The following is a 51,378-nucleotide window of genomic DNA, read 5'->3' on the forward strand; positions in this document are numbered from 1 at the left end:
TTTTAATAAAAATAAATTTTGTTTATATTTTACACTATGAAAGGTTGGACCACTTCTAGTATGTGGTATGTCAAAGATTTTATAAAAGAAATACAAAGGGAAGAAGAAGACGTTCCAACTTTATCTTTTATTTTTTATATTTAAGATGCCTTTTTATTTCTTCACTTTTTGGTGAATTTGGTTGGTGGATTGAAGTTGTATGAAGATTTATTTGATAGTACTAAAGTTTCAAACCTTGTTTCATTGGTCAATGATCTTAGAATTTATAGGAAAAAAGACAATTACAAGGTAAACCGTAACAATTAAGTACATTTATCTTGTAATTGTCCTTTTTTTCTAGAAATCCTTAGATCATTGACCAATGAAACAAGGTTTGAAACTTCAGTACTATCAAATAAATCTTCATATAACTTCAATCCATCAGCTAAATTCACCTAAAAGTAAAAAAAATAAAAAAAACATCTTAAATATAGAAAATAAAAGATAAACCTGAAGCCTCTTTTTCTTCTCTCTGCCTTCATTTTATAAAATCTTTCACACTACCACATACACGTGTAAAATATAAACAAAATTTATTTTTATTAAAATAACATCCACACACACAAAAATAAAATAAAAGTATAATCAGAAATGGAAACTTAGTATATTCGAAGATGAAATCAGAAAGCATAATAAATTTTGTCCTTTTAGGAGTTGTAGAATATTTTAGTACAAATTTATAATGTTTTAGTACGTAATTTCTGGGATTAAAATAAATAAATAAATAAATATATAATTATTGAATTACAAATTAAAAGTAATCTTATTGAAATGATTTAAGTTTTAATATATTTATTTTTTCACTTAACATTAATTTTTGACTTTTAAAAAATAAAATAAAAAGAGTTTTCAAAAGAGCAAGAGTGTTGTTCAAGCTTTGTTGTGGTGACAAGATCTAATCACAGGGTTCCCTGTATTGTGCTGATTCAGGTGTTTTCTATTCTTGTGTAGATTCTTGTAAATTGTACTTCTTTTCTATACTGTGTGTGTTTGAAATTTTATAAAGACGGAGGTTGTTCTGCCTTGAGGTGTGAAGTTTTGTAAAGGGGGTGAGTAGGCTTTGTGAGATTCAAAGTCACCTCTTTGTGGTGTGTGTTGTAATCTGTGCTGATTACTAGTGAAACTCAAAGGATTGTTTGAGAACTAGATGTAGCTCGAGGATTGAGGGAACCAGTATAAACCTATTGTGTAAATCTCTCTTTCTCTCAGACTCTCTATAACTTCTATAACTGTTTGATTTTAGTGGGGATGTCTTTTCTAATTATCATTATTATGTTCTTCATTTTTACATAATTTCAAAATTACAAACAAATTAACATGTTTTTATTTCTTTCCGGATCAAATGTAATAACTTTATATTATATATTTCGACAACTAATTAATATTTCTGCTATGTTCTAAATATCTATTTTCTTTTTAAAATATATTCATTTTGTTATTGATAATAATGGAAATCATTATTAAAAATAATTTTAATATATATATATATAACATAACATAATTTAAAGAATCATAAATAATATTAAAATTATGTAAATAAATTAACTTAAGTAAAGAAATTAAATTAATAAAATGTTAAATAATAAAATTATACTTAAATTTTAAATTATAATTCATTATTTCTTTCAATCTTACATTTCTTTTTGTTTTATTTATAAATGAAATTTGTTGGAGATCCCAGACTAGATATTAGAGTCTTTCATTATATATAAGTGGGTGCAATCCTCACCTCATTGAGCCGGTTTTATGAGGTTGAATTAGGCTTAAAATCCACTTTGTAATATACATGCATTTAAAAAAAGACTTTCGGATTATCTAATTTAGAAACTAATTATACATAAAAAAAATCAGATTATATAATTCAGAAGTTAATTATAAATTTTAAAAAAACTTTGTAGTCCAAAAAATTAGAGAAAAATATTTTTGGAAATAAAAAAATTTATGAAGCTTAGAGAAGAACATGGAAGTGGGCGAAGAAACAGTCTCCATTTTATTATACGAGTGTTGTCTTTTTTTTTCTTTTAAGGAGATAATTGTTCTGTGAATTTTCTTTAATTTCTGTATTTCTAAAGAGTTTTTCACTTTTTACTATACACAACAATAATAATAAAACATACCAGTTGAATTAATTGGTAAATTCCGTCTCCCACATCCGATGTGCTGACCTGAAATCTGAAGGGTTTGGATTTTCAGAATCAGAAATGAAAGCATTCGCAATTTCACCATCACTGCTTAACTTCAAATCTTTCACTTTCCACCACTCTTACTCTTCCAATCCCTTTTTTCCCCTCTCTTCCGTTCTCCCCTCTCTCTCCCCCTCCCGTCTCCTCCACCGCCCAATCCCCCGCCACTCTCCGATCATGGCCGCCGCTTCATTCAACTCCGAAAGCGCCCGTGCCCCACCCGCCATTCCCATGCCCTCTCCCCCTCTGTCCAAGGCAAGTTCTCTTTCTCTCTCTCTCTCTCTCCCTCTCTTCGTTCCCGCTCGCTCACGGCACGCGCTTTGTTATCTTTCAGTTCAAAATTGGCCTCTGTCAACTCTCCGTTACTCCCGACAAAGGCAGGAACATCGCGCACGCGCGGACCGCCATTCAGGACGCTGCATCCAAGGGCGCTCAGCTTGTGCTTTTGCCTGTCAGTTCCTTTTCCTTTTCCCCTCTTTTTACTTCTTCTGATGAACATGATCCGCGTTTTACTCTATTAAGGTTTGCACAACTTTGATAAACTTTCACGTGTTCTTGAACAAGCTTTGGGATTGAGTTAGGTTTTACGTCCCAATTCTAAGAATGAGTGCGACTGTGTTTTGTCAGGAAATTTGGAATAGTCCTTATTCCAATGACAGTTTCCCTGTCTACGCTGAGGATATTGACGCCGGTGCCGATGCTTCTCCTTCAACCGCCATGCTCTCTGAACTATCTCGTCTCTTGAAAATCACCATCGTCGGTGGTTCCATTCCAGAACGTTCTGGAGGTCGCTTGTACAACACTTGTTGCGTTTTCGGCACTGATGGAAAGCTGCTCGCCAAGCACCGCAAGGTACCGCTCCTCCGAATAATACTTCGTTATCTTGGAAATTTAATTTTGTAATTGGATGGAATTTTGGGAGGTGAATAATGCGTGAATTGTTTTTAGAATGTGCTTTGTTGTTGTGTAATTTCTGACATACTGCCTATCCTGCAGATACATCTCTTTGATATTGACATCCCTGGGAAGATTACCTTTATCGAGTCAAAAACTCTTACTGCTGGGGAGACACCAACGATTGTTGACACAGGTCTAATATGTTCTCTCATCACACATTCTAACTCATGTTCTATTTCAGTACTGATGCGGTTTTATATTTTGGTACTATTATGTTTACTGTCATGTAAGAGAAATGTATATTTAAAATTTAAAGTAGCTGGTAATGATAATATAGGCAGGCCGCAGAACAAAGGAAATGAAAGTCATTATGGTTGTTGACTTGGATAAACCCCTAAAGTTATTATGGTTAACTTGGATGAAGTAAATGTAGTTTTATACTTTGGTATTATGTTTACTTGTCCATGACATCTTGAACTTACATGCTACTCTACCATATCTTATGCACAATCAGCCATTGTATGTCTGTATCGAGGAATTTTGTGAATTATATCACTTGTTCAGACTAAATGTTTTTACGTATTTGTGGCTTCTCGAATGTGAGTATAGTGTCTGTGTGATATGAAAGAGGAAGCTGTTATATAGAATTCTGAAGGTTAGTTCAAAAGGAGAGGATAATGTGTAGGTGTGCTTTTAACTAGTTATGTTTGTGGTGTAGTTTTAACCTAATGATACTAGATAGAAGAAAGCACCCTGTAAAAGCTTCTCATCCAATCCTTATTTATAGAACAGAACACGTATTTTGACTACCATGTCAAGGAGTGATTTAATATTTTTTGCGCTATCAGACTATTTTTTTCTTGCAGTAAAAATTTCTATGTTTGAGTAAACAAATTGATGTGAGTTGATTCATGCAGAGGTTGGACGCATTGGCATAGGCATCTGTTATGACATTCGGTTTCCAGAACTAGCAATGATATATGCTGCAAGAGGTTTGTCTTTTCCATATTTAATATATTTGGAAACAATTAATCTCTCTCTAGTTTTGATTGGTTGCCTATGATTTAAGTTCTCCAAATTGTCTTTATCCATGCCTCCTAAGTGTCATGCTATTAGCATCATATAGTACCAATTTTGATTTTTTTGGGATGGATAGGAGAGATTGGTTCACATGCATTAGGCAACACTGCCTGTGTATTTCTTATTTCAGGGATATACTAAAAGAAATTTCAAATCCATAGTTCTTGGTATGACATTTCATTTCCTTTATTAGGTTATCTGTCTATTATTCCTCTTTTTTTGTATACACTTTCAAGGATCAATTGAGATTAATTATCAAGTTGTGTTGATTTGAAAACAGATAAACACAACTATTTTATTATTTTCTTGTTCTAAGATTTGGCAAACTTATAGTATCAGTTAGCTTTTGACTTCAGGTGCTCACTTACTCTGCTATCCCGGGGCATTTAACATGACAACTGGACCATTACATTGGGAGTTATTACAGAGGGCAAGGTAGTAAATGGATACAACTAAGTGAAACATTTAGCTACCTGGAACACTTGTTTTAGTTGTGTTTCAGTTAAAATTTATAACCCTATCTAGTCTTGTAAATTTCCCTTAATTTGTTCTTGTCTCCTAATATATGATAATATTTTAAATTAATACCTTTTGATTTTTATTCATTTTTAGTCGTTGAAAATTATAAAACCACATGCTTTTTTTTGTCTCAAGTGAGGAATTAAAACCACACTCTTTTTTGTTAAATTTAGGACTAATCATAAATTAAATTTAACTAGGGACTAAATTGAAAAACGCCAACTTTCAAATGTAGAAAACATACTGAAGCCAATAACGTGTTACTGTCTGTAAACAAACTCAATAAACTTGAAACTTAACTGGGTTTTTTAACTAATTACATTACATCCACTAAAATGGACGATTGTTTTCTGAACCATATTTATAATTTGTTATAGGCGTTTGTAGACAAATATAATATTGTTTGTAGAAAACAAGAAACTGCTGATCATAATTGAAGTTAAAATATATATTTGGGTTACCTTTCTCGGTGTTCCACTTTCATTTTTTTCTTTTGACTCTTCCTTATCTTTGGCATAGAAAACCATTTTTTATTTTAAGTTTTATAAAATATTCATGATTAAGCAGTAATGACTAATTAAAATTCCATTGCTAATCTATGCTTTGTTTCTTCTCTTGCAGGGCTACAGATAATCAGGTAATGCTCCCTTATTTTTTCGAACTTATGTAGGGTTTTAATGTATGAATACTAATATTTTATTTTAAAAGTATATGAAATCCGAAATAATCTAGTTGTTTTCATTTATGTATTTAGTTTAGCTCTTGATGGATCAACCGAACATTATGCTTGAAAAAGTAGCTTTAAATTGGGAGAAGTATGCATTGTAAATAAGAAATTAAACTCCCCAACTCCACAATTTGTTGTAAATGTGATAAATTGAAATCTTATGCTACCTTCTATGAAGCACTGACCCCAACACCAGACATAATTGACATGGACACCGGTACACAACTTTCCAAAATATAGGACACCTCAACACTGCTAATATGTACACATACACACACGCGTGTAAACTCAACGTGACAAAAAAACTCAATTGTTTTCTTTTAATTTCTTTTTCATCTTTTTATTATCGCAGTGCCCAGTTCAGCTAAAACTAGGTGTCGGGTTAAATTTTTTTACTCATGTTCAAGTCGTGTGGAAGAGATGTTCAAGATGTGGCAACTAGGTGTAGGAGCCGAATAAGATCTTTTAACTGTGACACTGAAAAGTGTCAGACACGTGCCAGAGGCGTGTCTGACAAGTATGTTGTCCAAAAAAGTGTTGAACGTGATGACATGACATGCTATTCTACGGTGGTGTCAGTGCTTACTAAGCGACCTGTTTCTGTGTTGTTTCCCTTGTTCAACAAGGTGGTGTCTCAACAATATATTTGCGTATTTCTAAAGTCTAAAGTCCAAATATGTAGATTAATATCCACTGACGAGCAATGTATTTTTAGGAAAGCTCCACAATTCCTACACATCTCAGTATTTTACATCCACAGATGAGCAGTGGATTTTTGGAAGACAACACTACACATCTCAGTATTTTACAGTTGAACTTGAATCGCTGGGATTGTGTTAGTAAACTACCTATGAAGAAGGTTTATAGCAGGAAAAGGAAGTGTGGTTACAAACAGAATTTTAGAGTCATGAGGATTTATTAATGGACCATGGTACTTTAACCCCTAATAAAAAAATTACACTTACTTTAAATCCACTATTTTACCTTTCATCCTATAAAAAGTTCATTTTTTTAATTATCATGTGATCCCCAAAATAGGTTGTCTAGTGGTTGGTGGGTATCAAATGACTATTTTTCTTTATTAATAGCATTAGCCTTGTAATGGGCAAATAACTGTATACAGGGAGGGAGTACATAGGGAAAGATAAAGTTAGTAACTGTCCAGTAGACAGTATATTTATTAGGAGACTGGAATAAATAGGAAAAAGGGAGAGTTAGTCCTTTTACTGATATTTGAAATTTTGAATCAGAATTATAGTGGGACAGTCATGGTCTATTAAGTGTCCCATTTATATTTTTTTCCGGTAATTTTTCATATTCATTTCAGTTTGTGTGTATCCACTACAGAGCTACATAGTGAGGATTGATTTCAATAAATTTTCCTTTTTTTGCTTATTATTTCTGATCCTCTTCTATTAGATTTATGCAGTTGATTGTGATTAAAGCAGGGTATAGTTAGGGGTTTATATGTGTCCTGACCATAATAGTCATTGTTTGAATTGTAAATTTTAAGGAGATTAATTGATGCTTAACTTTAAGAAAATCTTTACTGACAGTTATATGTGGCTACCTGTTCGCCTGCCCGAGATACAGGATCTGGTTATGTAGCCTGGGGTCACTCTACTCTTGTTGGACCAGTAAGTAGAGCCATTTAATGTTCTGATTTGTCAGTATTATATTTTCTGAGTTTCTAATAGCAAATAGAAAAGGGAAAATATCTTTAATTCTGTACTTACTGTGGAATAAATAAAATATGGCAGTTTGGAGAAGTTCTGGCTACTACAGAGCACGAGGAGGCTACCATCATTGCAGAAATTGATTATTCGATATTGGAGCAAAGAAGGTTTTCTTTTATTCACACTAAAATTCTACGCATGTATAGCTTTTAATTACCTGTCATAATATTCATACGAATTGTTTTCATTAAATTATTCAGGACAAATCTCCCTGTAACTAAGCAAAGACGAGGGGATCTTTACCAGTTGGTGGATTTTCAGAGGCTGAATTCCCAGTGAATGAAAGCAGGTCTATTGTAATTTAGACATCTGGATTACCTTGTATGAGGCATTGGCTTGCTGATATGGAATCCGAACATGAAGGGAAGAAAGAAATAAAGGAATTTGTGCATTCTCCAATAACTTTTGTTGTTAATGCTATATCATTTCTTCTAATATCTCTCAATTACGGGCTCACACGTTAGTTTTTGTGATGTCTGTATGATAATAAGTATCTCCAGATTGATATCAGTGTAATCTAGATCAGGTTGTGGGATTGGTTATAGCCGTTGCCCAATTCACAAATCAATGGATTATTTAAGTTTCTAAGAAAAATTCTGTGAAGTGCCTCTTCCTTTTTAGTAGAACACGAACCAGTTGTTGTCGTTATAGAAAGTCCTTCATCTGACATATCGGAGTTCTTACTAGGCATCTTCTTTTTCGTAAACCTTGTAGTTAGTATTTTCAAATTTATTCAATTCTGATGTTAATGGAGAATATTTGAATACTATTTTCCGTTTTAAATTATTAGAATATAATTAATTTTAAAATTTATGCAATTGTAGTATTTTATTATTATGTAATATTGAAGAAAAAATGTATTTTTATATTGAATTTGTGATAATGTCATTTTTTAAATTAGTTATTTAATATTCAAGCGTTTCATAATTCCATTTTTTCTGAAAGAAATTATTTAATGAATATTCAAGCGGGGATATGGGTATATTGAAACCAGTACAATTTCTTTTTCTTCGATTATTAATATGATATACAAGTTTTTTTCTTTATTTTCTATTATGTAGAAAATATATTGTACCACTTATTGCAACCTTGTAACAAATCTAAATTTATTGTCTGCAGTCGTGTATCTTTTTAAATCCTGGTATCTTTCTAACATAAATCTCATAGTTTTGATAGTTTTAGCTTGGAAGTTATATCCTTCTATAATCACACAATTTTAAAGTTATTCCCTCCATCCTATTTACTGCTATGAACTAGGGTATACTCTATTCTTTTAATATTTTCTTATATCTCACAATGTGTATGGACAGCAGTGAAGGTACAAATTTTATGAAATAGTACTTTTTTAAAAAACTTAATTCTAAATTCGTCATGTAAACATAAATTGAACTTTTGACAATTTAATTAAAATTTTGACATTGATTTTTATTCAATAAACTGACGATTAAGTAATTTAAATATAATAAGGTAATTATTGTTTTAAAATAATAAAAATTCAACAGGATTAATGATTTTATTTCAATTTATTTTTATATCTTTAATTGAGAGTAGCTGTGAGTTTGGTGATAACAAGAGTAGTATTGATGGTGATATATATGAGGTCTTTGTTTAAAGGGTGTGTTATGGTTCATGTCTTGAATCAACTAAACATGAAGGTAATGGACTAATGGTGTTTGCAGTTAGGTACTGTTATTATTATTTAAATGTGATTAAATTTGGGTTGTATTAAATTTCAAATTTAAATTCCACAGTCGATATTTTTTTTAATTGTTTTAAGTTTCCCGATTTAATTACTCCGTTTTTTATTCTGATTTCCATTTAATTACTTTCTAATTTTTAAAAGTTACACAGTTTTGCAAATTTTGCTCCCCAAAAATACCTTTTACTAATTTTGACCTTCAATTTTAAAAATATGGAAAGTTTTGTTTCCACATAGAAATTGTCACAATAAAGATAATTATGTGACGGTTTAATTAAACTGCTACTTGTAAGAAAATCGTCACCATTAAAATAATTGTATAGTTTAATAAAAAATATGATTAAACTACTTATTTTTTATACATCTCTGGGTTTTGGGAGAGTTGATACGCGCAATTTGGCATAAGAAGAATTAATCTACATTGGTTGAATTTTATGAAAAATTACCAATAGATTGTTTATTAACTTAAGTTATATGAAAAAACATATTATTTATTTTATTTAAATGGTGGTGTTAATTATATGATTTATTTGAAAATAATAGAAGAATTTAAGAAAGTATTGGCCTGTTAAAAAGGCAGATAGTTAGAGTAGAGGCATGCTAACGATCATTAAAAGACCAATTTTGCAGACTCTTCTTCCTCTTTAAAGATCCCTCATTCCCTACCATTAAAGCCTCTCTGTTTTTCTTTTTACCTTTTTTTTTCTGTCATTTCCATTTTCTTTAGCTGCACCACCTTTCATCCTTCGTTTTCAAATTCAAAGAGCCACCAAGTTAATTTCATTATTTCAAACACACTAACATAAGAGCAAATCAATACTATAATTATTATATGAGATCATTTTTCATCTTTTCAAAACCTCTGAATTCGGCGTAAAACAAATTGACGGATACGTAGGTTATACAATTTCACAATTTGTATTTGTCATAATAAAGTATTTTTACTATATATAGCGTTAGAAAGAAATGATAATTATAATTGTTTTTATCAATAATAAAAACTAAATAAATGTAATTCATTTCAAGAGTAATCCAACCCTTATACAAAATAAAAGATCCAAGACACTTATCTTAAATCTCACGCCGTCAAAAGTCTAGAATTACAAAACATCTCTGACTTAGCTGAAAGAAACACTCTTAAAAACAAGTACCTAAACTAAAAAATACATAAAAAAAACTATGGTCATACATATCCACTAAAAAAAAGGAGAACAAACATTCAATATCAAACATTCACTTAAACAAAAGTAACCATTTTTAAACAATGGAGGGTCCATAATCTCCAAAGGAAGGCATTAATCGAGTGTGGATTCTTTAGATATTCTGATATGCAAATTTTAATTGGTAAATCGTTTTTGTGATGGTAAAATCAGAAACAAAATCTCAATAACATCATTTTCCAATAACACTTTCCATATTATTCTCCTTTTGCTTCCATGATATCCCAAAATCAACCGATTGGGGTAATTCGCTTATGCTAATCCTGTGTTAGTCATCATGATTGACAAACACTTTTAATACATCATATTAAATATTTTAGAATCCGATAAATGTTTTCATTGTTAAAATTTTATTAATTTTTAGCTGTCAAGAAATAAATATATTTTTGTAATCAATATTGTAAGTTAAGAAACTTATTGATGAATATTAAACTTGATTATTCATAATTATAATTAATCTACGGTATATACCAACCATAAGAAACAAACTTGATGCATATCCATCCCTTCTGGACTATAGTCCAAAATAGAAGTATATACAACAAAGGCCATAATTTATTGACAGCATTGAATAGTTAATTAATTTTATAATTTTATAATTATGTGATGCTGAAGAAGTTTGATTTTATAGGCTTAATTCTGAGAAGGGTGTCTGAATGAAGTTCCTAAATAGTTCCCTTAATTGACTGAATTGTAGGGAATAATTTTATATTTACCTAACATAAATCAATAATGCCCTTGCCAGCTAAATTGTAATTCTTTTTAAATTAACCAACCATATGCAACCGTATATTTATCCATTTTTTGGTCAGAATATAAATTAAAACCAAACTAAGAAACTATAAAATTAAACTCACCCTACTCTGAATAGTTAAATGGAATTTAATAAGGATCCATATTTGTCCCCATTCAAAAAAATTCCACCCTCTAAACAACATAAAGGAAAAGCCTCACGCACGGGCTAAACTAATAGGTAATCATCAAAATTCTAAATTCCCAAATATTTTCCCATTTTTCACACGTGGGCCCTCGCTTTCACGGCTGCACCGCTACTACTCAACACTTCACCGCACCGGCCACTCTCCCAAACTTCATCAACGGCTACAAATTCGAATTTGTGGCTCATCATCAGAAGAAAAAAGTGAAAAATGACACGTCAGCGAATGCCAACCTGGCAGAGTGGCGCCCAGGGAAAGGAGGGTGGAGACGCACGCGCGTGATGAGATGAGAGCTTTATAAAGTGTCTCTCGCACTGTTCCCTTCTCCTTCGTGTATTCATGTATTCATGTTCTTTCTAACTCCAAAGCGTGTCACTCTGCTCTCATCACTCTTTTCTTTTCTCTTTCTCTAGACAAGGAATCAATTACCCTGTTCACGTTTTCTCACGACCACAAAAAGCCTACGAACCAAGCAAATCATCATCTTTCTCCTTCCCTCAATCATGCCCCTGTCATAGCTTAACACAACACAACTCTCATCATCCTCATCATTCTACACCACCTACCTTCCATGGCAGCTTTTCAACCTCCTTCCTATACTTCCCACACCTAAAACAAAACCCAAAACCCTACCCCACCACCCTTTACTCCCTGTTCCTCACTCTCCCATCTCATCATTCCCTTTCGCCCGTGCTGTTCCAATTTAACTGCACACCCAACATGTACGCCCTCGACATTTCAGAGACACAACACAGGTTCAGGTTCCAAGACCACGCTAAAAACCCCTCCTTCTCTTCCTCTCTCCTCGACACAATCTACCGCTCCATCGACGAAGGAGACAGGACCACCACCACCAACCACATGAAACTCCACGCCCAAACAATGCTCAAGAACCAGACCAGACTCCTCGTCCAAGAAGAGTTAACGGTGTCCGCCATTTCCCGCTCTAAATGGAAGGGAAGCGAGAAAACGGTCAAGTCACAGGTGGAGAGAAAATCGAAATCGCGTTTGCATGGTCACGACCACGACCACGAGGTAATGTTCTTCAGTTCGACTTCGAGTTGCTCGGATTCCAGCTCTGGGTTGCTGTCCTCCTCCGACACTGAATCCTTGTACGGATCGAGGTCGCGGGTTTCGTGTTTCGCTCCTTCGAGACCGAAGCCGTCGATGACGTCAGCGAGCAATGAAGAGCGTGTGATGAAGACAAAATCGAGGGCGTTGAAGATGTACAACCATCTGAAGAAGGTGAAGCAACCCATCTCTCCGGGGGGGAAGCTGAGTAGTTTTCTTAACTCTCTGCTCGGGAACGCGAAGAAAGCCAAAACCTTGGACGAAGCAAAACCCAAGTCGGGGCAAGAATCCACGTGTTCCTCTGCGTCCTCGTTCTCACGCTCTTGTTTGAGCAAGGCTTCGCCTTCCTCAAACAAATTGCGCGACGGGGTTAAGCGAACGGTGCGCTTTTACCCTGTGAGCGTGATCGTGGACGAGGATTGTCGACCGTGCGGGCACAAGTGTTTGTACGAGGAAGACACCACGCGCGTGCTGGCCATGTCTATGCCAACAGCGTGGAAAATTGGACGCAACAAGAACGAAGAAGAGGAGAAGATTGTGGATAAGAGCAGGCGCGTGGAGGGGGCTGCTAGAGAATTTTTGAAAGGGTATCACCGAAGTCAGAATAAGAGCAATTTGATTAATTTGAGGGATTTTCCCAATGTTGTGGAAGATGATGATACCGATGATGACGATGCAGCGAGTTATTCAAGTTCGGATCTTTTCGAGCTCGATCACCTTTCAGTGATGGGAAACAACAGGTATCGTGAGGAGCTTCCTGTGTACGAGACTACCCATGTTACTACTAATCGCGCCATTGCTAATGGCCTCATATAATGTACTTTCTCTCCATTACAATCCTAGTTTCATAATAAACTACACACATTACATACACATTACAATCATTTTGTTTTTGTGTTATCATCGCTCAAAATCAATGTATTATCATCTTCATAACTACTTATCTATGCAAGATATGGAGGCGAATTAAGGCTGCGTTTAAGTAATCATCCATACTCCAAACCATTTGTTATCTCCACCATATTCGTCTGTTTGTAGGTATCTCATAGTGACCCACAATCAATGATACCATAAACTCAAGAAATAAGTAATAATTACAAGTCATCTTCACATAACTGGTTGTAAGAAATATACTAAAAAATTGACCTGATATGTAATAGGGATATTTAACATTTCTACTGGATCATGAGTTATACATAGATGGTTTGGTTTTTATGGGTAGTGCGAATTATAAACTCAGTTAGTACAAGATATTAAGTTGGGTTTGTGATTGGTAAGTGGTGGTTTTTTACATGGCATGTTAGACAGAGTAGGTTTTTTGGAATGTGGAAGTACGTATATGGGAAGGCGTGCGTGTGTATCTGTCATAGAATGTTGTTGAGTGAGGGAGAATATGATAAAAAAACACAGTAGCTGCGTGATTTATAAAGTGAGTAGGGTAGATGGTTTCTAAAAGGAGAGGGAGGTGGGGATGTGTAAATTCTGGATCACGATCAAACATTGATTGACACAGATACTGACAGAGTAGTTGGATGAAGGAGGAAGAAAATTATAGAAAAGAAAAGAAAAAGAGGAAAGATTCGAGATGGTAATGAGAAGCAAAATGGGGTGTGTGATGGTAAAGGGAAAGGGAGAGATCTTCGGCCATGGGAATAGAGAAAGTGAATACTAAAGCCTATGCTTTCTTAATTTCTTTCTCTCTGGAATTCCTATTTTGTAATGGTCCCGTTACTTGCAGGTTGCGCAACCATAAAAAATAAGCGACAACGTTTTTATATTAATTTTTGTTGCTTTTATATTTAAAATTGTGTACTTTAACGTGGTTGATGGTTATTTTATGGTGGCAATGGATGATGTTGAGTGATGAGGGGAAGAGTGCAGTTAGTTTTGTCCTTTGTTTTGAGGAGTTGTTGGTACATAGTACAATGCAAACTCTGCTAAAAATGATGGTGTTGAAAGCAAATACAAGTCACTGATGCGCGGTAAAGTAAGTAATTATTGTTGTGGGGTGTTGAGATGCTCATTAATCACACCCACACTTCTCAATACCCATCACTGTTCCTTCTACTTCACAACCCACAAACTTATCTCCTCCCTGTAATAACTATTTATTATATCTTTTTCTTTTACTTTAAAATTTAAATCATTCTTCAAGTTTTGCCATTTTAAAACACTGTTTTGATCCAACGGTCAAACTCACCCATCCTAAATGGAACAACTCGTATACCCAGATGAGAGTGGGAACCCAAAAGATACCACACTTTGTTATCTCTAATTCATAGTTCATGTTCCCTAAGTATTGAGCCCAAAAGGTTTGCAAACGTTCTTATACTAGATCATTATTAAAAAATAATAAACTTGTTCTCGAAGTAGTGTGAGGGTTTAGAGAATGATTGTTTCTACTTTTATCTTTGGTCGGTTGTTGTTATTATTGAATTTCTGATTCACCTTTCTCCTCTCGGTCGTCTAGTTTCACAGGCTGGGATGGTACATGCAGAAGACACTTTAATGCTCAAGTCAATCAGGATGTCGGCACTCGATTGTCAGAGTATTGTAGATAATGACATACCTGGTTCTTGGAATTTGTGCTATTTATATTACCTTAATGGGTGTTGGTGGACCGGATTTGGAGGTTGATTCATGTTTAAAGTTGTGTTAATCAATCCTTAATTATGGATTAACCCTGTTAACTTGGTCAACTCATGACTCGTCGTCATGAGTCGGTCGGTCGCGTGTCGTCACGTGATCTTCTGTGGTCGATTGGTTGAGTGGTCGAGTTCCTCAGTAAGTGACTTACTGAGTAAATTTGTCATCTAAAATTGAGAAAGTTTTCAAAAATATACATTAAAAAATAAAAAATATTATTTTGACAAATTCATAATTAAATACACGGAGTTTATAACTTTTCAAAAGTTTTCCATCTTCTTATATGGATCTACATTTCTTTTAAAAAATCTATTTTTAACAGTTATAACAATTTAGTATTATCAACATTATCACTTGAGTCTAAAAGCTATACATGTTAATCAAATAAATTTTCTTAAATTGAGTACCACTTCAACAATATAATCACCAACTACTTCATTTCACCCCACACTGGCAATAAATGAGTCCCCAAGACCCATGCACATAGTTTGTGGCGTTGGATCATGATACTGAAAATTGTATTCTGCTGAGTAAAAAAAAACTGAAAAATGTATTCTAGAGAGATTATAAGTATATAATTCAGGGATAAATAAATAATGCAGAGAAAAAAAATTCCAAAAAGATGGCAAATAAATAACAACATTACCGTATTTAAATTATTGATAAACATAGAAAAGCAAAGCAACGTAGGATTGATTGGTGGTAGACCTAATAATAGGGTACTAAAAAAAGCATATATAATTAAGATGAGTACGTGAGGAGCATGACGAGCATGCATATGGTTGCAAAATGTGAAGACCCACATAAAAGGAATCTCTCCCTTAGTCAAAATATGAACATGATATCATTTACAAACTAATATTTAATTTATCTGTTCTTCTTACGCAATGTTTTAAATTCAAAATTAGTGCAGAAATAAATAGTAAAATTAAAAACTGTGTTCCAAGGATTTTGGTTGGTTAAAGATTCCGTACAGTGGTGAGTTGGAGAAGTAGCATTGCAATGAGGAGAGGAATAAAATTTTGCTGGCTTCTCCAAAAGACTACGTCTTCCATTAAAAATGAAAAAGGATAATCATTATTATCGCATTTCTTTCTCCTCCATATCTTCCTTTTTTTTTCACATTATTATTCATAATGTTTTTTTATTTTATCTCTCCTTTCTCTTCACCTCCCAGTGCCACACTTAAAAATAATGCATTAACTCATCATTATCCAAAGAAACTATACACGTCTGAGAGAGTTTGTGTAAATAATATTAATTAAATAAATTATGCACATGTTACGGCATCAGTATTCGTTTTTTTAATTTAATTCTGGTTGTGGGTATCGAGATTGACTCAGTTGTTACTAAAAAACCTTAGTTGTGATCATAATATTCCCTTCACTAGGACTCTTGAATCCCTATACCCTTAAAGCATTAATATATGTAGCCCTTATGAACTACAAAAGTCAAATAATGCTGCCATACTATTATGTATATAATCCAAATAAAGTTGATTTCACATTGGTAAAAACAACAATTCTACAACTCTACAATTTTTTTTTTTTTAAATATTAATTTATAATAAAATAATAATTTATTTAAATGAATGTAATTAGGGTTAATGTGGTGCTCATATAGTCCACAATGTAAAATTGAATGATAAAAAAAAAACTTGCAGAAACAACTCTAAATAAGAGTGACAAACAACTCTTATGAGTCTTTCATCTTATACTTATCCATTTTATATGTTATTGTTGTGAATAATGATAAATTGACACTGGTTATGTTCACTTACTTTAAAATAAGTTATTTTATTTCAAAAAATATTTGTAGAATAGTTATTTTTTATTATTAGAGTGTAAAACAAACTTCATTGTTGAATTTTTTTTTTATCTAATGTATATTCTTCTCACTTTGGAAAATTCAGATAAAAGTTTCCACGCTTCCAAACTGTAATAAATAAAATGAATTCAACAACAACATAAATTATACCTAGAAAAACAATTTTTTTTAACCCTCTATAATCCTTACATGCATAATTTATTTTTTCTTAAAGCTTAACATTAACCACCCTCAAGAAATCTAAACCATACATCATCCTTGGAAGGTGTTTGTGTTTTGCCGCTTTTGAAATGTCTGTTTTCGAATTAGTTGTGTGGGGTATACAAAATTTTGACTATGATAGTGACTTAATCGACCTTTTGTGTGTAACTGTGTCATATGAATCTTGTTGGAGTTGGAAGTAAACTCCGGCAAATTTTCTCTCAACACACCTATCGTTTTGTGAAGGTCTCCATCTTCATATACAAACTCACAAATTTGGCCACCCCAAAATCTGTCCCATTCTTAAACAGTATAGTTAATTTATTTTAGACAAATTAACACCTCTAATAAGTATTCATAGAGGTTTCTGTAGGTGGCAGGAAAATTATAAACCCATTCTTTGTGATTAATGTGATTAAAGAAATAAAATGAGTTGTGTGGGTCCTGGCATGCCTTTGTGGTGTTCATGAGAAAGTCCGTCAGTTGAGCCTGCAGTGCAGTTAACAACGAAAAATGTGATGGTTATGATTAAGACAGTCTTTACCAGGACACTTAAGTTCCCTTCATATATGCTTCATTAGTCTTTGCCTCCTACAACACAACATTTGGATGGAGAAGATGAATTTAAGTGAGAGCCAAAGTACTCACAACAACTTTTCTCGCCAAACATCAAAGTCAAAGAGTGGATGCTGTCGAGGTTTCAGCAGCGTTAGGACCGTGTCATCCACCGCACCAACCTCGCAACACCATCAGCTTCAGCAGCTTTACCAAAAACTGGAACTAAAGGTACCTCTACTCTTTTCCTCATGCAGATTCCTTCCATTGGATATTCAACTCAAATTATTATGTCTGAGTTCAATAATTAGGTGTCGGGTTTGGAAAAAGAGGTGCAAAGGCAGACAGAACTGCGCGTTATGTATAAGAAAAGAATGGAAAAAACGCAGGATTACTTAAAATACTGTCTCCAAATAGCACAAGAAAACGGAATCTTGGACCTCATTATCCGCTCCAAAGGTGAAGTTTCACAATCTCCTCTCTCTCCACATGCACATGCACTCAACTCCACCCCCACTCCTTCCCACAACCACCCCAATCTAATGCCCATCCTTCATCAAGCCAAAATCAATGGTTGGTTCATCAACCCTAACGAGGTAACTAACTACTTTCTATCTTCCTTCTCTGCACCCATTCAAATTTGGAATATACCTCACATTTTGCAGTTAATGGACAGATTCAGCTGGGAGAAAAAATAGGGCAGGGAACAACGGCGGAGATTCATCGCGGGACGTGGCGCGGATTTGATGTGGCGGTGAAGTGCATGTCTGCGGCGTTCTTCGGCAAAAATGAAAACGGTGTCGTATTCTTCGCTCAGGAGGTTGAAACCCTCTCGAAGCAGCGGCACCGGTTTGTGCTTCACCTCATGGGTGCGTGTCTCGACCCTCCGCATCATGCATGGTTGGTTACCGAGTATCTGAACACCACGCTCAAGGAGTGGCTACATGGGCCGGGCAAAAGGCCCAAACAAAGAACCGCGCCACTTCCTCCCTTCGAAGACAGGGTGATGCGGGCCCTGGAAATAGCCCAGGCCCTGCACTACCTCCACGAACAAAAGCCCAAAGTTATTCATCGTGACTTGAAGCCCAGCAACATCTTCCTGGACGATGCGCTGCATGTTAGAGTGGCGGATTTTGGTCACGCACGGTTCTTGGGTGATGACGAAATGGCCCTCACTGGAGAAACAGGCAAGTTTAACAAATAGCATCATTTTCAGTTGGAAGTTAAGTTCTTTAATGTTTAAAAAAAAATGATTTTGAGATGTAATCAATAAAGATATTTAATAGTATATAAGTGAATATAAATCTCATAAATTATTTTTTTGTTACACTTAAAGTTCACTCCTTAACATAATATCAGAGAATCTTTTAAAATTTATCATAACGAGATTTTGTTGGACTTATTATACTTCCTACTATCAGATCATCCATAAATATATAATCTCATGCATGAGTTGACAACTTTGAAAGAGTAAAAATATTTAATAATATATAAGTCACTGTAAATCTCACTTTATAAGTTGATTTTATAAAATTGATTTAATTATATTTCATAATATATAAACTGTATAAACCTCATCTTTTAACATGGTTTTGTAAATTTAAATTTAGCTTACTTCATAATTTTTCCTTAATACTAAGGTTGTTTTATTTATTTATTTTCATTTTCTGCAGGAACATACGTGTATATGGCACCAGAGGTAATTCGGTGCGAGCCCTATGATGAAAAATGTGATGTATACAGTTTTGGGATTATACTCAACGAATTACTTACTGGAAACTATCCTTATATCGAGACACAACTTGGCCCCGCAAAGGTAACTACATCACTTCCAATTTTTTAACTAGTGTTTTCTTGTGTTAAATGTAGTTTATATTTAGTTTAATTATCACGTATTTTAATATATATTTTTGGTAAGCTAGCAACAAATTATTCTCTCTTTTTTTATACCTGTAAAGAAATTTAAAAAGAGCTTGCTTTGAAAAGTAAAATCTTATTTTGTTGTGAAGATTGCTATGGGAGTTGTGGAGGATGAGCTAAGGCCTGTACTTGCATCAAGGGACGATGGTGAGCAACTGGAAGAACTGATTGACCTAATATGCCTTTGCTGGAATGCAAACCCATCCACTCGACCACCCTTCGCAACAATTAGTCATACCCTCAAATCTTATGTCAAAAGGCTCCTTCAAATTTCAAAGTAGTGTATCAATTATTCAATAATCAACTATTTCCTAATTATAAGAGGAGTATAATTAAGCATTTTCATGTTTAACTTTTTTTTATTATCAGTAATAACAAATATATAAATGTAAACTACTTCACGGATGAATCAACCCTTATATATATAGAATTCAACATCTAACAAGAATCACCCGACCAACAAACAAAAACACTATTCATACTAAAAATCCAAAATACATCAAGCAACCAATCCCATACATTCCAAAGGTTTCAAACACCAACTGGAAAACAGAGCGAGATTTTACAAAGATTCAAGACCAAACCTTAGCTTGCATCAAGGTAGAAACTTCAGACGCGTCGACCACACCCCTATTGAAAATAATAAAATTTTTGTGAAACCAGATTTCTCCCACCTTCCCAACCCAAATTGTACTTCACACATCATTAATCGAATCAGAATATGTGTTCATCCTGAATTGAACAAAACTTGTCAAAGAATCATTGTGAGACACGAATCACACTCACACGTCATTTTTAACTAGTGTTTTCATGTTCGGCTTATGCCATTCATTATTTGTTGAATTAATAAAATGCACAATTACTTTAATCAAATCTATTTGGTAAAACGCAACATCAATTAACTCATTTTTATATATAATAATTTTTTCTTAATGAAAGGAGAAGGATGAAAGGAGAAAAAGGAATGTTAATGAGTCTAAAGCAGTTGGCACATAAGGGTTATCGAGGGTCCCCATCTCAGATAGTATGATTCATAATAGTTATCGTATTGGTGGTGGTGATGGTGATTATTTGTGAAAAGTTCATCTTCTATTTTGAATTTTGTAATCACCTTCTATTTCTTCAAATCTTTAGTATAATAATATTTCAGATATTATTCGATTTTTGGGGCTCGGAACTGTCGGTGTTTCTGATTTTTAAATCTCTTAGAAGACAGTAAAAACATGGGTAGCTTCAATAATTCAAACGTGGGTTGCTGAGAAAAAAAAAATAATAATAATTCAAACATGCGTCAAAGAAAATAAGAAATATCTCTTTTGCATTAACACGTTTCGTACTCAAATTCCCACATTGTTTTAATTACGATCATTTTGTGCGTGCTATCAGGTTGAAAGTTGACAAGTTCTAGAAGTCAAAGAGTATTTCTTAAAAAATGTAAAAGATACACTGAGAATGTAAATACTAAAACATCATTATTTGATTAATTTTGACTAATTACACTTGTAAATATTAAAAGAAATATTTAACCCTATAATTAATGTAGTAGATATATATATCAACTTATAGTTTGTGAAACAATTATTCTTGCGTGAGAAAATTTGTGGAATCATTGATACATCAACAAAACTAGGTTGAAACTCTTGAAAAAACTATTTTCTTTTAATTGATAGGAGTATTCTTTTATTTTTAGTACAATTGATAAAACTCTTTAAATGAATAATACTTCTTCATTTGTAAATTAATTTATTTTGTTCATAAAGTATAATTTTTTTTAACTAGAATTTTAAGATTGGAGGCTTAAAAATCCTTTAACTATTTGTTAGAATTTAAGCTACAAAGTGTGTTTCTATAACTTTTCGTTAGGTTACCTTAAAAATAGAATAAAAGAGGTCAAGGACATACTCTAAATCTTACATGTATATAATCTTAACGTAAAGGAACAAACTAATATTTTCTTCATATGTAACCATCTTAAACAGAAAAAGGTAAAGGGAAGTAATATTGAAAATTATAAATTTTATTTAAAGACAAAATTAAATAAATAAAGAATAGAAAATTTATAAATTGTTTTTCTATCTCAAGTTAAGTAAAATCTTATATGTTAAATAGATTTACAAAATTTATTTGAAAAATTGCTATTTGTTAAGAGAAATTAATTAAAAAAACCCTCATTTACTCTCAAGATATAATTCGCTTGATAAATTATAATTATTCAAGATTACAAAATGCAGAAAATTCTCAAGGATAATCATCGAATCAAAATCATAAATCACAACTTTCATCATATCTAGTCATAAACATCAACATAAAATTATCTTTTGCTCAAACTTCCATGCTTAACCAATTAATGTTTTCAAACACATCTTTTAAATTCAATTCTTACCTATTACCAAGTTTTAAGTGCATTTTTATACTATTTTTTTCACTTCACATCTTCAAATAGTCATTAAATTTTAGTTTGATTAATCAAAACACATAAAATTATAACCAAAACTACAATGTCCAATTATACAAGTAATGTCAAAATAAAGAACTTACCACTCTCAATGACATCATTTCATAGCTTCACTATTCTATAATTATCAATAATGTCAATAATTGTCAATTCTTAGCTTCCCTTATTTAAAAGTTGTTTGTTCACCAAACAAAAACAATCACAAGAGAAAAAAAAAGATAGTTGAAAATACACCAAAGACCTCAACTAGTTTAACTCGTGAAACCTTAAAACATTTATTGAAAGATTTAGACAAAAAAAAATAAATATAGGGATACTTTAGAGTAGAAAGGAAACTTATTCTAAAATAAATTTTGATTGATTAAAATTGATCTTTATCCTACACCATTTGAGTGACAGAATCTAGTTAAGAAAATGTGAGAAACAACTCTATTAAACTAAAAAAAGAGAGAGAATGAAAAGGTTGAGAAAAAAAATAATACTGTAGCTTAAAAATTATGTAATTATCGGTTAGTATATTTAGTTTATGGATGATTAAGTAAAATCTACCCTATTATAAATGTATAACAATATTGTATAAAAAGTTAATTAAATTTTTTATTTTACACATTTGTTATCTTTCAATTGCAACAACATTTTGGCTTTCTATTTGAAACGACATTAGTTGTAACATTGGCATAGAAAATAATTTCACAGGTGATTTATGATGTGATAAAATATAAGAAGACATAAATGAAGGTTGGAAGAAAAACTGCCCTGAGACCCCATACTTAAAGGCTTAACAGAGAAATGGACATGCATCAAAGTAAAAGGAGAGGAGATAGTACACCACTAACAATGTAAAAGGAAACAAATTTATTCATTTGATTAAACTAGTTTTTATAAATAAGGGACTAATTACAAAAAAGACAACTTAAAAAAACAAAAGATTAATATTATTCTATTAACACGAACCAAACAATCTTAAAAATCTCGATTTTTTAATTATTCTATAGTAAACACAAGGAGTACCAATGTATTGTTCCTTATCACTTTACATCATAAATAAAAACTAGCAATAAAATTGGAGTTTATATGTTTATGAGAGATGCTTGCAATTGTTATACCGTAGATCAAGTTTGATGCAAAAAGGTGTGTCCTCTGATTCATGATGATGATGAATTATGTTTGTTTAGTAAAGCATACTTGCTCTGCTACTTGTTTACCTTCTTAGGTTTGGACTTTCTTGGGACCTGTGATGCAAATCCAGAGTTTCTTCAACCCATTCACTTTCTCCTTCTCTCTCTCTGTTTTAAAGTTTAAAGACTCAAACTTTTCAATTAGTCTTCTTCCTTGCCCTCAAAACTTGGCCGTTGTTTTTGACTCTCATGTAAGCACCTTCACCCTCCATTGGTGCTTTTAGCTACACCTGTGTCTATGTTTGTGTTTTTTCAACCTTTGCCAACCAACTCTATCTGTCATCCACTGTTCACTATCTCACATAACATAACTAGTTACAGCTCCACCTGATCTGTTTCCTTTCATACTCTATTGTTCTTTTATTTGTACCATTTTGTCTAATACTATTAGTCCAAATCCAAGTTGTTCTTGATATATAGCATTAACATTTTAAAAAGGAAGAACACATGTTCAATAGTAGGCTAGCGTCAGTGTGTTCATTTGTTGTGATTGGTCACTTATTAAATTCGTCAACTTTGCATTTTAGGCGCAGGGTTATGAATGGATGCCAATTATGACAAGCAAGGTCTGCAAGGCGGCGAAGTGAGCATGGCTGAGAAGAAAAGGGAAGTGATGGTGGCGATTCCAAATGAGGGTGGTGGTGAATCTTTGATGGCGCAGAGAATGTTAAACGACAACGAGGTTGCTGCAAAGTCGCCACCTTTGAACTGTGCTTCCCCTGAGATAAGGTTCATGCCAAGCCCAAACAAGCCCCCAAAGGTTCCCGCTTCCAACGCCAATCTCACTCGGAGAAAATCACTCACAAGGTCAGTGTATTCCAAACCCAAATCAAGGTTTGGTGAACAGCCTTACCCTGTTGATGGTACCCTTTTGGAAGAGAATGGTACCTCAACTTTGCAAGAAAATATGAGTGTTGGTTCACCATATAAAGCATCGCCTATTAACAATAAACCTGGAACTGTTAATAGAACAGTCTCCATCCTTTCTGTGATCACTCCCAAGACGCCGTTGATGGCGTCTCCCGGGCCGGCTGGCGGGGAGGATTTCGATGAAATCATTTACAGAAAAGTTGAATTGAGTAAAAGCAAACGCAGTAGGAGAGTGACAGCTAAGGTTTTGTTTGAATGGTTTGTTTTTGTGTGCATTACAAGTAGCTTGGTGGCTAGTTTAACAGTTGAAAAACTTAGAAGGACGGAGATTTGGGGTTTGGGGATTTGGAGGTGGTGTGTGCTTGTGTTGGCGACCTTTTGTGGCATGTTGGTTACCAGATGGTTCATGCGCATTATTGTTTTCTTGATTGAGACCAACTTTTTGTTGAGGAAAAAGGTGCTGTATTTTGTCCATGGACTGAAGAAGTGTGTCCAGTTCTTCATTTGGCTTGGTTTGGTTCTTCTTACATGGGTTCTGTTGATTAACCGGGGGGTGCACCGATCTGAATTGGCCACAAAGATTTTGAATGGAGTAACATGGACTCTTGTTTCCCTCCTCATTGGAGCATTCCTGTGGTTCGTGAAGACATTGTTGCTGAAGATTTTGGCGTCAAATTTTCATGTTAAATCTTTCTTTGATCGAATTCAAGAATCGCTATTCCATCAGTACATTCTGCAGACTCTTTCTGGGCCTCCACTTGTAGAAGAGGCTGAGAAGGTTGGGGCATCCCTCAGTGTTGGTCACTTTAGTTTCAGGAGTACTGATGGTAAGGGTGGAATGAAGAAAGAGACTATTGATATTGCGAAGCTTCACCAGATGAAACAAGAGAAGGTTTCTGCGTGGACCATGAAGGTCTTGGTAGATGCAATGACAAATTCAGGGCTGTCCACAATCTCTGGTGCACTAGATGAAAGTTTTGATGATGGAGAAAATGAACAGACTGATAAAGAGATTACTAATGAGATGGAAGCAATTGCTGCAGCCTATTACATTTTCAGAAATGTTGCTGCCCATGGTTGCACGTAAGTATATATACACTGTCACTTCTAGTTGTCTGTAAAATGTATTTGTCCTTCTCCTTTTTTGTGATATTTGCCTCTCTTGTTTCTCCTAAATAGTTCTGTCATTATGAATAGGTACATTGATGAGGATGAACTACGGAGGTTCATGATTAAGGAAGAAGTGCGGATGGTATATCCCTTACTGGCTGAAGCAGAAACGGGACAGATTACCAGGAAGTCCTTAACAGATTGGTTGGTAAGGTCTACTACATCATCTAAAAAATTGTCGTGATAATGAGAGGACTGAAATTCTGTTTGGGTTGCAAACATATCACTCCATAATGTTTGTTATTGTTGGTGTTCTTCAGTTGAAGGTATATCAGGAACGCAAATCATTGGCACATGCCTTAAGCGACACCAAAACTGCTGTGATACAACTAAACAAGCTCGTGACAGTAATCCTAATAGTGGTAAACATAATTGTGTGGCTTCTACTAATGGAGATTGCAACAACAAAAGTACTTGTATTTCTCTCTTCCCAGCTAGTACTTGCAGCTTTCATGTTTGGAAACACTTGTAAGAACATATTTGAAGCTATCATCTTCGTGTTTGTGATGCATCCATTCGATGTTGGTGATCGATGTGTTATTGATGGGGTTGAGGTAATCTATAGCAACTAAATTTTGTTTCCTTGTTTGAGATTTGCATATTAATGCCTTCTGTTAATCTGACAGCTATTGGTTGAAGAAATGAATATACTGACCACAGTCTTCTTGAAGCTTAACAATGAAAAAGTGTACTATCCAAATTCTGTATTGGCCATGAAACCGATTAGCAATTATTACAGAAGCCCAGATATGGGCGACCGTGTAGAGTTCTCAATTGATTTTACAACACCAGCTGAGAAAATTGGGGCACTCAGAGAAAAAGTAAAGTGGTAAGCTAATTGTATCTTCATGAGTAAATGAGTATATTCTTTATAGTCCTTTATTTTTGTCTAGAAACTTAAAACTCACCTCATCAAATGATTTAGTTATGGCTTCCGATTATTATTGGTCCATCCATGGATCATGCAATAACATATGACCAAAAAAGGGAAACATACCTTCGAAGTTTTACCTTATGAAGTGTATATTGTGAATTAGTATGTTGCATATAAATTTGATTGTGAATTATTGCAAGTGCAAGTGTGCATCTTCAACAGGAGGATAAACTCTTATTCCTGTCATGCTCACAGTATGTCTGTGTTTTTCTTTGTTCTAATTTGTTTTTATATAATTAAGGTACCTGGAGAGAAATCCCCAATACTGGCACCCTAATCATGGCTTAGTAGTGAAGGACATTGAAGACGTAAACAAGATTAAGATGGGTATATACGTTACCCACACAATGAACTTTCAAGAGTTTGGGGAGAAAAACAGGAGAAGAACTGAACTGGTGATGGAAATAAAGAAAATATTTGAAGAACTCAACATCAGATACAACCTTCTTCCACAAGGAATTCATCTCAAACGTATGGAGCCAGACCCTAGGGTGCTCAATACATGAATCAACTGCATACATGCGAGCCTCCTATGTTTCATTTCATCCATTGGTTGATTTAATTGGTGATAATTGGGAGTGGTTCTTTAGTATAAATACAGGGCTTAGTATTAACAATTTTACTTCCTACATATGATATGATTAAGAAATTATGAATTCAAGACTCTTGTACCAACCTTCAAGTGGATCCAATGTAAAGTTTCGTCCCACAATTGAGCTCTATCCTCTGAGTCTGCCTTTAATTTGATTAGGTCAATATCGTTTCTGATGTGTGTTATGTGCAGCTTGGCTTCTTTTTTCTGTCATGTCTATTGTCTTTTTTGTTAAATAAGTTTTTAGTAGTAATTGGGTTTTAGTCTCTTTAATTTTTCTCCATTTTGGTCCCTTGTTTATTTCTGTTATTCATAATTTGTTTGAATGAGGGTAGTTCTTGTTTTTGTATTTTGATCTATTTTTGGTTCCTCCCAAAGATCAATTATGAACATGAGAAATACAGACTAGAAATGAACAGCTTTCTAAAGAAAATAAAATCAAAAAATTTAACAACTTTATATTTTTCTACTTTTTATTCTTAGTTAAATTTTATCAAGTAATAAAAAGTAGTGTTAGTTTCTACATGCTTCTAACCAGAGAGGGTATTCTTCTGAGCAGAGGTACCCTTAAATAGGAGGTCTTAATTGGATAATGTTCCAGATTATGATAACGTTATCCTCCCAATAGCAAGTACAGAATATCCCACGTAGGATAACCTACAAGTGCCACGTTAACAGAAAATCTCCATTTCATTATCCAGTCTCTGAGCTTCAACATCTTCACCAGACTCTTCAGGCCAGACCAGGTAAGCACAAACCAAGGCAACACCTGAGATGGCTTCTGCTTCTGTTCCGGTGGCTTTGTCTCTGACCTCTGTCACGCACAGCAAGCCTTCATGCCAAGCCTTCTTCAGGCCATTACCCCTACCACAACCAAAGAAGACCCTCTCAACAAAGCCACTGTCAAACTCCAACCTTCAAATTAATGCATCTTTGAAGGAGAAGGCAGTGACAGGACTCACAGCCGCAACCTTCACAGCCTCTATGGTGATCCCAGAGGTGGCTCTTGCTGCTGGATCCGACTTCTCCCCTTCTCTCAAGAACTTTCTATTCAGCATCTTCGCTGGTGGGGTTGTGCTAGTAGCCATACTTGGAGCAGTTGTTGGAGTTTCCAACTTTGATCCGGTTAAGAGGACTTAAAAACTATGCTCTACTTTTCATTTTTTTGCCTTTCTCACTGTTTCGTTTCTTGCTTCATGTAAGTAAGTTTATGCGACTGGTTTTGTTCTATATCATATGCATACTAAGTATCTCAGCTCCACTTTATTCTGTACCCTCCTCCTGCTTCTTAATTTTATAATATATTTAATAACTGCGTTTGAACCCCGGTTCAACATGTTTATGTTGTATGTGTTTTATATTGAATGAACTCGCAGTTTGTGGGTCAAAAACTATGATGAACTATTGTCAGAATTCTGAAATCTTGATTCACACTACCAACAAATATGTTATGAGTTCAGCCTTCCCCTTTGTGTCACCCCTATGTGGTAAAGTACTGTTTAATATAGAAGAATTTATCCTCAACTTCATTCTGCTTAAGAACACCTCACCTCAGTCAGATACAGTAAGCCACGCCATGCCCAGAAATGAATTTGTGTCAAGATCAAATAGATTTAATTGTGTTTATTGGTATCAGCATAATCTGAGTTGTTGATTGAGCTTTTAGGTTGTGTCAATTTGGTTATTTCTCAATCAATTTCTTTTATTATGATACATGTTATGTAAGTAAGATCAATGATTACGATTAGATACACATTTTCAATTATGTTCAGTGATTCTAAATTACGGTAATTTGTAAAATTCATATTACCTAAGTTTAATGAAGCTATGGTGTACTGGGTTTTGAATGTAAACTACAAAGATAAAATACCTACCATAGTGAATGAGTCTTGTTGATGGTAACTGATGCCTGTAACCATCACTAATATGATACAGGTATTAACTATCAGTAATATGATAAAAAATATATACACAAATAAGAACCATCTTCACTTTATTTACTAGCTTTTTAGGATTAAGTTTGAATTAAACTTGATCTTGTAGTACAATCAAAATAAAATACACAAATAAAAGATCTTCTATCCTTCATTTAGTAGTTTGTAAGTTTAAATTAGATTGAAACTTAAATTTTAGTATGACATCAAACTTATCGCAATGGATGTTGTTCGGTCAAATAATCTGGAAATCTCCAACTTCTTTCACATTCAGAAATATCCAAGAGGTGTGTTGGAAATACACAATCACTAGCAATTTGATCAAAATAATGAATTTAAGTAGGAACAATATTCATTTGAATTTGAGTTTTAAAACAATTTTCCAGTCTTTTGAAGTTCAACTCTCTTTTTTTCAATGGCGAAGTCTGATGAATATTTATTATATTAATTAACTGACTAAGGTGTGAAATACGAACACTTAAGTATAAATTGAATACTAATATACTGACATTAAGTTAGAGTTAAACTTCTCAAGTTTATCATATTTCTTTAAAAAAAATTGTAGACAAGAACTCATTCTGTTTTGAAATACCAGCTTCCTTCAAAGTTGGGTATGTAAACTTTGACAAAAATAGTTTAGCGTTGCGTGAAGAGAATGTGTTTATCCCACTATAGATCTTAACTTTGACAGGTAAACCGAGATACACCTGAGACTCAACGCATAATCAGATGGATTGATGAGATTACTCTACCTGATGCAATAAAATCAGAGAAACAGTTCCCCTTCCAATGCTTACAAATGAGAAGTATGCAACTAGCAAAAGAAATGAACTGAATAAATAATCAACGAAAAATAACTAGATCAAAAAAATCTCTAACCTGCCGATGTGGGATATGTCACAAAAACATGACTTCAATGCAATCCTTTAACAAAACACTACAAAATTGAATCAATAGAAACACTCTCAGGATTTGGTGTCTTCACATAAGCCAAATTAAAGGCCGCAGCTATTCTTAATGTGAAACATACACAGTTGTCATGATGCTTAGTATGAAGACAGAAAAACTTAAATGCATGGAATCAAACGAAGGTAACTAAACCTTTTACGAATTGAACTCTTCTAAGCGGTCATCACCCAACTCAAGGATCAGAGAAAAAAAAAAGAAGCTGATAAACGACGTCGTATTCTGAAAACATAAGAAAAAAAATCGCCGTTGCCGAGGATCGAACCCGGGTCACCCGCGTGACAGGCGGGAATACTCACCACTATACTACAACGACTTGATTTGTGGTAATTCCTTACATAAATATTATTATATTTATCAATAAATATTTTAATTATAAAAATTTTTAAAACACCGTTGCCGGGAATCGAACCCGGGTCACCCGCGTGACAGGAGGGAATACTCACCACTATACTACAACGACTTGGTTTGTTATAATTTCTTACATAATTTATTTTAAGTTTAAATGTAATATTGTAATTATAAAAATTAAAAGACGCCGTTGCCGGGGATCGAACCCGGGTCACCCGCGTGACAGGCGGGAATACTTACCACTATACTACAACGACAATCTTTTGTTCACAAAATTCTGTGCTATCACTATAAACGCATGTTGTTCACAGAAACTACATCTGATAACTTTTTAATGGCGAAGAAGTGTTGCCTTATCCATCCATGCATGTATGATTAATAACAGAATAATAGCAAAGCCCAATTCCGTTCCACCAAAAGGTGAAGAAGCAATGGCTGTGTCCTCTACCACTGCCCCACTATGTCTTCCTGCTAACAATATTCCACCAACCCCTCAACTCCCTAAATTTGGTTTCTCAAGTACCATTCGTTTTACTCTCAAACCTCCGAGATTGTTACGCATCAGAAGCTCCTCAGCTGAGACCTCCGACACAGATGTAGATTCAGAGAGTTCCATTGAAATTCCCAAGGAACCTTCATCGTTAATTTCAGCTCTAAACGTCGAAAGGATTCTCCGTGGCTTACGTAAGTTTTTCAGGTTTTTTATGCATAATATAGCATCTGATTTTATTATTTAGACGCGTAAATGAGCTTTTAATTGACGAAGACGTGGTTTAGAATGCAGCAATTACAGATACGGATCATTATGGTAGGCTAGGTGTTCCAAGAGGATGTCCCTTTGACATGGTCCGAAGTAACCACCTTAATTCGGTTTTCTGTTTCAACTTAGTTACTTATAATGTTTTACACCTCTCTCTGCACTTCAACTAAACACAGGTAGGGGTTGCCTACAGCAATAAGATTCAAGAATTGAAGAGTCAGAATTTAGAGGAAGACGAACTTGAGAAGAAATTGGAACTTCTGAAAGTCAGTAACATACATGTATTCAAAATTCGAATTACTTTTGTGCTGTTTGTTCATGATCAACAACTAGGTTTTGTAGGAATCATACATCATCCTGTCCTCGGAAGAAGAAAGAAGAATCTATGACTGGAGCTTGGCCAGAGTAGAGAACACAGAGACATTCATTTGGCCGTTCGAGGTTGACATAACACAGACAAAAATCCCAGAGGAAGATCCTCCACAACTGGTACCTCTGCTTCCCATAATCTATCTTCTTGTAGTTACAAAATAAAAACTAATATGCTTATTTATAAATGTCATTCATAACTCTCATGGCAGGACACTGAGGATGTTGGACCAACGAGAGTGGTTGGGTATTTCACATTGGGATGGTTAGTTCTAGGAGTTGTGTTATCTATAGCTATTGCCCTAAACCAATAGAAGAAACACTAATTTTATAATGTTTTAAAGCGAGTTTGATGAAGGAATGTTTTCCCTATTCTTATCAAATATGAAAAATATGAAATGAAAGGTAATCTTTTGGGAAACACATTGCTTAACACACTTTTATTTTAGGCATAATTTCAACATAAAGCTTCTTAAAAAAATGTGTAACAAAATTTGGATTGAAATTCTTTTAAGTTGTTTAAATAGTTTTTAAGACTCTCTTACCCATATTACGATGCCAATCCTCACCTATGCTGTCTGTATTGTAAAAATGTCGTGTTACCATCTTTGTCACAAAATAAACTAACTGGACTTGATCGGTTTCAAATAATCTTGCTAATAATGCAGAAGAATGTGCAACGATGAACATAACTTAATTTAGGAGTGTTCTTACGAATTAAGACAAAGAACATGAATTTGGGGGACACAACTTTGTCTCGGAAGACACTGTTAATTGCCTGAGTAAATGCTGATAAAAAAAAATGTTCTTTCTATAAAATAAAGTTAGACTTTCAAACGTCTAAGATATTGTTGTATGTCAATATTTATTAACTCAAGAAAATGACTTAAGTATAAAACTGTTAGCAAAATTATGTTACTATTGCAGTAACACATGCCTAAAATATTTTTTAAGATCTATATTTTTTAATAAATGTATCAATTATTTTAAATTTATCAAAAAAATATATTAGTATGTAATGTATATATAAATATTTAAAACTAATAAAATTACGGTGAATATATGTATTCACATGTGTTTCTATTTTATATATCTTATGTTATTGTAATTTATACAATTTTTTCCTAAAAAATATTATTTTATAAAATAGCGTGTTATTATTATATACTTTTCATTTATTAAAATGCATAATTTTATTATTTCAAATATTATTTTAAGACATACCTGATATTAATTGAAACTATTTTAATTTAATTATAATGTTGAGTTTGATGCCAAAGAATGTAGTTACTTCAAAATTGATATTTTATATAAGTTATAGATAAATATTTATATAAGTTATTTATGAGTATTTATATTAGTTTTAAATTTAATATAAATATCATTATGTAATAAATTTAATTTTTTTTTATATGGATGGATGTAAAATAAATAAAAAAATGTAATAATTATGACCAAAATAGATAAAATATAGTTATCTACAGACTAACAAAAAACTTGTTAGAGGACACAAGCAACGAATAGCAGCAATGAAGAGAAAGAAGAGCTCAGGGTGGTGCGGTGTCTTGGCAGCAGGATTTTTTACTCTTATATAACATGATAAATGATTTTTTACTCCACCCTTGTTATTGTGAGGAATTAGGTGATATGATAAAGATTTCATCATTTTTTATAGGTGTTTTTTTAGTTAGTTTCTCTTCCTTAACTCAAATAAAATTGTCTCTCATTTAAGTAATTTATGCGATGAATATTTATTAATTTTATTGATAATTACTTTTTATTGGAGAATTTGTTGATTATTTCAAATATATTTTCTGAGATTGTAATTACATTTTTGTTTTTTCATTCCCGTAACTCTATTAATTCTTTAAAATATATTAAGTTAGATATATAAAAAAACTACGAGATATATCAGAGAAATTTACTCGTGTTTTTAACAAATAGTAGTACAAGAGATATTCTTGTTTTATTTTGATAATTTTGATTTTTTAGATATTAAGTACAAAAAAAAGCGTGACAATATTATAAAATATATAAAAATTACTAGATTATGACGTTTAGACGTAAAATATGAAAGTTAAAAAGAAGGGATAAAAAAAAAATCTAAATGTTCAGCACCTATATCTGGTTGAGGGAATAAGATAAGAAAAAAACAGAAGCAGGACAAACCACAAAATTAAGAACTGGTTTTTGAGAATCCAAACTGCAGTACCCAACTCTGTTCCAGGATATTATTATCTCATTCCACATTCTCAACTCTCACCAATTTCCATCACTCTACCTCTAAATTCAAGATTCACCACTCAACATGTTTCTTCCCCGTAACGCCATTTTTATCGTTCAATACCATGTTTCAAAATATTGACGCCAAAATTGTATCTAATAACTTCCACAAATCACAAAAAAACATGAAAAATTGAAACCAAAAAAACACGCTAGATGTTAATTTTGATGTACTGTAGGACCTTTCCCAGAAACGAGAACGAACCTTCGACCGGTTATTTTCTCCAAGCTGGAGACAATGGAAGAGTCTCTCTTAGCAGCCAGATCTCGCTCACGTGCTTTCATAAGCGCTTCTCTGTCGTGAATTTCCGCTTCTCGACGCCTCCAACCCTCTTCCCATTCCAATCTTCCTTTCTCCATTCGCTCAATCGCCGCCACCAATTTGTTCTGTAGAACCTCCTGCTGCTTAACCACACGCTTCACCAACCTCTTAAAAAACGAAACAATTTCTTCTTCCTCTCTCTTCTTTCTCCTCCTTTTCCTACCCCTCCTCGCGCGTCCACTCTCAATGTCAACTGTTTCCGCTAACATTTCCCACTCATTCCACACTGCACATGGTGTGTCTTCGTTACGACCCGTTTTGTACACATCTTCAAGCTCCGCGATGTTCTCATTCTCCTCTTGGTGCTTTGCATCAGAGAGCACTGTGTTGAATGCTTTCCTGCAACACCAACAGAACGCAGAGTAGGTAATGGAGAAAACAGAATTATAAAATGAGTGTAAGAAGAAAATGGAATTGTATATACCAAAACGACAGAGTGGTTGTGGATTGTTCTTGGGGGTGGAGAGAATTGAGTAGTCCCAGATGTTGGGGTTGTTGTTGGAAGAATTGGTGAGAATGTTGGTTATGGAGAAAGTGAGGATAGTAGCAGTGTTGAAGATGATGGAATTGGTGAGGAGTGTGGTTAGGGCTTAAAGTGGATGAGGAAGAAGCGTGAAGGGTGAGTTGATGATAGGTGTTGGCCATTTGGTAGGGAGTGTGAGGGTGCAAGAGCAAACCAAAGCATTCTACTTCATACCAGAAAAGAAAGATCCAATATATATATATATATATATATATATATATATTTTTATTTTTTATTTATTTTTTTCTAAAAATAATAATTTCATATTATAAATATAAATTAAATTATGAAATAAAATAATAATTTACATAATTAGACATATATTTAAAATATTAGATATTATTAAAAAGTGAATTTTAAATTTATCTTAATTTTATAAAACAAATAAAGTATGCATTTATTTATACTATTAATTATTTTTATCTATTAGATAATCGATATTAATCATGTTCATCATAATCTTCGATGACAACACTTGTTGGAGATCGCACATCGACTAGAGATTATGACATTTCATTGTGTATAAGTGGTGCAAACCTCACTTCAAGAGTCGGTTTTATATGGTTAAGTTAGACTTAAAGTCCACTTCGTAATATGGTATCAGAGCCATTTCGAGTCTATCATGGCGAGTGTTTGTTGGATTTATACTCCAAGAGTCAGTTTTATGGGATTGAGTTACGCTTAAAGTCCACTTCGTAAAAACACTCATTTATATTTCGAGAGAAATTAAGTTTGATTTTCAGAATTCTTCCATAAAGGATTTTAAATATAATTTAAGTCACGGTTATTAAAGATTGGTTTTCTAACAGGTTGAAAATGTAAAAAAAAATGAAAATATTAAATTTTGTAAGAATACCGAAGGGAAAACAAATAGTGTGAATGGAATTATAATAAATATATTAGATGAGAAATAGTGTGAATTTTTAGGATATTTTATTATAAAAATTATAGAATATATTATTACAAGGTTGCTATAAAAAGAGAGAACAAAGTTATATTAGTTACAAAAAATATCCTTGCCCGTAACTTGTAAAAACATAAGCTGCTTAATGAATTATAATTAATGTGCATATAATCTTCACATAAGAACACCAATAATCAATAAATCAAAAAATCATCCTCAATCATCATTAATCATAAAAAATATTATAATAAAAGAAGAAAATATAATGAATGTTTCTCTATTCTTTGCTTTGGGCTCGCAAAAAAACTTTGTTAAATCATTCATATTCTTTACCACCACCATCAACACTTCCCCTCCATATTCTCCATCACCACCACCTCCCTTATTCTTAACCCTCCCACCGTCCCAATCAAAATCAAATTCCAAAACGTAAGTGTTTCGCTTGTTTGTTCTTCCATCTTCCGATCCATTTTCTCATTCATTTCGCTCATAGATTAACACACCTCCTCTTTTCTCCCTAAGCCCTCTCTTTCTCATATACTAACCCCTCTCACTCTCACTCACGCACTTTTATCTGGTACTTTTTTTTTTCCTTTCCATTTTTCATTCAATGAACAAAATTCTACTATTTTTTTCTTTAATAGTTATGTTATAAGTTTGATTAAATTGTTGTCTTCGTGTATTTTATGACGCTATTTGCGTTAGCACAATAATAAGAATATTGTCATCATACAATGCCAAAGACATGTTGCATAAATGAATAAAACAGAAAAGTAAATTATGATATTACATTTACATCTTCTACTTTATAATTGAAAAATAACACTTATTGGTTGATTTCGTGGTTCTAAATTTGGTAACAAAAACCTTTGTAGCTAATTAGATACCAATTTAGAAACTATTTATCAATAATAGAAACTAATTTAGAAATCAATAACTTTTAGTCTTTAAAATGGTCTTTAATTTAGTCGCTATAACAACTAATTAATTTTTATCTCTAAAACTGTTTTCAATTTCATGATTTTCTCGTACTGTATATATATATATAATTACAAGAAAAAATAGTTTTAATTGAGGTTATTTAGCAGAGGTTAATATAACCCTAGAAAATGATTTAATTAATAGAGGTTTTTTTAACATTTATTAAGTTTCAAAAGTTATTCTAAAATCTCAATAAAATAATGGAGGTATTTTTAACTGTCGTTAAATTTCAAACAATGGAGATTTTTTTAAACTTCGTTAAATTAAATCCCAAAAGTTTATTTTAAAACCTCAGCAAAGTAAAAGAGGTTTTTTTAACCTTCGTTAAATTTTAATGGTTTATTCTAAAACCTAGTAAATTAATGGAAGTTAATCTTTGTTAAATTTCAAAGATTTATTGTATAATCTCAATAAAAACACTCCAGATTTTTCAAAGTTCAATAAATAAATATAATTAAATATATTTATAAATAAATAATTAAAAAATACATAGTTTTAATATATTTTATAACTAAATTCTCTAAAATTTTGAAAGTGTAACTTTATATTAGAAATAAGTTTTTTAAAGTTTCAAAAATTTATTTTAAAAACTCAGCAAAATAGTCTTGGATAATAAGTATTTCAACAACTAATCTTGGAAAATAAGTATTTCAACAACTAATCTTGGATAATAAGTATTTCAACATTATTTGCATATTTTTTTGTGATTGATGGTAGTTGGTTTATATAATTCCTAGTTTTTTTTTACTAGCTCATACTTCAAAAACCCTCACTTATTTTGTTTTAACTTTTGATGTACGTATATTTTATGTGCAATTTCAATCTTAGTTATAATTGTTAATGTTTAATTCTCATAATTTTGAAATATTTTAAATTAAGGCCTTTATTTTAAAATGCATCTAATAATTAATTCATTGTAAAAGTGAGAAGTAATAAAGTTAATTTCTCCTCATAATATGTTTTTGCAATCTTTAGTCAAGAACACGCATGACTTTGAAACTCACATCTGATAGATAATGTAATTATTGAAGATATATAAAGCAGTGATAAACACCAATTGTTGTTGAGCTAGGTAAGAATGGCTTGAGACCCAAGTTGGGGTAGTAAAGTGATGGAAGAAACAATGTTGGAGTAAGAAAAAAATAATGCCTTATTGAGTGTTTCTTCTCCTTAGATATAATATATATATAAGCGTAGTTGAATTGTGATTTCTTGCTAGGACTGTCGGTGGTGGCCATGAGCCTGAAAATGGGATTGAAGATTATTTCAAACGGTAAATCATTTTACTGAAATTTTGAAACTCATGGTATGTTCTTAAACTCGTGATATTTAACCGGGGTTCTGAAAGACTTTTCCTCAGGGAACACATTCACCAATGATGGTTTAGCGGGATAAATTACAACTCTGAATAAATGACTTAATAGAGGTTTTAACCCTAAATAATATAAAAATAAACTTCCGCTAAAACTAATTTTTCTTGTAATATATATATATATATATATATATATATATCATTAATAATATCTCATTCTCTCTTCACTATGTTCTTTATTCATAATCTTTCTATGTTTTATCTATTTAAAAATTTAACTCTATTAAACCTCATGTCCTACAAAATTAAATTAGTAGAATAAAAATTATGATTGAAAATAAATGTAAAGAAAATGAAGAAAAAATTAATAAAAATATATAAAAAGAATAAATGTGTTTCACTATTCTTGAAATAACTTGTATTATGCTCTCCTGATACCAATTCAGACTACTGTCTATGGTATATTCCCTGTAACCTCTTAAATATGTGTTAGGCAATAAGAAAAAAAAGACTTTATGACTTATTAAATAAAATTTGTATTTTTTTTTTAAATAATATTTTTTTTATATAATAATAAATGATTGTTATTACTTGAGAGCTTAATTAAGATATTAATTTCTATAATAATATCTAACATAAAAAATTTTAAAAAAAAATAAAACTTGATTTAGTCTTCAACAATATCTTACCATATGATATTATTAAATTAGTATTTATTTGTTTTATTATATTTTTTACTATTTATTATAGACTAGTGTATTATTACTATTTTAATGCCATTTCTTATTAATATTACGATCATAATATTAGTTTCTTTTACGTTTTGTTTTTATACTTATTAGTGCGAGTTATTAGTGTGATTTTTATTTTCATTAAATTCATTTGGCAATTATAATTTTAAAATATATATTATATAATATATGATATAATTATGAATGAATTTTATTATTTTTTTAACTACGTTATGATACTCTACATAATTGTAATATTATTATATTATTATTAAAGTATAACTACGTTTTAATTTAGACAATTTTAATTTTAAAAATATTATATATTAAAATAAATTTAATTTATAAAATTTTAATTTCATTATTATATAGAACATAGTTTATGTATTTTTATTTACATAAGGCGGTTTATATATTTTTTGTCAATTATGTTACTTTAAATTTGTTTTTGTATAAAAAAAATTATGATACAAAATTGTTACTATGTGTATTTTTTTTATCTTTTCCCTTTTATAGTATCATGTTTATATTAAACTATATTTTAAAGTATTATATTATTATGGATAAATAGTTGTAATACAGAAAAATCATTAAATAGAAACTAATTTTAAAAATAAATAATAATTAGTTGCTATTATGACTAAATTAGAAATTATTTTAAAGACTAAAAAATTATTGATTTATAAGTTAGGTTCTATTATTGATAATTGATATCTAATTAGCTACCCGTGTTTTAACTACTAAATATTTAGATTCTAAATTTGGTAACAAAAATCTGGTTAGTTAATTAGATGCTAATTTAAAAACTATTTATCAATAATAAAAATTAATTTAGAAACCAATAATTTTTTTAGTTTTTAAAATCATCTTTAATTAGTTACTATAGTAACTAATTATTTTTTGTCTCTAAAACTAGTTTCAATTTCATGATTTTAATATTAATATTAATATATTTTACTCTTTTATGATTTTAATATTAATATATTTTACTCTTTTATGAATAGTGTTGCTATAAAATCTTTAATTGAGTTAGTTTTGTTTGAATTGCTAATGGTTAGGATTATTGAGTATGTATTTGATTTTTAGCCTTTAGTAATTATCACATGTTTATTAAAAAAATGTTAATATATCATTAACATTAGAGGAATATTTTATCTTTCATTTTTGTTTTTTAAATTTAAATATTTCATTCAAAGTTAATTGCATACAAGGTTAATTATCTTTTCAAATAAGCAAGTGAGAGAATTACTAAAGAGACCAAACACATGTCAATTATTTTTAAACCATTAACGAAATTCAAACAAAATTAATAAAATTAAAATTTTAACACTAAAATTATTATTATTTAGTTTTTATTTTTTAAAATTAATCATTTGTTTCATTATTATTTTTTAACCACCCCTATATCGTTACTTAAAAAAAGAAACACCAAATAAATACAATTATATATATATTGACTTAAATAATTTGAATATAATTATTCCAAAACACTTGCTTTTACAAAATCAAATTATGGAAATAAATTATCATAACTAAACGAGCCTATCTTCAATGTTACATAGTGTAGATTTTTTTTTGAATTAGTTATAAAATAAATGCAAAGAAGTAAGATAACTTAGTATTAATAAAATAATTTATGTAAATTACATTAATTATTTAATAATAATAATCAATCTCATTCATTTTATATTAAAGACACAAAAATAAATAAATGAAATAAATTTAGATTCGATAATTTTGAAATAAAATTATTGTGTTGAAAATTCTAGTATTAACATATAGCATATTATGAAGTACTTCAGAAATCAAAATATAATTTTATTCTAATTAAAAATCACTACTATAAAATCATTAAATAGATTTAGAGACAATAATAATTATTTATTATATTAACTAAATTATATACAATATTAGAGACTTAAAAAAATTATTGACATTTTAAATTAATTTTTATTATTCATAAATAGTTTTTAAATTGATATCTAATTAACTACCAAGATTTTAATTACTAATTATTTAGATTCTAAAGTTGGTAACTAAAACTTTTATAACTAATTAGATATCAATTTATAAACTATTTATCAATAATAATAATAATAAGTAATTTAGATATTAATATTTTTTAATTTTTAAAATAATATCTCATTAATTAATATAACAACTAAATATTTTTAATCTTTTAATTTTTTTATTTAATTATTTTCTTGTAATAAACTTATCTAAAATAAGATAGTTTATTGAACATTTATTATACAAAATAACTGTAAAAAAAATTAGAAAAATTTGGACCACTTCATATTTTCATATATGTTCGTTCAAACTTCAGTAAAACCTATATATATATATCATGTATTTAATCCCTATTCAATATTACCATAATTATAATTAAATTACCTTATTAGTAAGTTTATCTCACCTCACACAAAAAAAAATATTAAATTAAAATTAATTTTGGAGATAAAAATTACTTAATTACTATATTGATTAAATTATATGTTATTTTAGATACTAAAATAATTATTAATATATAAAATAGTTTATATTATTAATAAAAATTATAAACTAATTTTTAAATTAATATTTAATTCATTATCAAAGTTTAACTAACAACTATCACCTTAATAATTATACATAATTGGAAAAAAAATGTTATCTTATAATCTTTCATACACATCAACAAATAGAAAATTTATTCAACAAGTATAATGTATCAAATTTTAATAACGGAATCAATTATACCATCAAATATGTAATATTTATAAATACATTCATAAAATTGTTTAAATAGATTAAAACTATCCAAAACATAAAACTAAATAATACAAATTAAGTTCTTTTAGGAACTCTCAAATCTAATCCGTTGAACAAAATTTCATTTTGTTGAGTAATTTAAATTTTCTTATCTTATTTCTCTCGAGGAATTTTCACATAGCAAGACTCTTAAGATTTTCCTTTAAATTTACTAAGCGGATAAGAAAACAATAGACCAGCAAATATATAAAAAAATCAACCAAAATCAATAATCTCATGTACCATTAACCATAACACTTTAATTTTTCACTTATAAACAAAAATTTGGTTAATAACAACACCAATTAAATTTCCCTATCATATCATATCATCTCTACACTTTTTATACTTAATTTTTTTTTTAAATAAATAGTTCCAAAAAAACTCAAATTTTGAGTCAAAACAATTATGATGTGATACAATTCCAATTCAACATTTGTACAATGTACCCAATCACAATAATAATAACATAGAAGAATTTTGGTTTTTAAAGTCATAATGGTAGTCAATTTTCAAATCATTATAAGTAATTTGATAAATTCATAGACCAACTATATTATTAATCAAATTTTAATATTAAAAAGCATACATATTCAGAAAGCCCAGTCCAATACATAACCTCAAATTCATATATAAGAGTTTCCTCCAATTTAAGTTATTTTCTTAATTTATATTCTAATTTAAATCAAGACTAATTTTAACTTTTTTTAATCTGAAAAATGATACTCAATTGTTCTTATATAAATTTCAAAGAGTCAAACTTAACAATAACAAATAAACACATCACAATTATATGAGTATTATATAGACATACATACAAAAAAAAATATCAAATAAAAATTAATTATTAAGAAGAAATAATTAATTACTATATTAATTAATTTAAATATTATTAATATCTAAAATATTTTTTATTATTATTAAAATTTATAAAATAATTTTAAATTGATATATAATATTCGTTATCAATATTTTAAACACTAATTACTTTAAAATTTAAATTAATATTTAATTAATTAGTGATTAATTTATAAATTTTTATTCTAATAAAAACTGATTTTTTTGTGATATATCTTCTGACACCCAATAAAACATATTTTCTCAATCTAAACCTCCCACACCACCCAAAAGGAGAAAACTTGAGATTGAAAGAGGAAAACAAAACTTAACTTATTCTTACCAATTGTTCTATGTTTGCTATAAATTAAATCTTTCTCTTGAGAAACACTAAAGAAATGAAGAGAAGTAAGATAAAAAAAACTTTAAATAAATCATGAATCAAGAAAAATAAAATAATGAAACTATTATATTTTTTCTATTTTATACCGTCAAAACTAAATTTATAATATAAATAATATTATTCATCAAACCTCTTAATCTTCTCCCCTAATATTCATTTAAACAACTCTTTTACTTTGATTAAAATAATTGATTTTATTTTGTAGATAATTTAGATTATAAGATTTTTAATCTCAATTAATCTTATACGTTGAATTTAATTTCTGAAGTTTTAATTTTTGCACACTATATAGAATAGTCGGTATCTCTCTTCAGTTTTTTTTTTACATTTTTCTTTTCAATTTGAGAAATTTATATATTTAATATTGTTGTTTTTTTAACTTTTGGAATATTATATTATTACACTTATAGAAATTTATTATATGTTATTTTTACTATGTTTAAGTTGTTTTATTTTCTTTTATATTTTTTACTTCATTTTTTATTTATAAACTGTTAAATTTGATTAATGTAGTTATATATATAATTTTTATTTTTTTTATGTTATATGTATATTTAATGTAGATTTTATGTGAGTTCATCCCCACATTAAAAATCTTATAGTGAAATAACTTATTTTTCCGAGCATATTCATAATAATAATAATAATATTATTATTATTATTATTATTATTTTATTTTTTTAGCAATATGATGTTCACATGAAAGTTTTGGGTGGAGAGGATTTAGCATAAAAAAAATTAAGTTTCACATGAAAAGTAGGAATATACATGATATATTTTCCTTTTTATTAGAGAGTTTTATTTTAAACTTTTAAATTTTCGATTTCAAAATGTTCAAGCTCTTACACAATAAATAAGTGGAGAGATTACATGTAATAAATTTGAAAATATGAGTATGTTATAAATAAATGAGCAAATTATCTCTTGGAAAAAAAAAACTTATTTTTCCTATTTTGAATGGTTATATGTAAATTATGAAATTGATTAGATATTAATATTCATTTGATGGTTTTAAAAGGAGATGTATTTGGTTGAGTGGGTAGGATTTTGAAAGGTTTTAAAAGGAGATGATGGCATTGATGTTTGTTATTTGAGTGTCTGTTTTTGTTTGTGTTATTTAGGTTGGAAATGTGTGTAATAAAGAGGGTGGGGCGAAGGGATGGTTTTGTTAAGACACGTGTTTAGAGAAGACAGTGTTTTGGAAGTATAGAATGGAAAGTTGTGTGTCCTTCTCTTGTCTCCGCCATTAATTTGCTGTTCCTTCAAATTTCAAAACCACACTGGGGGGCCACCCCACCTCACACCTGCACCCTGTCTCTCAACTTTTTAATCATTTTCTGTTCATAATTACTACCTTATTATCTGATTTTAATCATTATCTAAATTTTTCACTAAATTTTATTCATCAATTTTTAGTCAATTACTTTATAAAATTTAAACACTTCAAATCATTCCTTTTTGCATGTTTTTTTTTCTTCAAAAAATCATGCATTTACTTATGGGTGTTGAAATGTTGACCACATTCAAACTCAAAATATTTTTATTTTAATCATATTTATTTTATATTTTAATATAAATTAAAAATATATATTATTATATCATTAAAACAAGTTGTAAGATGAGAGTTTTTTTATTGAATGTGATTTTGTCTTGTTTAGTGGGACATTTATTGTTAGAATTATGATTCCCTGAATGCTTCGCAATTGGTAGAACACTTGTCTCAATTACTGTGGGAAAATAAGGTTTAAGATTACTCACATTTTTTTTCTTGAAGGGAATGTATGTGCGGATAAACTGTCTAACTTAAGATTTATTCATAGAGACTCATTTCATTGGTGTAATAGGTTTCCACCTAGGTATAATTTATCTATGTTTCATTTTTGTTAACATATGAGTTTTGGTCTAACCTCCCATAATTTTTTTTTTTTTTTTATGTGATAATAAATGATTGTTATTTCTTGGAGCTGAGATGCCAAATTACATAATAATGCCTAATATAAAAGCTTTATATATAAAAGAAGGATGAGAGTCTTTTATTTTGTACGATGTCATGTAATTTGTTTTGTACTTAAAAAGGAAAAGTTTATCTTACATCTAATTTCATTCATAACTATAATCATTATAATAGCTAATAAATGAATCGTACGTTGTATTAATGTAATTATTTATTATAACTTTTGTGTAATTATTTTGGTGTTATTTTTAATTATTCAATTTTATCTTTTATTTAACTAAAATAAAACAAATTCATTATTTGATAACATAAGTAAATATCTCAATCTAAAAGTTAGATAAAGAATCCATCAACTTAAAAATAACTATATAACTTTTCAAATTTTTTTATAAAACTATTATCTTATTTTAATTTAAAATTTGTAATATTTTAATTTAAAATTTGTAATATTTTAATATAATAGAAATGTAGATACACATACGAAAACATGTGACTTTCTACTAGTTTAGTTTAACGTGAATATACTTTTGCAAACAAATTATAAATAACATTGTAATTTATAATGGTATAAAGTTTATAAACAAATTTAAAATAGGCTAAATTAGAAATTAATTGGGGAAAATTAGTTTATAAAATTATGCTATAAATTTTTTTTTTTTTTATTAACAAAAAATATAATATAATAAAAGAGATATTTCATAAATATCTCAACCCGGAACCACAATATCCAAACACAATCAAAGTTACAGGTTAAAAAAAAAAACAAAACTCTCATTAACAACTCCATATAAAATTATATTTAAATTTTACATTAACAATAAATAAGTCAGAAAACACTGTAACACCCCGGAAAAATACCTCTAACTATTACAATACAGATTCTACTTATTTCTATACAAGCACAAAGTTTTTCAAGACATTCCTAATACATGATTAGGACATATAGAAATAAAAATATTTACAATATAAGTTTCAAAATCAACGCCTTAAAACTCTTCTGATTCTCAGACACCTGTAAGATCATCTGCTCGTGTACGTAGTACAGTCATCGCAGTTCAAACACAGCAAGAAAAGCAAGGGTAAGCTAGTGAAAATAGAATTTTATAATATACGCAATTAAATCAAAAGGGAAAAACCAAGTTACATGATCAATTTCTCAAATTATACAATCTTCTTCAAATCCCAACATTAAAACAATCACATAAATCTCACATGGATCTACACATCCAAGATATTCAACAAACAACGTCTTCCGGAAGACCCGTATTAAGTAAGTCCTACCAGAGACTAACACCTGATCCAAAGATTACCAGCGAATCCAACAGAAAGGATCAGGGTAAGTTCAATACAACCCAAGCCGTGCATCTCATATGTCACGGTGTGCATGAACTCCCCCATCAGCTTCTCACCACCTGATATCTTAGTCTATGTGACTTAAATCATCAGTGAAGCTCGGAGATCTCTGTTACCACATAGGCATCAATACTTAATACACAGCAAACATCAGTCCATACATTATCCCAAATGTATGACATCACTTCCATACAATTTACATCATCCGCATATAATACATATCATTCAATCACATAACATTTAAAATTTCATATCATTCCAGAACTTTTCCAACGTCAAAAACAATATTTAACTCTCAAACTATCAAAATATAATATTTATAAAGTTTAAATAATATATAAACAAACACACAATATATAAACAAATAACACCCCTGCAAGAGAAATTCAATATTGGGACCACGTCCCTTCCGCATTCAAATCTTCTATCCTAGGGTGCTATAAAAAATTAAATTTAGCTTCCCTTACCTCAATTGCTTGTTTTTCAAGCAACTTTTAGAATTTTATTCCCCACAGTCTGGATAAACTTCAAGATTTACGGGCCTAATGCAAGTTATCCAAACAGAACAAAAATTCAGTATATAATAGAATAAGTTGAGAGGATTAAACTTCTCAACTGACCCCACAAAGATTGATGACTAAATCCTAAGGAAAAATAGAGAACAAAGGATATTTAGAGTAAAAATGAACTTACTCTATTTGAAAATCTGATCGGGTAGAAATGTTCCTTAACTCCTCTGCTACAACGTGGTATGATCAGATTCTAAAATAGATGAAGATTAGGAGAGAAAAATAAGAGAGAGGGAGAGAAAAGAATATGGAGAGAGAGAGAAAAGAAAGAAGAAGGAAAAAAAACCGTGGTGTGGGGCAAAACAACTTCTCTGCACCTTTATTTTTCATTCTTTTATTATTTTTTTTTAATTTTTATTTTTTTAACGTTCTTACATTATCTCCAACTACAAAAATTTTCGTCCTCGAAAATGAACTTACCAAGAAAGAGATTAGGGTATGATGCTTGTATCTTCTCTTCAATTTCCCAAGTGGAGTCTCCAGATATGAGATCCCACAATACTTTCACCAAGGGAATACTTCTTCCACGAAGTAGTTTAACTTGCGAATCTAAAATTCTGATTGGCTTCACTTCAAACGACAAATTTTCTTTCACCTGGATAGAATCAGACTCTAGAATGTGACTGGGATCAGGTACGTACTTTCTTAGCTGAGATACATCGAAAATATTGTGAAGGCTAGCTAAAGGAGGAGGCAAAGCAATTTCATAAGCCACGGGGCCTATTCTCCTGAGAACTTGATAAGGTCCTATGAACTTAGGAGTCAATTTCTTAGATTTTAGTGCTCTTCCTACACCAGTGAACGGTGTAACTCTCAAAAAAACATGCTCGTCCGCCGAGAATTCTAAAGGTCTTCTTCTTTGATCTACATAAGATTTTTGCCTGCTGAGAGATGTTTTCAATCTTTCTTGAATCATTTTGACTTTCTCATTGGTTTGTTGTATTAATTCTGGTCCAATTAACACACTTTCACCATCCTGAAACCAACACAAAGGTGTCCTGCACTTTCTCCCATACAATGCCTCGAAAGGAGCCATTCCTATGCTAGCTTGGTAACTGTTATTGTAAGTGAACTCTACCAAAGGTAGAATTTCATCCCAACTACCCAAATGATCTAACACACAAGTCCTAAGCAAATCTTCTAAGGACTGCATAGTTCTCTCTGATTGTCCATCAATTTGAGGATGGTACGCTGAACTAAGTCTGAGTTTAGTCCCCAAAGCTTCTTGAAGTGTTTGCCAGAATCTAGAGGTGAATCTGGGATCTCTATCTGAAACTATGCTGGAGGGTACACCATGCAATCTGACTATTTCATCTATGTAAATTTGGGCCAACTTTCGCATAGAGATTCTCAAGTCTATAGGTAGGAAGTGTGCCGTCTTTGTCAACCTGTCCACTATGACCCAAACAGAGTCATGCTTCCTCAAAGTACGTGGTAAGTGGGTAACAAAATCCATTGAGATACTGTCCCACTTCTACACTGGAATGTCTAACTGAGTTAACATGCCTCCAGGTCGTTGATGTTCAATCTTTGATTTCTGACAAGTCAAGCAAGCAGCTACAAACTTGGCCACATCATTCTTCATGCCATGCCACCAATAAGACTTCTTGAGATCTTGATACATCTTGGTCATTCCTGGATGCAAACTGAGTTTGCTTTTATGACCTTCAGATAACACTATTTGCTTTAGTTCATTATCCTCTGGTATACATATTCTATTTTTGAATCTCAAAATACCATCCACTCCTAAAGAGAAGTCTTTAGCTTTGTCAGTATTTAATAAGCCCATGAAGTTCTTCAATTTTCAACTGTTTCTCCTTCACCTTCTCCAGAAATTCATTAGTTATAACAAGCATATTACAACTAATGCAATTTGAAGACATGGAAACCTCCAAATTCATACTCCTGAAATCTTCAATCAATGCTAGCTCTTTAATCATAAGCAACGACATTTGTATCTTTTTACGACTCAACGCATCTGCAACAACATTTGCCTTCCCAGGATGATATATTAGCTGGAAATCATAGTCTTTTTAAAATTCAATCCATCTCCTCTGCCTCATATTTAACTCCTTTTGATCAAACAAATACTTCAAGCTTTTATGATCACTGAACACATTAAAACTAACTTCGTAAAGAAAATGCCTCCATATTTTTAAAGCAAAGACAACTGCTGCCAATTCTAGATCATGAGTTGGATAATTTCTTTCATGCACCTTTAACTGACGAGAAGCATAGGCAACAACTTTCTTATTCTGCATCAGAACACAACCCAATCCTTGATAGGAAGCATCACAGAAAACTTCAAAAGACTGATTGGTATCAGGGATTGTCAATACAGGAGCATTAGTCAACCTTCTTTTCAACTCTTCAAAGCTTTTCTCACATTGTTCAGTCCATGCAAAAGGATGATCCTTTCTTGTCAATTGGGTCAAAGGAGCCACTATTTTAGAAAAGCCTTCTATAAATCTCCTGTAATATCCTGCTAACCCGACAAAGCTTCTAATTTCTGTAATTGTTTTAGGACGTTCCCACTGAAGTACAACCTCCACTTTAGAAGGATCTACTGATATTCCCTGTGCAGAGATGACATGTCCTAAAAATTGTATTTCTAACATCCAGAAGTCACATTTTGAAAGTTTAGCATATAATTGTTTTTCTCTCAAAATGTTCAGGACGGTTCTAAGATGTTCTGCATGTTCTTCCCTTGTACGAGAATAGATCAAGATATCATCTATGAACACTACCACAAACTTATCAAGAAAAGGTCTGAATATTCGATTCATATAATCCATGAAAATAGCTGGAGCATTAGTCACCCCAAATGGCATAACCAGAAATTCATAGTGACCATACCTTGATCTAAAAGCAGTCTTCTGAACATCTTCCGCTTTCACTGAAATTTGGTGATAACCTGAGCGCAGATCTATCTTAGAAAAGACAACTGCCCCATGCAACTGATCCATCAAGTCATCAATTCTAGGAAGAGGATATTTATTCTTTATTGTTAACTTGTTTAATTGTCTGTAATCTATGCATAGACGTGACGAACCATCTTTCTTCTTCACTAATAGCACTGGAGCTCCCCATGGAGAAACACTAGGTCGAATGAATTGCTTCTCCAATAAGTCTTCTAGTTGTTTATTCAATTCACCTAACTCCGCTGGTGCCATCCGATATGGAGAAATTGACACGGGGCCTGCTCCGGGAATCAAGTCTATTGCAAACTCTATCTCTCTTTTAGGTGGAAGTCCAGGAATCTCTTCAGGAAATACATCCATAAACTCCTGAACTACAAACATATCTTTTTGTACTTTATCAGTAACTATAGAATAAGCCAAGAGCATAAAACATTCTGCACCTTCTCGTATCTCTCTCTCAAACTGATGAGCTGAGATAACCTGCATTCCTTCTAATTTAGGGAAAATTAACTTCTTCCGACCACAATCTATAAGGATATGATTAGCAGACAACCAATCCATTCCCAAGATAACCTCCAAATCTTTTAGAGGTATACAAATCATGTTGATCTTGTATCTCTGCCCATCTATAATTACTGGACACTCAGCACACATGGAAGAAGTTACTATAATACCTTCTGTTGGTGTAGATACCACCAACTCAAATTCTAATTCTCGGACTGGCAACTTAAGTTTCTTAGCACAATCAAAAGATATAAAAGAATGGGTTGCCCCAGAATCAAACAATACAGATAATTGTGTTCCAAGGATAGAACAAATACCTCTAACAAGGTTATCAGACTGTGAAGCTTCAGCTCCACTAATAGCAAAAACTCTGCCAGCAGCTTTGGGTTTTTGATTACTATTTTGTTGTACTTGCTGCACTCCGCCAGAATTTGGAGCTCCCAATTGGACACGACAGTCTTTTGTTGCATGACCATACCTGTGACATCTATCACATGTCACATTTGACACTGCATGAGGGCAAAATCTAACAACATGTGGCCCACCGCATCGAAAACATCTGAAACTAGGTGGTGATTGAGAACTGGGTCTTCCACTGCTATAAGATTGAGGTCTGAAATAAGGTTTCTTTCTATCTTCATATTTAGGCAAGCTTTTAGAAGGTCCTCCAAGTCTGCTACTACTTTTCAAACTCTCCACTACTTTTGCTTTCTCCACTAGGGCAGGGAAATCTCTAATGGACATAGGAATCACCACTTCTTTAAGTTCTTGCTTCAATCCAAACTCAAATTTTCTACATCTCCAAGCCTCAGTCATGGTCTGGGTGTAGAATCTAGCTAGGTGTTTGAACCTAGTAGCATATTCTGTGACTGAAAGATTTCCTTGTTCCAGCTGCATGAATTCAATTTCTTTTGCATACCTGACACTATCAGGAAAATACTCCTCCAAGAATCTTACTTTGAAGTTCTCCCAAGTGGCATCTTCTCCTCTGTCTTCCATCATTTGCTTCATGCCTATCCACCAGAACTCAGCTTCTTCAATAAGCATATAGATGGCATAAGATAACTTTCTCTCTTCAGGGCATTGAGTAGCTTCAAAGATTCTTTCTATGTCTCTCACCCACTGGTCTGCTCCATCTGGATTTACCTTGCCATTAAATCTGGGTGGATTATGTCTTAGAAAATCCTCCAGACTAAAGGTATGGGGTTGTTGATGAAGCTGAGATGCTTCAGCTGCTAATCTAGTAGTTTCTAATTGATGAAGGGCGGCCTGGTGCTGTTGTGCCATAGTAGCACTCTGTTGTTGCAAGGTTGTTGCCATCATCTCTATTGCCCGAGCTAAGTTGGGCATATCTACCGGTGGAGGAGGAGTAGGAGTAGGTGGTCTACGTGCCATCTACTAAGCACGTAAAGAATTGGGTTAGAAATTACTAAAAATTTCTAACTACATCTTTATGACAAAATTAACTTAAAAGAAATAATCACACAAAATAGATACAAAACCAATCAAAACTTATCTCTAAAATGTATTCTAGCTACTTAGAATTAAGATAGAAAATAATCTTGATCTAGTCATGAGTGTGCACCCTCACCACTCTATCAAGATTCTTTTCATTCTTAATAACTTCATCTTTATTCATAACAATTAGCTTGACTCGAACACAAACAAGATTTCAAGAAAAACAACTTTGTCAAACATCTCATTAGAAACTTTTAACTAAGTCTTGAGGCTAAACTTAAACAAAAATCTACACGCAAGAGAAACAAAATAAACCCACTACCCTCAGGTTATCCTAAGGATGAACCGCTCTGATACCATTAAATGTAACACCCCGGAAAAATACCTCTAACTATTACAATACAGATTCTACTTATTTCTATACAAGCACAAAGTTTTTCAAGACATTCCTAATACATGATTAGGACATATAGAAATAAAAATATTTACAATATAAGTTTCAAAATCAACGCCTTACAACTCTTCTGATTCTCAGACACCTGTAAGATCATCTGCTCGTGTACGTAGTACAGTCATCGCAGTTCAAACACAGCAAGAAAAGCAAGGGTAAGCTAGTGAAAATAGAATTTTATAATATACGCAATTAAATCAAAAGGGAAAAACCAAGTTACATGATCAATTTCTCAAATTATTCAA

The 51,378-nt window shown here is 31.6% G+C and overlaps 7 protein-coding genes and 3 non-coding genes across 11 annotated transcripts; 6 read left to right on the forward strand and 4 right to left on the reverse strand.

Annotated features, from left to right (window-relative positions):
• Positions 1-2,138: 2,138 nt before the first annotated feature.
• Positions 2,139-7,775, forward strand: LOC137820595 (omega-amidase, chloroplastic). Its single transcript, XM_068624748.1, has 10 exons — positions 2,139-2,477; positions 2,557-2,673; positions 2,850-3,074; positions 3,219-3,312; positions 4,037-4,111; positions 4,556-4,634; positions 5,340-5,355; positions 7,002-7,082; positions 7,206-7,288; positions 7,382-7,775. Exons 1-10 carry the CDS (start codon positions 2,241-2,243, stop codon positions 7,458-7,460), a joined length of 1,086 nt encoding a protein of 361 aa, XP_068480849.1. The 5' UTR covers positions 2,139-2,240; the 3' UTR covers positions 7,461-7,775.
• Positions 7,776-11,352: 3,577 nt separating this feature from the next.
• LOC137822724 (protein BIG GRAIN 1-like A) lies at positions 11,353-13,048 on the forward strand. The gene has a single exon (XM_068627677.1). It carries the CDS (start codon positions 11,759-11,761, stop codon positions 12,923-12,925), a length of 1,167 nt encoding a protein of 388 aa, XP_068483778.1. The 5' UTR covers positions 11,353-11,758; the 3' UTR covers positions 12,926-13,048.
• Positions 13,049-17,383: 4,335 nt separating this feature from the next.
• Positions 17,384-19,574, forward strand: LOC137821825 (serine/threonine-protein kinase STY46-like). The gene is made up of 5 exons (XM_068626590.1): positions 17,384-17,569; positions 17,650-17,934; positions 18,015-18,525; positions 19,012-19,154; positions 19,348-19,574. The coding sequence occupies exons 1-5, from the start codon at positions 17,393-17,395 to the stop codon at positions 19,537-19,539; spliced, it is 1,308 nt and encodes a 435-aa protein (XP_068482691.1). The 5' UTR covers positions 17,384-17,392; the 3' UTR covers positions 19,540-19,574.
• A 3,132-nt stretch (positions 19,575-22,706) lies between these two features.
• On the forward strand, positions 22,707-27,799 carry LOC137820367 (mechanosensitive ion channel protein 10). Of its 2 annotated transcripts, none has more exons than XM_068624421.1 (6): positions 22,707-22,844; positions 23,419-24,844; positions 24,959-25,079; positions 25,192-25,485; positions 25,558-25,760; positions 26,107-27,799. In XM_068624421.1, the coding sequence occupies exons 2-6, from the start codon at positions 23,433-23,435 to the stop codon at positions 26,369-26,371; spliced, it is 2,295 nt and encodes a 764-aa protein (XP_068480522.1). In that variant the 5' UTR covers positions 22,707-22,844; positions 23,419-23,432; the 3' UTR covers positions 26,372-27,799. The 2 variants fall into 2 exon arrangements, with proteins under 2 accessions (XP_068480522.1, XP_068480521.1); XM_068624420.1 differs by lacking the exon at positions 22,707-22,844 and adding an exon at positions 22,866-23,082.
• On the forward strand, positions 27,232-27,848 carry LOC137820369 (uncharacterized). The gene has a single exon (XM_068624423.1). It carries the CDS (start codon positions 27,232-27,234, stop codon positions 27,595-27,597), a length of 366 nt encoding a protein of 121 aa, XP_068480524.1. The 3' UTR covers positions 27,598-27,848.
• A 1,753-nt stretch (positions 27,849-29,601) lies between these two features.
• Positions 29,602-29,673, reverse strand: TRNAD-GUC (transfer RNA aspartic acid (anticodon GUC)). Its single transcript has one exon. It is a non-coding gene; the product is annotated as a tRNA-Asp (tRNA).
• Positions 29,674-29,748: 75 nt separating this feature from the next.
• On the reverse strand, positions 29,749-29,820 carry TRNAD-GUC (transfer RNA aspartic acid (anticodon GUC)). Its single transcript has one exon. It is a non-coding gene; the product is annotated as a tRNA-Asp (tRNA).
• A 73-nt stretch (positions 29,821-29,893) lies between these two features.
• Positions 29,894-29,965, reverse strand: TRNAD-GUC (transfer RNA aspartic acid (anticodon GUC)). Its single transcript has one exon. It is a non-coding gene; the product is annotated as a tRNA-Asp (tRNA).
• Positions 29,966-30,006: 41 nt separating this feature from the next.
• Positions 30,007-31,258, forward strand: LOC137821383 (NAD(P)H-quinone oxidoreductase subunit U, chloroplastic). The gene is made up of 5 exons (XM_068625947.1): positions 30,007-30,392; positions 30,493-30,554; positions 30,645-30,734; positions 30,811-30,957; positions 31,050-31,258. The coding sequence occupies exons 1-5, from the start codon at positions 30,080-30,082 to the stop codon at positions 31,149-31,151; spliced, it is 714 nt and encodes a 237-aa protein (XP_068482048.1). The 5' UTR covers positions 30,007-30,079; the 3' UTR covers positions 31,152-31,258.
• A 1,745-nt stretch (positions 31,259-33,003) lies between these two features.
• On the reverse strand, positions 33,004-34,126 carry LOC137820368 (uncharacterized). The gene is made up of 2 exons (XM_068624422.1): positions 33,867-34,126; positions 33,004-33,781 (listed from the first exon to the last, which is right to left on the reverse strand). The coding sequence occupies exons 1-2, from the start codon at positions 34,085-34,087 to the stop codon at positions 33,280-33,282; spliced, it is 723 nt and encodes a 240-aa protein (XP_068480523.1). The 5' UTR covers positions 34,088-34,126; the 3' UTR covers positions 33,004-33,279.
• Positions 34,127-51,378: the final 17,252 nt, after the last annotated feature.

This window comes from Phaseolus vulgaris, chromosome 9, assembly GCF_000499845.2.
Source record: "Phaseolus vulgaris cultivar G19833 chromosome 9, P. vulgaris v2.0, whole genome shotgun sequence".
NCBI lineage: Eukaryota > Viridiplantae > Streptophyta > Magnoliopsida > Fabales > Fabaceae > Phaseolus > Phaseolus vulgaris.

What these genes read in the sequence shown, in the direction of transcription:
- LOC137820595 (XM_068624748.1), top strand. Translation starts at nt 2,241, where the DNA reads ATGAAAGCATTCGCAATTTCACCATCACTGCTTAACTTCAAATCTTTC. An exon ending in CCTCTCCCCCTCTGTCCAAG is followed by an intron (nt 2,478 to 2,556) that starts GCAAGTTCTCTT and finishes GTTATCTTTCAG; the next exon opens with TTCAAAATTGGCCTCTGTCA. An exon ending in TCGATATTGGAGCAAAGAAG is followed by an intron (nt 7,289 to 7,381) that starts GTTTTCTTTTAT and finishes TAAATTATTCAG; the next exon opens with GACAAATCTCCCTGTAACTA.
- LOC137822724 (XM_068627677.1), top strand. Translation starts at nt 11,759, where the DNA reads ATGTACGCCCTCGACATTTCAGAGACACAACACAGGTTCAGGTTCCAA.
- LOC137821825 (XM_068626590.1), top strand. Translation starts at nt 17,393, where the DNA reads ATGGAGAAGATGAATTTAAGTGAGAGCCAAAGTACTCACAACAACTTT. An exon ending in ACCAAAAACTGGAACTAAAG is followed by an intron (nt 17,570 to 17,649) that starts GTACCTCTACTC and finishes TTCAATAATTAG; the next exon opens with GTGTCGGGTTTGGAAAAAGA. An exon ending in GGTTCATCAACCCTAACGAG is followed by an intron (nt 17,935 to 18,014) that starts GTAACTAACTAC and finishes GTTAATGGACAG; the next exon opens with ATTCAGCTGGGAGAAAAAAT.
- LOC137820367 (XM_068624421.1), top strand. Translation starts at nt 23,433, where the DNA reads ATGGATGCCAATTATGACAAGCAAGGTCTGCAAGGCGGCGAAGTGAGC. An exon ending in AGTCCTTAACAGATTGGTTG is followed by an intron (nt 25,080 to 25,191) that starts GTAAGGTCTACT and finishes GGTGTTCTTCAG; the next exon opens with TTGAAGGTATATCAGGAACG. An exon ending in CTCAGAGAAAAAGTAAAGTG is followed by an intron (nt 25,761 to 26,106) that starts GTAAGCTAATTG and finishes TATATAATTAAG; the next exon opens with GTACCTGGAGAGAAATCCCC.
- LOC137820369 (XM_068624423.1), top strand. Translation starts at nt 27,232, where the DNA reads ATGGCTTCTGCTTCTGTTCCGGTGGCTTTGTCTCTGACCTCTGTCACG.
- LOC137821383 (XM_068625947.1), top strand. Translation starts at nt 30,080, where the DNA reads ATGATTAATAACAGAATAATAGCAAAGCCCAATTCCGTTCCACCAAAA. An exon ending in AAGGATTCTCCGTGGCTTAC is followed by an intron (nt 30,393 to 30,492) that starts GTAAGTTTTTCA and finishes TTTAGAATGCAG; the next exon opens with CAATTACAGATACGGATCAT. An exon ending in GAGGATGTCCCTTTGACATG is followed by an intron (nt 30,555 to 30,644) that starts GTCCGAAGTAAC and finishes AACTAAACACAG; the next exon opens with GTAGGGGTTGCCTACAGCAA.
- LOC137820368 (XM_068624422.1), bottom strand. Translation starts at nt 34,087, where the DNA reads ATGGCCAACACCTATCATCAACTCACCCTTCACGCTTCTTCCTCATCC. An exon ending in ACAACCACTCTGTCGTTTTG is followed by an intron (nt 33,782 to 33,866) that starts GTATATACAATT and finishes TTGGTGTTGCAG; the next exon opens with GAAAGCATTCAACACAGTGC.